This window comes from Eucalyptus grandis, chromosome 1 (genome assembly GCF_016545825.1).
Source record: "Eucalyptus grandis isolate ANBG69807.140 chromosome 1, ASM1654582v1, whole genome shotgun sequence".
In the NCBI taxonomy this organism is placed as follows: domain Eukaryota; kingdom Viridiplantae; phylum Streptophyta; class Magnoliopsida; order Myrtales; family Myrtaceae; genus Eucalyptus; species Eucalyptus grandis.
The window spans coordinates 51,030,900-51,102,988 of record NC_052612.1 but is presented as its reverse complement, the minus strand read 5'-3'; the positions used below and the strand labels follow the sequence as shown (position 1 = coordinate 51,102,988).

General features: G+C 39.1%; 5 protein-coding genes and 2 non-coding genes across 8 annotated transcripts; 1 reads left to right on the top strand and 6 right to left on the bottom strand.

The window, feature by feature from the left end:
* Nucleotides 1-24,090: 24,090 nt before the first annotated feature.
* LOC104430207 (BRASSINOSTEROID INSENSITIVE 1-associated receptor kinase 1) lies at nt 24,091-25,268 on the bottom strand. Its single transcript, XM_039300405.1, has 2 exons — nt 25,064-25,268; nt 24,091-24,974 (listed from the first exon to the last, which is right to left on the bottom strand). The coding sequence occupies exons 1-2, from the start codon at nt 25,266-25,268 to the stop codon at nt 24,091-24,093; spliced, it is 1,089 nt and encodes a 362-aa protein (XP_039156339.1).
* Nucleotides 25,269-32,883: 7,615 nt separating this feature from the next.
* LOC104425354 (BRASSINOSTEROID INSENSITIVE 1-associated receptor kinase 1) lies at nt 32,884-33,696 on the bottom strand. Its single transcript, XM_018864865.2, has one exon. The coding sequence runs from the start codon at nt 33,694-33,696 to the stop codon at nt 32,884-32,886; it is 813 nt and encodes a 270-aa protein (XP_018720410.2).
* A 33-nt stretch (nt 33,697-33,729) lies between these two features.
* Nucleotides 33,730-34,287, bottom strand: LOC104430205 (BRASSINOSTEROID INSENSITIVE 1-associated receptor kinase 1). Its single transcript, XM_018867012.2, has one exon. It carries the CDS (start codon nt 34,285-34,287, stop codon nt 33,730-33,732), a length of 558 nt encoding a protein of 185 aa, XP_018722557.2.
* Nucleotides 34,288-35,520: 1,233 nt separating this feature from the next.
* Nucleotides 35,521-39,464, top strand: LOC104430204 (nuclear intron maturase 3, mitochondrial). Of its 2 annotated transcripts, none has more exons than XM_039301315.1 (3): nt 35,521-38,003; nt 38,887-39,193; nt 39,307-39,464. In XM_039301315.1, exon 1 carries the CDS (start codon nt 35,592-35,594, stop codon nt 37,920-37,922), a length of 2,331 nt encoding a protein of 776 aa, XP_039157249.1. In that variant the 5' UTR covers nt 35,521-35,591; the 3' UTR covers nt 37,923-38,003; nt 38,887-39,193; nt 39,307-39,464. The 2 variants fall into 2 exon arrangements, with proteins under 2 accessions (XP_039157249.1, XP_039157253.1); XM_039301319.1 differs by having other exon boundaries at nt 35,521-38,810.
* A 3,225-nt stretch (nt 39,465-42,689) lies between these two features.
* Nucleotides 42,690-43,318, bottom strand: LOC120287552 (LRR receptor kinase SERK2-like). Its single transcript, XM_039300394.1, has 3 exons — nt 43,248-43,318; nt 43,029-43,111; nt 42,690-42,964 (listed from the first exon to the last, which is right to left on the bottom strand). The coding sequence occupies exons 1-3, from the start codon at nt 43,316-43,318 to the stop codon at nt 42,690-42,692; spliced, it is 429 nt and encodes a 142-aa protein (XP_039156328.1).
* Nucleotides 43,319-45,060: 1,742 nt separating this feature from the next.
* On the bottom strand, nt 45,061-45,278 carry LOC120289072. The gene has a single exon (XR_005547021.1). It is a non-coding gene; the product is annotated as a small nucleolar RNA U3 (small nucleolar RNA).
* Nucleotides 45,279-51,333: 6,055 nt separating this feature from the next.
* On the bottom strand, nt 51,334-51,548 carry LOC120289071. The gene has a single exon (XR_005547019.1). It is a non-coding gene; the product is annotated as a small nucleolar RNA U3 (small nucleolar RNA).
* Between the last annotated feature and the right edge of the window lie 20,541 nt (nt 51,549-72,089).

Below are 72,089 nucleotides of genomic sequence, written 5' to 3'. Positions count from 1 at the left end.
AAATACTTAGTTCTGGATAAGCCTTCTTCAACGGTCTAGAAACTGTCAATGAGGATATACTTTGAGTCTTGAGTCTAGCAGTCTAGTGGTCTTCAGACTTTGATGGAAGAGTCTGCAAGTCTTTAGACTAGACTAATGGAAACGTTTTGTCAACTTCAAAACACTCAAGGAAGTTTTCTCCAATAGAGACTTTAACGGCCATCGAAGATCTGGAGTCTTTCTTCACACCAACAATATCTCTAAATCTTTAGAGCGAAAATTATTGCTACAAGTTCTAAGTCATGCGTCGGGTAATTCAGTTCATGAGGTTCCAACTTGACAGGATGCGTATGCAACAACTTTATCGTATTGCATTAGCACGCAACCCAGTCTTCTAAACGACGAATCACTATAGATCTCGTACCCTCCAGGACCAAACAGAATGGTCAGCACAGGTGCAGTAGTCAACCTTTTCTTAAGCTCTCGAAAACTACGCTCGTACTTGTCTATCCACACGAACTTCTTTTCTTTCTTTAGTAGTCGAGTCAACGGTGAAGTTAAGACTAAAAACTCTTCCACAAACCTTCTGTAATACTCTGTTAAACCTGGAAAACTTTTGATCTCTTTCACCGTAGTCAATCTCGGCCAATTGATCACTTCTTCAATCTTGAATGGGGTCTACGGAGATTCCTTCTCCTAAAATCACATGACCTAAGAAACGCAACACAAGTCATCCAAAACTCGCACTCGATAAACTTAGCGCACAATTGATGAATCCTCAGGACTTGAAGTACTCTTCTCAAATGTCTCTCATGCTCCTCAACACTCTTCGAACATACCAGGATAACGTCAATAAACACGATCACAAACTTATCCAAGTATCCTTAAACATTCTATTCATCAGATCCATACAAACAGCTGGAATGTTCGTCAAACCTAACAATAATACAGTGAACTCACAATTGCCGTATCAAAGTACGAAATGCTAACTTCGGTATGTCTTCCTTTCAAATCCTCAATTGATGGTACCCTGTCCTCAAGTCGATATTGGAGAATATCGATGTACAAACACAACAAGCCATCTTTCTTCTTTACGAACAGAACGGTGCTCTCCAAGGTGATGTACTAGGACATAAGAATCCCTCATCCAACACTTCCTGCATCTGCACCTTCAATTCTTTTAACTCAGGTAACACGATCTGGTAAGGAGCCTTAGGGACTAGCTCTGTTTCGGGTGCTAATTCCATCATAAACTCTATTTCTCTTTCTGACAGCAAATCTGGCAATTCTTCAGAAAATACCTTAGAAAACTTCTGTACCATGATTATGTTCTCCATACTCGGTTCCTCAACTGTCACATCCACTATAGTTGTCATGTAGATTCGGTAGCCAACAACCAGAACTAGGTCATCCTCAATGATGAATAACAAGGATTGAAGTTCCTCTTCGACTTTCAGTGATTCAAATTTCGCACGCTAACTGAACAAATTGAATTATATCACTACCACGATTCAAAACAACATAAGGCTTCTTGAGCTAAACCCTTTTATAAATGACTTCCAAGTCATACTTAAGCAAACCCTTCAAGTACAACTATAATAGAGATTCATCTTTCTATTACTTTATTACCACAACGAAAATCCTACAACCTTCACTAAAATTCTGCTGCACTACTCTAATAAAAAAACATCTCAAAAACATTCTTCCCTTGATCGATGCATGGTCAATCCCTTCATGCTCATCTAGCCATCCTAGTGGCGTCCTATCTACAGTAACGGTGCTTACGCTCTCCTGAACTTACACGGACAGTTCCTAACCTGATGGCCATGCTGGCCACATTCAAAGCATGCTCCCTTTTTACTCTGACACTAGGCTGACTCATGCCTACTTTCCACAAACTCAGCACACAATCGATGAGTCCTCTGTGTCACGCCCCGATCCTCGGGCACGCACACATCCTTCTACCTTGGTCGATTTTTAATATGCGATATCCCAGGACAATGTATCGCCGACCCTTTCAATTTTTAAGCACATGCGGAAGCAGTTAAAATCCCCAGACAATAAAACGATGGGATAGAAAAGCAGGGCCATATTTTTCATATTGAAATTTATAACCAAACTTTTATACAAACCATAAATCACTTCATAACTATTCACATCAAAAAGGAGATTTCAAAAGAAGACAGAAACTTAGACGAACTAGGCCGTACTCAAGGCCCCTCTCAGGATTGCCTTCTTCTTCCAAAAATCTTTCTCCTTAAGTCTCACCTCCGAGTTCTCCTTCTCAGACTCCTCCTCATCAGCTCCTCATCGGGGTCCTGAAATGGTTTTCCCCAAACTGGGATGAGACTACGTCTCAGCGAGTTCTACCCCACTAAGCCCGATTAGATAAACTATTATACTACCGGCTGCCTAAACACGCACAGGGCGAGGGACTTACCTTGGCCTCTCGATCCCACCCGTAAGTCAAGTACAATTCATAACAGGCACCCAAGCAATCATATCACCGATCGAAGCATCGATCAAATTGACCTAGTCGATTATATGCTAACAAGACCACTCACGGTCATTTCCATTCAGTCAATCAATTCACAACATCAAATCAAAGCAAGGATCAATCGACTTAGTCGATTACATGCCAGACGGACCATTCTAGGTCATTGATTCCACACCATATATTCTTTCATCGAGTACTCGGTCACAAAGCCACATCAATGCTCTCGGCCAACTCGCCAAGGTGACGTATCCACTAGACAACTGTGTGCGTTCTTTAAGGCGCCGTTTTCGCCAGTGATATCCCAAATCACCGAACCACACATGCCTACAATGATTTTATCAATAGACAATTGCGTGCGTTCTTTAAGGCGCCGTTTTCGCCAAAGATGTCCTTATCACCGAACCACGCATGCCTATAACCATGTACTCACTAGACAATTGTGTGCATTCTTTAAGGCGCCGTTTTCGCCAAAGGAGTTCCATAATCACCGAACCACACATGCCTATAACAATGTATTTAATAGACAAGTGTATGCGTTCTTTAAGGCGCCGTTTTCGCCAGTGACACCCTTAGTCACCGAACCATACATGCCTATAACAATGTGAGTACTAGACCAATACGTGCGTTCTTTAAGGCGCCGTTTTCGCCAGTGATGTCCCAATCACCGAACCACGTAGGTCCATACACCGTGTCTGATTGGTTCAATCACAGAGTACTTCTGATTCACTCTCGCCATTCCACTCACTTTACAACTCAACAAAGCACTGTAAATGCTTAATAACATACTTGGCCATTCACCAATCAACAATTCAATCTCAATCAATTCCAATCAATTTAGGGTAAATCCCTAAAATATCACAATTTATTCAATTCCATACAACGTAGAGCTCAAATAAATAAACGGACTGCGCCACGACGATCAGCACGAGATTTCGGTCGTCGGCCATCAAAATCTTAATTTCCGAAAAATAATTAATTTATTTATTAATTTCGAAAATTAAATAATTATTATTAAAAATTCAATTTGGCTCAAAATAAAGCCCGATTACATAAACGGACTTCACCACGGTCATCAGCATAATTTTCCGGTTCCAGACCATCTCAGTTGAATTTTTAGAAAATAAATAATTATTTAATTTAATTTCAAATATTAAATAATTAATATTAAAAATCCCATTTAGCTCAAATTAAAGCCCGATTAAATAAACGGACTTCACCACAGTCATCAGCACAATATTCCGGTTCCGAACCATCTCCCTTGAATTTTCGGAAAATAAATAATTATTTAATTTAATTTCGAAAATTAATATTTAAATACTAAAAATATCCACTTAGGCCCGAAAAGCCTAATTGGAGCCCACTAAGGGTCGGGAAAAATCCCGAGGCACTTTCAATAATTAGTAGACCACGTCTACTTGCTAATTGCGCAATCAATTTATCTAAATCGCATCACAATTCACTAATAATTGCTAATTTATTCTAATCTAACAACCTAAACATAATTAATTAAATCTAAACCAACCTTAAGCATAATTAGCCAACTAATCCAAGATTAGTGAGATTACTCACCAAATCGCCCGCAAATCGGATCAATCCGACGGCGGCGACGCGAGGAACGATTGTTCCCAAAGCACGGCTCGGGTTCGGGGCCGGGAAACGCCCAAAAGCGAGCCCGAAGATGCTGAAACCCACTCCGTGGGTCTGCTGGACGGAGCCGATCTGGGCTGCTCCGCGGCTAGGGCGGCGAGGGGAAGCCGGCGGAGGGCGAGGGGTCGCGGGGAGGTCCGGCGGGGCTTGGCGGTGGCCGGAGGTGGCCGGACGGTGGCTGGTCGGTGCGGAACAGGGCGAACAGCAGCTGGTTCGCGCGGCCTGGGCGTGCGCGGACGGCGGAACGGCAGCGAGCGCGCGGGGCGGCGCGGGCGGCGGTGCGGCGGCGGGACGAGCGGCTGCTGTCTTCGTCTGGCGATGATGCTCGCTGCTTCTGTTCTTCTTCAGCTTCTGGTTCGCACACGAAGAAAGAAGAAGAAGAAGCTGGTTCACGAGGGAGTTGGGGAAAAAGAGGAAAGAGAGAGATATGGGAGGGGGTTTGACCGGTCAAAAGGATAAGAAGGAGGAGAAGAAGCCAATTTAAAATTGGCAAGGGGAGTGTTCGGTGGGTGGGGAGGCTACGCACGAAGGAGAGAGGGGAGAGGAGAGAGAAGAGAGAGAAAAAGAGAGAAAAGGAGAAAAGAAAAAGGGAAAGAAAATAATACTTTAATAAGAAAACCCAATTTTCTTATTTCTATTATTTTCCTTTTCTCATTCCCTTTTTATTTTCTTCCGGTCTTCGATTTTTCCTCCGATAATTTCTTTCTTGAAATTTCGGACTCAGCAATTAATTGATAGACGATGAGACGGTCCTAAAAATGAATTGTGACACGTCCGAATATTCGATTCCCAAAATCGAATTAAATTTCATGATTAAAATCGACCGGACGCGATTTTAGTCCAATCCAACCAATTAGGTAGCTTTTAGGGATTTTACCGCGGATATATCCCTTAACGGCTTCACCCAATAGGTTAGCTAACTCGTGAGTGATCAGCTCAGAGAAAAAGGACCATAGGCACGTCGACGAAATGCACATTTCATTTTATCGAAATAGGGTCGAATTTCAGGATGTCACAACTCTTCTCCTCTTATAAAAATTTCGTCCTCGAAATTTAAACCCTTACACACTTTGCTCAAAAAGGCGGGGGTATAATTGTCTCGTCGACTCTTCAGTCTCCCAAGTCGCTCCTTCAGCACCGTGGTGTTGCCAGACCACTTTGACCAACGGAATGGTCTTTGTACGCAAAACTTGCTCTTTGCGATCGACAATCTGGACCAGGCTTTCAACGTATGACACACGGTCATCCACGTCTAATTCCTCGAAATTGAGCACGTGGGTCGAGTCAGGCTCGTACTTCCTTAACATCGACACGTGAAAGACGTCGTGCACTTGCACTAATCTTGGCGGCAACGTAAGACGATACACTAGGTTCCCGATTTTTTCAAGAATCTCAAATGGACCTACGTACCTCGGACTCAGTTTGTCTTTCTTACCAAAGCGCGAAGTTCCCCTCATTGGTGACACTTTTAGAAAAACGTGATCACCAACTTGGAATTTCAAAGACCTTCGACGCTTATCTGCATAACTTTTCTGCCTGCTCTGCTCTGTCTTTAATCTGTCTCTGATCACTGCCACGGCATCTACCGATTGCTGAACCAACTCTGGGCCTGTTATCTTCCTTTCTCCGACTTCATCCCAACACACTGGAGTTCTGCATGCTCTGTCATACAACGCTTCAAATGGAGCCATCTTGATACTCTGCTGATAACTGTTGTTGTAGGCGAATTCCACCAGATGAAGCTGATCTTCCCAACTTCCTTTGAAGTCTATTACACACGCTCTCAGCATATCTTCAAGAGTCTAAATTGTCCTTTCAAACTGGCCATCCGTATGAGGATGATATGCCATACTGTACTGAAGCTTTGTACCTAAAGCACTCTGCAAGCTCTTCCAAAAAGTAGCAGTAAAACTTGGGTCTCTATTAGATGTTATCGTAACCGACACTCCATGCATACGAACCACCTGACGCAGATACAGGTCTGCGTGTCTATCCGCATGTCCTTTCGAACCGCAATGAAGTGAGCCGACTTTGTCGCCTTGTCGACTACTACCCAAATCGAATCATTCCCCTTCTGACTCCTTGGTAGTCCAGTCACGAAGTCCATCGTGATATGTTCCCATTTCCACTCTGGGATCGCGAGAGGTTGCAGAAGTCCTCCCGGCTTGCAATGCTGGGCTTTTACTTGCTGACAAGTCAAACACTTGGCCACATGCTTGGCGATGTCCGCCTTCATACCTGACCACCAGTAGTGTTGACGCAAATTCTGATACATCTTAGTACTTCCAGGATGAACGCTATAATTGCTACGATGTGCTTCAGATAAAATTTCTTCTCTAAGCTCTACATCGTCAGATACAACCAAACGTCCACGAAGCCTCAGTACCCCATCATCAAAAACTTGAAAATCAGCTTTTCTTTTATCAGTATCCTCTTGAAGAATTTTCTATACATCCGGATCTCGTCGCCTGAAGTTGCTTGATTCTAACCTGGATATCCGGCTCAATTCTGAGGGTGGCCATAAAACTTGAAAGGTGGCCTACCTCGAATTTGAATTCCGAATCCCGAGCTCTCTCGATCAAGTTCCACTCTTTAACCAAGATTTGCGCTATTGAAGACTTCCTACTCAATGCATCGACCTTATTCGCCTTTCCCGGTGATATAGAATATCTCGCCGTAGTCTTTCAACAATTCCATCAATCGGCACTGTCTCATGACTCCTTTTGAGAGAACAAATACTTGAGACTCTGATGGTCTGAGAAGATCTTAAACTTTTCTCCGCACAAGTAGTGCCTCTTAATCTTCAACGCAAATATGATGGCTACGAGTTCTAAGTCATACATCGGTTAATTTAATTCATGAGATTTCAATCGCCGAGAAGCGTATGCAACATTTACTGCCACGTTGCATCAGCACGCAACCCAATTCCTTGAATAACGCATCACTATAGATCTCGAATCCTCTAAAACCAGATAGAATCGTCAACACAGGTGCGGTAGTCAGCTTTTCCTTCAACTCTTGGAAACTACGCTCGCACTTGTCTGACCATACATATTTCTCTTCTTTCTTCAGGAGCTTTGTCAGAGGCGACGCTATCGATGAGAACCCTTCCACAAACCGTCTGTAATAACCTGCTAACCCCAGAAAACTTCTGATTTCTATCACTGATGACGGTCTCGGCCACTTGATCACGGTTTCTATCTTGCTCAGGTCGACGGAGATTCCTTCTCCGGAAATCACATGACCTAAGAACACAACACGAGCAAATCAAAACTCGCATTTGCTAAACTTAGCATACAGCTGATGAGCTCTTAAGATCCGAAGCACTAATCTCAGATGATTCTCATGCTCTTTATCACTTCTCGAATAGGCTAAGATGTCATCAATGAACACGATCACAAATTGGTCCAGATATTCCTTGAACGTTCTATTTGTCAAATCCATGACAGGAACTGGAGTGTTCATCAAGCCAAACGATCTTACAATACTCTTGTAAAGACCATATCAAGTACGAACAGTTGTCTTTTGTACAACCTCATTCCTGGTTCATAACTGACGACTTCATAATCTCAAGTCGACCTTTAAAACATCGATACTCATTATAACTAGTCACACCATTCATTGATCTTTGGCAAAGAACACTTGTCCTTGATCTTCACCTAATTGAGTGGACTATGGTCGATGCACACTCGCAACAACCATCTTTCTTCTTCTCACAAACAAAACTGATGTTTCCCAAAAGTGATGCACCGATATACACGAATTCCTCATTCATCAATCTTCACATCTGCATCTTCAATTCTACCACTTCAAACAACAACAGCTGGTAAGAAGCCTTTGAGAGTGGCTCTATCCTGGTGCTATCTCAATTGCAATTTCAATCTCTTTCTGGCGGTAACCCAAGCAATTCCTTTGGAACCATCTTAGAAATTTTTTGTATCACGGCCACCTTCTTCTCATTCTATTTCTCAACTGACACATCCACTACAGTTGTCAAATCAATCTTGGCAACCTCCGTCTAACAAACGGATTGTCTTTAGCCAGCAAGATTAATGAAATCGAAGATTCTTTTCGACTCCCAATAACCTCGACACTTTCACATGCTAATGGACTAAACTGGCTTACTCCAAGATCGTGATTCATTATCACTAGATGCTCTATGAACTCACTATTCATGTGGCGTCAAACTCACACCTCAGCAACTAATCAAGCACAATTGTTGCTAATGATTTCCCCTTTCTCACTTTTACTTCAACAATTTAAGTTCTACCAACTCAGCACAAAACTTTGCTACGCTGCTCTGATAAAATCACTTCCAACACATTCTTTCTCCAATCGGTGCAAGATCAATTCTACTCTCATTCCTTTCGCCATCCTAGTAGCGTTCTGGCCGTAGTAGCGATGTCTATGCTACCTTAGACTTCCATTGACAATCCTTCACCCGATGGCCATGCTGGTCATCATCACAACAGGTTCTCATCATACTCGAACACTGGATTTACCCATACTTCCTTGTGAGAGGAATAGGATGCTTTTCTCTCAACCTCGGTCTTTTCCCTGACCTATTTCCATTTCTGCCTGAACTGGATCTATACCTCGGCTCGAATGCAATGACTCGCTCCCGAATCACATCTCCACTCTGGATCTCAGTAGGCAAAGCGACAACAACGGTTGCAACACTGACGGCGGCTCGATCCTGAGCTTGCTGGCTCATCCAGTTCCCAAGGAACACTAGCATCAGAACGATCCTATCGAACTTAGGATCATTCGACGCTGCTACACTAGTACCAACTTGCGGTGGTACTCTTACACTTGAACCGGCGAGTCAACACTGCCACAACCACCTCGGGTGCACCGACCTTTGTCGGTGCATCATCCCGAGTTACAAAGGACATTGTCCTCTCACTAGGAGTTCTCGCCTCTCGCTCGCTCATGGTTCAGCCTTACACCGCAACCTCGTCTTCCAAATCCACACCGGATTAGAAGATGAGCGATCCGCACACAACAAACAATTCTAGCACTCAGCTAACACGTACATGCATCGGCATGAATTTAAAGGCCTTTCCTACTAACTATCCCATGGTCAACGCTCCTTATCACTCCAATCTTGTACCTCGCTCTGATACCACTTTAACTGGATGTCACGCCCCGATCCTCGGGCACGCACACATCCTTCTACCTTGGTCGATTTTTAATATGCGATATCCCAGACAATGTATCGCCGACCCTTTCAATTTTTAAGCACATGCGGAAGCGCTTAAAATCCCGACAATAAAACGATGGGATAGAAAAGCAGGGCCATATTTTTCATATTGAAATTTATAACCAAACTTTTATACAAACCATAAATCACTTCATAACTATTCACATCAAAAAGGAGATTTCAAAAGAAGACAGAAACTTAGACGAACTAGGCCGTACTCAAGGCCCCTCTCAGATTGCCTTCTTCTTCCAAAATCTTTCTCCTTAAGTCTCACCTCCGAGTTCTCCTTCTTCGAGACTCCTCCTCATCAGCTCCTCATCGGGGTCCTGAAATGGTTTTCCCCAAACTGGGATGAGACTACGTCTCAGCGAGTTCTACCCCACTAAGCCCGATTAGATAAACTATTATACTACACTCAAAGCATCTGCTACGACATTAGCCTTACCCGGATGGTAATTAATGGACAAGTCATAATCCTTCAAAAGTTCTAGCCATCTTCTTTGCCTCATGTTCAGTTCTTTTTTAGTAAAGGTATACTTTAGATTCTTGTGATTGGTAAAGACTTCACATTTTTCACCATACAAATAGTGCCGCCATATCTTCAAGGCAAATACAACTGCCGCTAACTCCAAATCATGAGTGGGGTAGTTCTTCTCATATAATTTCAATTGCTTAGAAGCGTAGGCAACAACTTTGCCATCTTGCATAAGAACACAACTAAACCTTCTTTGGATGCGTCGCAGTAGATTACGAAGCCGCTACTTATTGAAGGTAGAGTTAGAATAGGAGCTGACACCAGCTGTCTCTTCAACTCTTGAAAACTGCGCTCACATTGGTCTGACCATTCAAATTTAACTCTCTTTCGAGTTAGACGAGTAAGTGGACCAGCAATCCTTGAGAATCCCTCTACAAATCGCCTATAGTAGCCGGCTAGCCTAAGGAAATTTCTCACTTCTGTAACATTAGTTGGGCGATTCCACTTAACAACTGGTTCAACCTTCTTTAGATCCACTAATATGCCATCCTTCGAGATCACATGACCCAAGAATTCTATATGATCAAGCTAGAAATCACACTTACTAAATTTGGCATACAACTTCTTTTCATGCAAAGTCTGTAAGACAAGTCTCAAATGTTGTTCGTGTTCCTCTAACTCTTCGAATACACTCGGATGTCATCAATGAATACCACAACAAATTTGTCTAGATATTCCCTGAACACCCTATTCATCAAGTCCATGAAGGCAGCAGGCGCATTTGTTAATCCAAAAGGCATGACAAGAAATTCATAATGGCCATACCTTGTTCTGAAAGCAGTTTTAGGCACATAATCTACTTTTATCTTCAACTGATGATATCCAGAACGAAGGTCAATCTTGGAGAATACCTAAGCTCCCTGAAGTTGATTAAATAAATCATCAATCTAGGGCAAAGGACATCTGTTTTTTACCGTTACCTTATTAAGCTCTCGGTAATCTATGCAAAGCCGCATACTACCATCTTTCTTTTTCACAAATAGAATAAGAGCTCCCTAAGGCGAAACACTGGATCTGATGAAACCCTTATCCAAAAGATCTTGTAGCTGCATTTTCAATTCTTTCAATTCGGCGGGTGCCATCCGATATGGTGCCTTAGAGATTGGTGTTGAACCGGGCATTAATTCAATACAAAACTCCATTTCTCTATTAGGAGGCAAACCTGGTAAATCTTCGCTTGTAAAGCTGAGATCAACATTGGAAAAGTGTCTTGACAACCTCCTGAAAAAGAGAATTCGGGTTGATTTGGAAGTCTAAAGATCACTTTCTTTGAAAAATAGTCAACAGTAGCACGATATGTAGATAACCAATCCATCCCTATAATAACATTGAAATCTCGAATATTTAACACCACTAGATCCACAGGCATTTCAACATTATTAATCCAAAGCATATATCTTTTGAACACATGATGAGCAACTAAGAAATCACCAGTAGGAGTATCAACATGCAATTCACACTCAAGAGGTTCAGGTAACACGTCAAGCTTCTTTGCAAATTCAGTTGAAATGAATGAATGCGTAGCACCGGAATCAAATAACGCATAAGCACGTTGTGAGGTAATAGAAATATAACTTGCAACAACTGCGTTAGACGCCTCCGCATCCTCCTTTGTCATCACAAAAACTTTCCCACTTGCATTCTGTTTTTGTGGGTTCCCTTGGGACCTACCAATGGAAGGAGCATTCCTCCACATAGAACAATTGCGTGCGATGTGTCCTGATTGTCCACACATATAACATATCCTACCATCCGTAGGAATATTCCTCTTCGTGGGGCAATCACGTGCCATGTGTTCCATTTTTCTGCAAACAAAACATGCTCCTAATTTACGATAACAATGACTGCCATGAAGTTTTCCACAAGTAGCACAAGGGCTTTGACCACTTTCATTTCAAGACCTACCTAGCTGATTGAAATCTCTTTGCTTCCCGCTATCACTAGTACGATTGTCCTGGTAATTGGTGGGCTTAAATCTCTTGTGTTGAAGTGCTCCTTGTGTGCCACACTCCAAAATGTCTTGCTCGACCCTAATTGCTCAATTCAAAACATCTTTGTATGTTGTTAGTTCAAATGGTATGAGTATAGTACGAATATCCGGTCGGAGCTCACGCTGAAAGTGGTCACCCCTACGCCTTTCATTAGCCGCAAAACCATCCTCAAATTAACTTAACCGATTAAAGCGGGTCGCATACTCCATAACTGTTAAGCTACCTTGAGATATATTGACAAAGTCGCTTCTCATCTTCGCTTGAAAAGATTCTGGAAAGAATTGGGCGTTAAAAGCCTTAGTGAAGTCCTTCCATGAAATGATTGCATCATTATCTCCAAGAGCCGATCTAGTTCCTTCCCACCAGCCAATAGCTTCGCCTTCTAAGCATCGAGTGGCAAAGTTGATTTTTTGGTCATCACGAACATTCTCGGCTCTAAAAACCTCCTCCATGTTTCTAATCCAATCATCAGTCTTGAGAGGATCTAACTTCCCATCAAACTTAGGTGGATCCGCCTTTTGGAATTGGGCAAAGGTGCATGAGCCAGCTACTCCACCTTCACTTAATTCTTTCGCTTGACGATACCAGTGGATCATCGCCTGCATGAACTTAGTCAGAGGAATCAGCTCTTGGGGCTCTTCCCTAGTTTCATCCAAATCAGGACTCCCATCAAATCGGTCCTCTAGTCTCCTCCTTAAAGTTGCCCCTTAAAAAGCTTGAGGCTTATCTCTAGTATTAAGAGTAGCGACTCGCTTGCCTTTGTTGTTTTTACGAAGCGAGGCAAATGTCTCTGAATCGATACGCATGATCACCTAGACTCAAGAATAAGATCACACCTTAGTATCAAAAAGGTCAGCACATTAAAACCTATCATGACATCTCTCAACACCCCATATCTCTACTTAGAAAGATAAAAACTTTGGCTCTGATACCAAAAGATGTCACACCCCAAAACTACAAGGAATGAAGATGACATGGGCAACCTTCCATGAATTATATATATCTCAAGCTATATATATACATAACAGATAACTAACAAATTTGTTGCAACATTAGAGTTTCTATAATCCACCAAAAAGAAATGTACATTTAGAACTCAACCAGTCCAACCACTAGCGAAGATTATGTACACTATTTTCTTAAACCATACCCAAAATAGAATTCCCAAAAGTTTTCCAAAAGCGCTCTCGTCCTACTAGTTGCTAACCCTGGGACCTGAAAACATGGAAGATGAATGGAATGAGCAACCATAGCTTAGTGAGTAGTACATACCATAAAAGCATATCAAACTTTCACATTACACATTTAAAACTCAAGACATGACTCATTATTGCCAAACAAAATATGATAACTTGCATGAACAAAATGTGTTAAATGTTACCTCAACCTAGCTATATCAAATAGCCAAATTTTCCATTCATCTATAATAACAAAACTAGCATGGACTCATCCTATCTCATATCAATGGTTCATTCCACGCTTAATATCCAAACTCAAGGCCCTAGAGGTGACTCCCACGAAATTGCGTTATCGTGTAGCACTTAGCCCTTGACCATATATAGCAATAGTACAAGGCCCTAGAGGTGTTTCCCACAAAATTACGTTATCGTGTAGCACTTAGTCATTTACTATGCATGTCAATAATACAAGGCCCTAACTCCAAAACTACTCCGATTGGAAGGATGAAAGGTGTGATAACTTACCGGACTTTGTAAATAAGCTTGGTGAGCTACCTACGACGTGAACATACAAAGTCCTCTCTCTTCTTTCTTCTTCTTCTTCTTCTTCTTCTTTATTTCTTCTTCTTTCCTCTTTTCTTTTGCTGCCCGAATGTGGTCTTTCTTTTCCTTTTTATCTCTTCTCCTTTTTTTTTTTTATTTAAAGTGGGTCCGACCACCTTTTCTTTGACTTTTTCAAAAATCTCTAATATTACAAAGACAAACCGAGAAACATGAACAGGAACATCGCTGGCTAGTTGGTTGGTTGAACGAGGGCACGTCGCCGGCGAAGGTGGCGGTGAGTCGTGGTGTTGTGTGGCCAAGGGACTGAACGAAAAGGGCGGGATGTGAACGTGTCTGGGTGTTGCCGAAGGATGAATGAAGAAACATAGGCTGGTTGGATTTAAATTTTTGGTTCTTCTCTCTGCTCACCATCTTTGCATGGTCATGGTCAACATTTTCATCTCATGGCTACCCCATGGAGAAGACGATAGAGGGTAACATGGCTTGGCTGGGCAAATTTTCATTTGCCTCTTTCACTGTTTCATGGGCGTGGTTAACATTTGATTGCCACATTACTCCTACTCGTGGCAGCCCAAGGAGAAGCCAGCTAGGTGAGGTTACATGGGTTTGGGGCTGAAGACTCAGCAAAAATTTTGGTGCCTCTCTTGCCATAGAAGGCAACCAATTGAAGCGCCAATTGGAGAAGACTCGGGTAGGCCGAGCGGTGCGGCAACATGGTGGTGCAGCGGTGACACGATGATGAGGTGGCGTGGTGATGATGGGGACGAGCTGAGGTGGCAAGTCCTTGCAGTGGTGTGGTCTGATGACGAGCTCGTTGACATGACGTGAACCGCTAAGCATTCAAGACTCGTTATCCCGTCGAGCGAAAATCCGGATGTTGCAACTTATATCTCCGACGGCTACACGGGAAGACCCCGTGCATCTTAACTATAGTTTCGTAGTGACAACCTTGCTCGAATGTGTAGGATAGGTGGGAAGGTGACGTGAACCATTAAGCATTCGAGACTCGTTATCCTGTCGAGCAAATCCGGATGTTACAACTTATATCTCCAATGGCTAGGAGGGAAGACCCCATGCATCTTAACTATAGTTTCATAGTGACAACCTTGCTCAAATGTGTAGGATAGGTGGGAGGTGGTGATGCATAACGATCAATCATGAAATATCACTCTTTCATCTAAGGATACCTAATCATCAATTCGAGGATTCGAGGATTATTTGCTTGTGTTATTTTTTTTGGAATCCACGTGCGATTTGTGACACATGGCTTTTGTTTGTATTTTTAGCTAGGAAGAAATTATAGCATGTGCTTTACTTTCATTGAAATGAATCATGATCTTTTAAAATCTAAATTGATGACAGTGATGACGACAGCCATCGACCAAATTCCAGAGAAAAGGGAAGCGCGTGTTTCTCGACTAGTGCATGACAGTTGTGCTTGCTTCTAGGACAAAGGCATCATCTCAGTCCTGATAGCTCCTCTAGATCAAGATAAGATGCAGTGTCGGAGAGAGTGTTGCCAGATTTATCTCGCATATAAGCAAGTATGTTGTTTTTGAAAGAGCAGAGAATGAGTTGATAGCAAAAGCTGTGTATATTATTCAGAAATTGAAAAATGCTTAAATACATACTAAAACTTAACCATAAACCCATGTTGCCCACTAACAGCTTGCTTGGTCCACAAAACCAGCAACAAACTAATAGAATAGCTAAAAAGCATGCATCTAATTGCTCTTATAAGGTAAGATTGACCAAGTAAAACAACAATTAACTAACTCCCAGATAACAAGACATCAATAAACGACTAAACAAAACAAAGAAAAAAACGGATGGTGCAGTCTTGATACATCAACACTCTCCTCTGGATCAAGTACCGCACACTCATAGCTTTGCCCCGAGATGTTCAAATCGACCAACATGAAATGACTTCGTGAATATATCTGCAATCTGGTTTTCTAAACTGTAGTACATCAATTTCACCCCTCCAGCCTTCTGCACTTCTCTCAAGAAGTAATACTTGACCTTAAAATGCTTTGTTCTTCCATGAAATGTTGGATTCTATGAAATGGCTAGAGTAGCTTGATTATCCACAAATACTTATATGTCTTCTTCTTGCTGCATATGCAAATCATCCATCAGCTTCTTCAACCATAATGCTTGATTCATAGCTGCAGTAGCTACAATGAACTCAGCTTCTGCAGTTGATTGAGCCACTATTTCCTGCTTCTTTAACACCAAGAAAAACATGCAAACCCAAATGTAAAGCAATAACCTGAAGTGCTCCTCATATCATCCACCGATCCTACCTAGTCACTGTCAGAAAACCCCTGCAACTTAAACTCCCGAACTCTGTAAAACTTAATCCCATATGAAAGAGTATCTTTTGAAAGTGCTAGTATGAACACCTAGAGGGGAGTGAATAGGTGTGAAGAAAATTTTTCGTGAAACGTAGTAAAATATTTTGCTTTTGAATATGAGTCTGAAGAACAACAAATTTTTGAAACTAAGTCACGTGACACCCCTCGACGGCCCCAGAACCGTTAGAGTCACCTTGTTCGATTACCATTCTCTTGCTTGACCCGAAGGTCTATCAATCCTAGGGGTTTACATCTTTTAGATCGGTCCCTGCGCAATTTATATGGTGGAAGCACATCCATCAACTCATTTCCCTATATTCAGAAAATAATGCGCACCAACTAAACATTTATAGGTAAAAGCCGAACACTTTTATTTACCTAAACCAGATGGACATCATTCATCGGTACATTAAAATGCCGTAGTCTTCTATACTCAGTTATACTTCAAAAGATGACCGAAAACTTTTTCAACAGTCGTATACTTAAAGTCCATCGTTCAGTGTCGGCGTCCAAAATTTCCTTCCTTTGCTATCCTCCTCCTCGCGGTCATATCCAACCACTCAATCCATCCACCGATAGCAGTGGCAACAGATGTATCTTGTCTAGTCTGAAATGTTAGTCCCCAAACGGGGTGAGTACAGCCATTCAGCAGTAAAGATCCATCAAACTACACAATGCAACAAGCAAGACGACCACAATTTCATGTGAAATGTACATATCATCCATGCAATCATGCTTATATCTCCATGAGATGCATTCATTAAGGCAATTCATGTTCCATGCCATATGCACATACATGCGCATGATCCATATCACCCATACAATCATATATATATTTTCATGAGATACATTCAATGCCTTCATGATCGCATTCTCAATATCATATAGTATCAACTCAATTTCATAGGCAATTATATCCCATGCTATATGCACACACACATGTGCATGATTCAATTCCCATTTTGATATTCAAAAGGATCTCATCTTTCTCCTAGGGACTAGTGTTTGCATCCCTCATATATCGCTCGCACCCAACCTAGCATCGCAAGGAACCTCCGGCACACACCTTTGGGCATTCGGCACACACCTCCGGGCATCTCGCATCCCATCTGGCATCGTGAGGAATCGTCGGGGCTCGCCATGAAAATGGTTACCCTTGCCTTCCGGAATTACGTACTGACATACTACCAAGCATCCCCTGGAATTACGTACTGATATACCACCGGGCATCTCGAAACTCCCGAGGACATCCGGCACACACCTCCGAGTATCCGTCACACACACTCCAGGCATCCCGACACTCCTGGGGCATCGTCGGCTCACACCTCTGACGGTATCATTAACATCACAATGTATATTCACATATATGTCTTACTTTCAACATAGCATTTGATGCAATAATGTCAAAGGTCTAAACCAGCTTTTTAATGTTACATGACATGCTAAATGTTACCACATATGCAGTACACATAACCACCCAAGATATCACGTCTCCTAGAGCAATTCATTTGTTCTTGAAATAAAACAATTTTCAGACAAAATAGAATGCACTCCTTTAATTAAAATTCTGGAAAAATTAGTAAACGATCTCAATAAATTCTGAAAATTTAACATGTTATAAACAAGATCTAGATAAAAAGGTTTCATGAAGAACACCATGTCAAAAGAGCTTCGTACGAGCCGCTACAGTCCATGCATTACAGCCTTAAAATCTCAAACATCACCATTGCACAGTTCTGGAAATAACTTTGATTAAGTCATTAAATGAACTCCTAAAATTCTGAGATTTTAATATGTTATAGTTGAGACCTAGAGGTAAAAGTCCCATTAATAAATAGAAGTCTAATTAATTCTGGATTAAAAGATATGATTATTACAACTCACCCTGACCCTCGGCTCAATCTCTAGATTTAATCCCTTTCAAAGAAAAATCATTTCTCGAATCAATAATGGTCCGTTTATTCTCAAATTTCAGTATGTTGTTCCTCAAGATGTTATCTACAACTATTATCAAGGATACGAGATCAAATTCGGACGGGATAATTTCACAAAATTCACAGAATCGCAAGGGATCGACATAACAGTTTTCCAGATTCTAGTATTTTTGAAAAAAAAAGGTTTCACCAACAAATACTTGTCCGTTTCCCCTCAAATTTTGATATGTTAATATTCACGAAGTCCTATACAACTTTTATCAAGAACACAAAGTGAGGTTCCGGCTAGAAAATTGCCTTACAGCTCACGAAATCACCAAAGGTCAATATAACAATTTCCAGATCTAGTTTCTTCAAAGAAAAATCATTTCACCGACCAATACTTATATTTTTCATCCCAAATTTTAGTATGTTACTCCTTAAGATGTCATCTAAAACTTTCATCAAGAAGTCAAAGTGAGATTCCAACTATAAAATTGCATGCAGCTCACGAAATCACCAAAGGTCGGACTGTTTTTCCAGAAAACAGATTACTAGACTAAGGCACTACTCCTATAACTTCGAAAATTCTCACCTCTACCACCTCCGAAATTCACCATACAACACATACAATCACAGCAAGCAAAGTGTAAATCAAAGGACTCTACTTGCCTTAGATCCGACGAAATCAAGCAAGCAACGGCAACTCGGGGACTTCGAGCACAACACGGTCGACAGCGAAGCTAGGCACATGCACGGCGGGGCGGTCCTCTTCTCCCTTCGCCGAAGCACCCACACAAACAACCCTCTCTCCCTCGGCTTTTCTCTCTTCCTCTCTTTCTCTATTTCTCTCCTTCTCTCTCGAATTCTCCCTCTCTCGCACGAACACTCCCCTTGTGCAATCCACCCCTTCTCTCTCCCTTTTTCTTCCTTTCACCCTCATGATTACTAGTAATCATGAGGTTTGCATGGCAATGGACACTTGGTAAGTTCCTCTTGCCACTCGTTTCATCTCCCTCGTCACTTGTTATTTTTTTCTCATGCAAATTGATGGGCTTTATTCGGGCCGGGCTTGGGCCATCCTTTTGGCCGACCAAATGGGGAGAAATGGTGGGGGAATCGGTGGGGCTGTGGGCTGATTTTTGGCTGGTTCAGCCTTAAGAAAATCAACCCACTCCTTCTCCAATTTTTCATATTTAATCCCCACTTATATAAATAACTAATTACAAAATTATATGGCCATAAAAACTTTGTGACATAATTCAATAAAAATTCAACTTATAAAGCGCATGGCCAAGAATAAAAATTTTCCTATTAATTTGTCCCTTAGTACAATCTTTGATCACTCATGGACATAGGATATATTTCCAACCAAGTAATTGTTCATTAAATGCTCGACCTTAATCCATTGTAATTCATTGATCTAATGGCTATAATATAATCTAATGGCGCTTCCATCACCTATTCATGGTTCATGGTATATTCAGGGGTTGTTATGAAATTTTTAGGATGCCACAAAGTCTGAAGAACAACAGACTTTAAGCGAGTTCAGACTTTAGCAGTTAAATAGAATTATGAACAAAATAAAGAAATTTAGGGAAGAGAATAAGAACACAGAATTTATAGTAGTTCGGCTTAGATCAAGCATACGTCCACTCTCCCACGCTAACACCTACTAGCTGAATTCCACTATGTGATTAACAAGATATTACAACTTTGAGTACAAACACTTAGAGGTAGATCACACTATCTCACTAAGTCACTCTTTTGGTATTTCTCTCAAGATCACAAATGTTTAAGCTCACGAAAGACAAGTGTATGAACAAAGGTCGCTTAGATTTTTGAATTATAAATTCTACGCTCAATCTCTTACTTGCTCATCGGTCATTGGTCTCCTTAAATACTCCTCCACTTCCAATCTACCCATTGGACAGATTTGTATCTAAAAGATTTGTTAGCCGTTGAGTAATAGAATTAGAATCCCAAATTGATTTTGATCACTCATACAAACAGAATCTTGGTTTCCATAAGTAGAGCTTCTTCGTATAGAAAGTTCTTGTCTTCAATATCCAATTGTCAATCAATTAGATTGAGTCAATCAAATCTATCTTGATGTAGAATCCAAACCAAATTCCTAGCCGTTATATGTTTGGAGCTTGTGTTACATTCGTCTCGTTACGGATGTAAATCTGAGAACAATAGACTTTACAATCTGAGTTTGAGTGCAATAGACTTTATAGTCTCGATGTAAGTTTGAACATATTTAGCTTCAACATAAAGTCTGTCTGCTGGTTCTTCCAATTATAGACTTTGACAATATCCTTTATATATTCTATCATTCACATAGTTTGTTACTTAACAATTAAACACGTTGGTAGCCTTTGATTTATTTTGTCATCTTCAAAACATCATAAGGAATTTCCTTAACACCTTTCAAGTACCTCAACACCCTCTTTGTAGCTACCATATGCAACTCACTTGCACAATTGAGAAATCTAGACAAGACACTTACAGGAAACATGATGTCTGGCCTAGTTGTAGTGAGATACATAAGACAGTCAATCAAACTTCTATATACACTTTCATCTGCAGGTTCTGATCCATCCTTCTTTTGAAGTTTTTCCTTATGACCCATTGGAGTACTCACACTCTTGTACTCCTCCATGTTGAATCTCCTTAGGATCTCCTTCAAGTACTTCTTCTGATAGATTAAAAGTTCATTTTGATTCTACCTAACCTCCATTCCTAGAAAATACGACATCTCACCAAGATCAGTCTTTTCGAACATCTTCATCATCTCTTGCTTAAATGCAGTAATCTGAGTACTTTTACACACTGTCACCAGCATATCATCCACATAAAGAGACACCACCACTAAGTCAGATACTAACTTCTTGACATATATAGTGGATTCACTGAAACTTTTCTTGAAACCTAGTTCTAGCAAGTGCTCATCCATCTTACTGTACCATGTTCGTGAGCTTGCCTCAAGCCATAGAGAATCTTTCTCAGTAAATAAACTTTCTCCTCCTAGCCTGGTGTGACAAAGCCTTCTGGTTGCTCAACATAAATCTCCTCCCGCAACACTCCATTCAAAAATGCAAATTTCACATCTAACTAATATACCTTCCATCCTTGTTGAGTTGCCAAAGTAAGAATCATTCTAACTGTATCTACTCTTGCCACAAAAGCAAAGGTTTCTAAGAAATCAACTCCCCAAATCTGTGCATATCCCTTCACCACCAACCTGGCTTTATGCTTATTCACTAAGCCATCAAGATTAAATTTGGTCCTGAAAACCCATTTTACTCCAATCACCTTCCTATCTTCAGGCCTCTCCACTAGCTCCCATGTCTGGTTCTTTTCTATCATAGCCAACTCTTCCTTCATTGCATTCATCCACCTCTGATCACTTTTAGCTTCCTCATAACCTGCAGGTTCCAAAACAGCCACACTGCACCTCTGATATATATATATATATATATATATATATATATATATATATATATATATATATATATATATCGCCGAGATCTGGTACCTCTAACTAGAACATCATCCACTAGCTCGTCAAGTTCCAGTGAGACCTCTTTGTGCTTGCCTTGTGGCTCATTTGTCCAGTCCCATTTCTCATCTTCCAAGAATTGAACATCCCTACTAGTGATCACCTTTCCTATCTTTGGTTGATAGATCCTGTAAGCTGTTGACACTAAACTGTAGCCAACAAAGATCCCAGGTTCAACTTTCTCTCCTAGCTTGTCTCTCTTAACCTGTGGAATATGAGAAAAACATAAATAGCCAAACACCTTCAAATTTCTTAGAATTGGCTTGACATCAAACCAAGCTTCAAAGGGTGTCTTCTTCTCCAATACCCTTGTAGGTAGTCTATTCAGCAAAAAAACTACTGTGTTTGTTGCTTCTACCCAAAACTCTTTCGGTAGATTCTTCTCATACAGCAGGCAACTTGTCATCTCCATAATGGTTCTATTCTTCCTCTCACTAACTCCATTTTGCTATGAAGAGTAATGAGCAGTAAGCTGATACTCAATTCCAGCCTCTTTACAGAAAGAGTTAAACATATGTGAAGTGTATTCTGTTCCATTATCAGATTTGATGACCTAAATCTTGCAACCACTTTGATTCTCAACCCATCTCTTAAACTTCAGAAATACCTCAGCAACTTCTGACTTTTGCTTCATAAAGTAAATCTAGCACATTCTAGTGTAATCATCAATGAAAATAATGAAATACCTGCTGCCATTAAGTGAATGAGTCACTTATGGACCACATAGATCTGTATGAATCAGCTACAGCTTCTCTGTAGCTCTCCAAGTGGATTCCTTGAAGGGAAGTCTTGTCTGCTTGTCTAGCAAACAAGCTTTGCACCTTGTGATATGCTCCTCCAGGCTAGGTAACCCAGTTGCCATTTCATTCCTCTGCATGAACAGCACACCTTTGTGATGAAAGTGCCCTAATCTCTTGTGCCATATTTCTAAATCATTGGCCTGACACTTGAATGTCATATGCTCCTTCTCAAGATGATTCAAAGAAAAAATCTTCTGTGAGTCAAAGATCAAACACTTCTCCTCTTCAAATATCACCTTAAATCCTTTTTTCTACCAACTGCCCCACACTCAGCAAATTCTTATCAATCTCAAGCACATACATCACATCAAAAACTAGCTTAGTTCCAGCACGACTCTCCATTGCTTCAGTCTCTTTACCATTCACTTCTAAGTACTCCCCATTCTCAATCCTCACTCTTGACTTCAATGACTTGTCAAGGTCTATAAATAGCTTTTCATCACTTGTCATGTGGTTTGTGCAACCACTATCAACAAGCCAACTGTCACTTGGAGTACTAGAGGAGAAACAAGAGGCAACAAACAGTTGATCTACCTCTTGTTGGACTGCAACATGTACCTCACCTTGCTGCTGATCTCTCTTCTCTTTGCAGAACTTCTCAATGTGTCCAAGCTTATGACATTTTCTACACCTTACATTTGGCCTCTTCCAACATTAAAGTGTGGATGATTCTTTTTTCCACAATGCTAACACAAGGAATATCTTCCCCAATTGTTCTTGGAGTTGCCCACATTGTTCTCTCCTACAACAGCTTATGAACCACTACTGCCATTTCCTTTCTTCCCTTTCCACTTTTTTACTTTTCCTCATACATTCTGTTGTTCTTTGGCTAGCAGAATTCTTTTCGTACTTCCTTCCAACCTCATTAACCTCATTCGCTCTTGTGCTTGTAGAGCACTTAACAATTCTGTTAACTTGATCTAAGACAAATCCTTGGTATTCTCCAAAGAGGCAATGGTTACCTCAAATCTTTCAAGCACGAAGACAAGAATCTTCTGCACTAGCCTATTATCAGAGAGGTCAGTGCCTAGAAATCTTGCCTGATTTGCAATGCTTATCAACTTATTAGAATACTCCTTAATTGTCTCAGACTCCTTCATCTACAGTCTCTCGAATTTTGTGATCAGAATTAGCCCATTCATTCTTTAGATCCTCTCATCTTCTTGATACTTAGCTTTGAGGAAGTCCCAGATAGCTTTGGCTGATTCACAAGCCATAATTCTACTGAAAATGACAGGTGAGACAGCAGCATATAAACAAAACTTTGCCTTTGCTTTCCTTGTTGTCCTCTCCTTGTGAAACTTGATCTGATTGATGGTTGGATTGTCAGGAATGGGAGCAACTTCATAATCTTGTTCTACAGCTTCCCAAAAATCACAATCCTCTAGATAGGCTCGCATTCTCACTGCCCAAGCTTGATAATTTTCTCCATCAAATGCTAGTGGAGCCATTGCTAAGAAACCACTCGATCCTGCATCCATCTTGCTTTTAGCTTGTATGGATGCAGACACACCTCTCAATCAATCTCACAAGTCACTCACAGCCCCTTAGATCAAGAAAGCTCTTATACTAGTATTGTTTTCGAAAGAACGGAGAAGGAGTTGACAGCAAAAGCTATGTATATTATTCAAAAAACTAAAAAAATGCTTAAATACATACTAAAACTTAACCATAAACCCACGTTGCCCACTAACAGCTTGCTTGGTCCACAAAACCAGCAACAAACTAAAACGCCAGCTAACTACTCCTACAAGATAAGATTGACCAAATAAAACAACAATTAACTAACTCCTAGAATACTAGACATCAACAAACTGACTAAACAAAACTAAGAAAAAACAGATGGTGCCGTCTTGATACATCAACAAAGTACCATCTCCTCTTTTTCACTCTCGCATCTGTCATTTAAGCTGCTTCCTTTGAGAACTTGGACTGCCTCCAACATTGTGGGTCGTTTTGTTGGTGACTCTTGGACGCACAAGAGAGCCAGTTTGACTAATTTCTCGGCCTCTTTCTCATCGTAGTCTCCCCTCATGTTCGGATCGATCAGACATCCCAACTCGTTATGTTCCACAATAACTTTTACCGACTTAAAATCGTTGATTCCTTTTCTGGCTCCATGCTGCCGAAAACCAGGAACACTCGGACCAGAGATGAGCTCGAGGAGCACCACCCCAAATGCGAAGACATCATTCTTTACCGAGAACATCCCATGTAATGCGTACTCCGGAGGTATAAATCCATGTGTACCACATATTCGATGGGTTCTGTACAACTCTGTTGATCTTTCCAGAGCAGCCATCTGGTGTGGTGCCCTGGCGCTTTCCAACTTCTGGATCTGCTGGTTCCAATCTTCATGATTCATCAATTTTGCCAAGCCGAAGTCCGCAATGAGAGATTCGAAGTTCTCATCCAACAAAATGTTCGAAGGCTTTATGTCGTGGTGAATTATCTGAAGACTGCAATCCTCGTGAAGATACGAGAGCCCTCTCGCCACTCCTAAGGCAATGTGCATCCGGGTAGGCCAATCGAGAGGGGGTTGCAATGCAGAACACTCCCTCAAATGGGAATCCACAGTTCCTTTGACCGCCAATGGATATACCAACAGGTGCTCCACCGGTTCTGTGCTTGCCTTTCCTTTCTTGACAGGTTTTTGTGGTTCCGTTGAATCGCAAAAGCCGAGTAGTTGGATCAGATTCCGGTGCCTGGCCATACTCCCAACCTCCACTTCAGCACGAGTCTCCACTTCAGCATGGCCGTATAGTTGGGTACATTTTTTATTGCCACGACAGATCCATCAAGCAAAATTCCTCTGTAGACCTTACCAAACCCACCTTCTCCGACAACGTTCTCTTCGCTGAAATTGCCAGACGCGACTTTCAGCTCCCGGTACGTAAAATTGCGAAGCTGTACCTGAGGCCGAAGTAATTGGAGATTCGAGTGGTCGGATGATGTCTTCGGCCTCCAGCAAGAAAACTTGACGGCAGGGGCAGTGAACCCGCGCGAAACGCCTTCAGCGGCTCTGCCCACGACTGCCATGGCTCGGGTTAAGCTGTTGCCAAGTGGAAGGCAAACTTTGGACGACGGAGGAGGACTAGGTGGCGAAAACAGAGTGGAAACATCGACATCCTGGGCGAGATCGATTGTGTGAAATTTGAAAACCATCTTTCTGATGCAATCAGTATTGCAGGTATGTGCCTGTATGGTTCACGCTCTGAAAGGGTGAAGATTTGATTTAAATGGAGCCTATGCCCCTGGTTTCGCGTCGACTGGGTTGTTTCTGGGTAACGTATTGGAAGGTGCCTGCTGCTGAACTTATTAGCCCCGGAAGCATCCCTGAAATTTAATTTTCTCCGCATTGTAACCTATGAAGCACGGACACGTCGTCCATGCTTCCGTGTCATGTCACGTGTCGGAGCGTGTCGGACACGTCAACATGCTCGGACACGTGGTCAACTTTTCTCGACATGTGTCGACAAACGTGTCCGGAAGACAATGGAGGATGGAGGCGAGGACGAGGGAGCAGAGACGAGGCTGCGAGCAATGGCAAGCCTGCAACGGCAACGGCTTGCCTGCGACAGCGAGAGGGCCTGCTGCGATGGAGGGCTGGCGAGTGGCAACGAGACTGAGGCTGCAGCTACGAAGGAGGAAGGGCTGGAGGAGAGGCGGTGAGGCGATTGAAAGAGAGATCATGTGAAAAGGACGAGGAGGTCGTGGTTAGCAGCTGATGGGGGAGGGAGGGGGAAGAAAGGTATAGAACCGGAGGCGGACACGAAGGAGGGAGAGAAATAACAGGTGAGGTAAGTGATGAGTGGGGTGACTGTGAGAGGGGGGCCGGGGGCAGAGAAACAACACAGGTGAGGTGACTGGTGAGATGACTGATGAGTGGGGGGTGGGGGGCAATGGGGGTGACGTGAGGGCTGAGGGAAAGGGGGAAGAGAGATGAGGACAGGGGGAGGGGGTGGAGATCCCATCGGCAATGCTACGCGCATTCATCTAAAAAATAGGCATACCCACTCAAGATCGATTACTACCGTTGATAATCATGAAAAAATCAGTGATAATTATTTTATGTGTGGACGGATTTTGGATTAGAATGAGTGATTTCTTTTTAGATGAAAAAAAGTTCATGACAAAGTTGAGATTGGACTTAAGGTTTAAGATTTTTTTTTTAAGGAAATTAAATCGTGGGGCTATCTACGTCTTTAAAAAAAAAAAATTTGATCACATTAACTTGTATACATTTTTCTGAAGGATTCACAACAACCAAATAAGAACTACAAGCTCCATCATGCCAATACTTTTTCTCTATAGAATAAAACTTGAAAAATCACAAATTCTTGATCAATAAACATCATTTTTTTTTTTTACAAAATTAGGTCATTCTCTTTTGAATAAAAAATTGACGGCCCAATGGAGTTTGGTTTTAAATAAGCATTAAGTATTTCAAAAAAATTCACTTCAGTTATAAGATATTTTGAATTTTCAAAAAAATAAAAACACAATAGATCTCATGACTTTCATATCACTCTCACACAATTTTTTTCAACCATTTAAATGTCATAACTTATAAAAAAAAAAAAAAAAGTATTCACTTAAATATCATAACTCAATCGATCACTTAAATGCAAAATTTCTTTTAAAACGTTTACCCAAGTGTTAATTTATTTTTGTGTCAAATATCCAAGTGTTAATTTACTCGTAACTTCCGAAGCAACTCTCGCTCCTGCAACTGCAACTCTCCGACCATCTCCTGGAAGCGAGAGGTTTTCTTCCGTCTCCTTCCTCCATCGCGCATTTCGCAATTCTAATGCATTCGAGCTTCCGAAGGATCGCCTGCTCCGACGTCCGCCTCTCCCTGACCCGCCGCCGCCGCCGCGCCACCCGCAGGCCCATCTCCACTTCATCGCCGCCCCCGGACCCGGCGGAGCCCTTAACGCGGCCGCAGCTCAAAACCCTCCGTCCTCCTCGCCGCCCCAAGCCCTCCCGATGCGGCTCCCCTGCCTCCGCCTCCTTCTTCTTTACTCAAGTCGGTGTCGAGGCGCTTCTCGCTCTCCGAAATGGGCCGCGAGATCGCTGAGGACCGGTTCGACGTCGCGGCGTGCTGCGTCGCGATGGTGCCCTCGAGCAAGAAAGGTGGGCCCCTGGTCCTGCCCGGCTTGAAACTGAAGGTCTTCATCGAGGCCCTCCGGATGGTTCTGGAGGTCGTATATGACGAGAGGTTCGCGACTTTCGCTTACGGCGGGCAGGTCGGCATGGGGCGCCACACGGCTGTGCGATACTAGAAAACCTCGGTACAGAATTCCAGCTGGTGGTTCACTGTGAAATTCGACAGACAGAAGTTTGATTGTGCACATGTGAGCAAACTGTGTAAGGTCATTGAAGAGAAAATCGACGATTCTCTTTCCATTGATTTGATAAGGAGGCTGTTTGAGTGCCAAGCCGTGAGCATTGAATTGGGCGGCTGTTATTTGGGGAGAGGGTTTCCTCGAGAGCGGCTTGTATGCAATTTTGATTAACATATACTTCAATGGACTCGACAAGGAAATTCAGGATTCGCCAAGCCCGAATGCGCATGTCCAGACAAGCGTCTTCGTTATAATAGTTTGCAAAAACCTTAGGAACACATTAATTATCTTTACCAATTAATCGAGCAGTCTGTTATCAGTAACAAGCATCAAAGACCACAAATCTTCACGAAAGATGTGAAATATGCATACATCAAAATATGCAGAGACAATGACGGTGACTTTAATTGGGTCCCTCTACACTGAAGTTATAAGCGTTCCCTTCAACCATCCTGACCACTCGCGACATTATCGTGGCGTCTCCATGGCGACCTCTCTGTTCACGCTATAGCTTAAATTTAATCAACGTCAGCACCTCTTCTTCCGCGTACTTCCCTTGCAAAGAGCGCTCAATTAAACACATCAACAGTCCAAAATCTGAGAGCCACTCGGTACTTCTCATCCAACAGAACATTCGAAGCTTTAATATCTCAAGATGATCTTGGGATGCAGTCTTCATGCAACCCTCATCCTTACTGACCATTCTAGGGAGATCCTTAGGTCTCACGGAGGTCCGAGTCTATATAACAGAACATATTCTAGAAAGGTTGTGGCCTCCCCCTATCACTGCCCTCCTTAGATACCGATTATTCTTCAAGCGTCTCTCGATGTGGGACTTTAGGAGGTCGCGCGCATTAAGTGCACTCAACCCACAACCTCCCTCCCCTGGTTTCTTCTCCTCTTTTTCCATCTGTTTATCTGTTTGTCGTCTCGCAGCTTAGCTTGGGGCGCTTGTTAGTGTTTTCGTTTGCAGGTTCTTTGCGTTTAACAGAGAATGCAACTTCTCCTGAATGTAAAAGTGAACGATGCTTTGCTGTTGCAGACCCATAGTCTTTGTCTTTTTTGAGTAGAGGAGAGATGCATTAAATGGCTGATTGTCAATGGCTGCCGATTGGGCTCGGTATAACCCAACACCGTTTTCAAGCCCACTTGAGAGGGAGGGGGAGGGAGGGAGGATACATATTATTATTTTTATGAGACTCTCCACTTTTATCTTCTCATTTTCAAATCAACCTTTCTACTAGGTGTCAGAACGAGGATTGTAGGAGGAGACATGCCACTTCCTCCCTCCTTCCTCCTCCTTTTTTTCCTTTTTTTTTTTTTTTTTTTGCTATTCCATATCTATTTTAACTTTACTTTTCAAAGTATCAATAAAGGCAGAAATTTTGAGCCAAATATAAAGTTATTTATAGGTATTCTAGTGATCAAAAGTTCGTATTTGCAAGTGTTTGTATTCATTCAGAACAAGTACCATTGAACAAAGATATTGACCAATTGAATGGGTTAAATCAAATTAGTATTTGTCCATATTAAATTAAAAGTTGAACAGTTTTATAATTCCTTATTTTGTCAGACAGACCTCAAAATTTTAAATTGAAAAATATTATTAATATATCTTTATATGAAATCCTCAACTCCAACAAATGTTGGGTTGATAATATTGCTTAGGTTACCAAACATCTTGCTGACAATAGTTTCCACCAATCCATGGCTCACTTTACTTTTGGAGCTTTATGCTATCTTATTTGGAAGGAACGGAATGAGATTATCTTTTGCAACCGCTCCCTTTTCCTTCCGGCGTTGAAGATATTTCTTTATAAGGCAATTAAGCATAAAGCCTTGTCCTTCAATCACATCCCAAACACTCCACGGAATAGAAGACTGCAACAAAGTTGGGAATTGCCATCATCAATTTTTGATTGATTGTGTTCTTCCCCTTCTTGTTGTTATTTTCGCCTCCTAGTAGCTATTTGCCTCTTTTGTTTTATTGTGGTACCAAAGCACCCCTACACTCTCTTGACTCCTTGTCTTTTGAGTGTTTGTTTTGTTAGTACCAAGCTTCCTCTCTTTGTATATTCATTTGGTAAAATCTATATTATACTTACCTTTATCAAATAAATTAAAAAAAAAATCCTCAACTCCAAGCCTTACATAAGTCAGCTTTGGCAAAAACAATGGAGGCTGGACTTCTCTTTGTGGGTGAGAAATGAAAGAAGAAGAGCTGAAGAAAGAAAGATGGTTGTCCCAAGTATGTCTTAGCTTGGGTTTTACAGTTCCTTGTTTTTCCATATATAATCATTTGCTTGTGCTACTTTATCAAGCAAAAGAGTTGCAAAAGATAAACAATGTGATTTGTGGTGTACTATATAATATACTTATGTGATGCTCCTAGTACATCATGGCTAATGCATTTATTAAAGTCTTTTCGTTTTTTAAGCATGCAGAAGCGTGTACAATTAAATAATATTGAGGACATATAAAAATTCGAAGGAACACACATGGATATGCAAACCTGACAGTCTCGTTTTATTTTTTATTTATATATGTTTTAGGTAATGGAGTCGGGGTACATTTGGGATGAGCTAAAGATACAACTGCTCCGTACCACACCCAAAAGTTCTAGCAGCCGTACCATCCCGACTTGGATACTATGTATGTACTATGTCATCTGTCTCCCACCTAAGTACGTCCAAAATCTTAGCTTGGTCTTCCCAAAATGCTACTAATTTGAGAAATAAGCAAACTACTAACTAGTCTATACCACATAAGTCAGTAACAGCACATGCGAGGAAGTTTAAATATACAAGACAAGAGATCATTACGATATCAACTTACCTAAGAACCTTTCTCAAAATCATAATAGCAAATATAAAACATTTCCTCTGAAAACAATAATCCAATAAAACTTGAATGAAATATGAAAATGCCAATGATCATATTTACTATGAATTAGCTACCACCATCTTTCGGAGAACCTCATTATCGCCCGAGCATCTCGCACCCATCTAGCATCGCGAGGACATTTGGGGGAACCATGTTACACCCTCAAGCATCCAGAGGAACCCAATTACCCTTCGGGCATTCCTACTATAACTCAGGGCAGCATAGTCATTGGGACTGATGGTATTCTCAAATCACACACTCATCCCATTGTGCAATAATTCAATCATTCAATTTAACATGCCATCCACCATGCTAATGCACAAGAATCAAATCAGTTTCAAAATCTTAGTCCAATGTAAATAAGAGAAATGGTACAAAATAGTTGTTTAGAGTGCCGGTTGAATAAGATAAGTTATAAAAGGAGTTTATTCAAAATTCCAAAATTGATAGTAAAAGGGGCAAGTCACCATAAATCGCCAAGTAAATCAGTTTCAAAAATTACAAAATTTAACACAATGTGGATGAGACTCCGAGGAACGTTTTTAATGTATAACTCAAAACCCGGTTCAGCTTGTACGGGGTCCCAATAATTTTTTATATTTTAGGTCAAGACAGGGTAGATTTCCATGATAAAATATTTGAAATTGCGCATTTCGAAAGCTTAAATGAGTTCTAAAAATCATGGGAAAATTACATGTTATAATTTAAGATGTGGTCTAAAAATTTCATGATAACATTGTCCAAATATTTTGTTCAAAACTCTGTGGAAATTAAAAATCGAGTAAAGGTCAATAAAAATCCGAGAAAATAGTTTCAAACCCGCTTCAATTTTTCAAACATATTTTGAATATATGAAGTCTGAAAAATCCGAAATTAAAGCATGTTATAAAACAAAGTAAACATTTTGTGAATAAAGCCTCACAAGATTCATACAACAAGAACCAATATAAAATTGGCAAAAGTACGATCTACTAAACCAAAAATAGCTGTATCCTCGGATTCGCTCACGACTTATGCTATTTTAGCCCAAACCAGCACAAATCCCAACATCCAATATTTCAACAACACATCAGTGAACTCAATAAACCATAATTTCAACAATGCTCGTAATGTACGTTTTCCGAAATCGTTGACTATCATGACTATGTATGAAATCAACCGAGACGATTAAAATCTAATGAAATTGACCTTGACGTGCGGCAATCAACTTACATAACATAAAAGGGAGGCAATTTACTTGCCTCAAGTCCGTAGAAATCTCTTGCGTTAGTTAGGAAGGATGCGAGAACCTGAGTTACGATTGGTCCTCCGGCGGTTTGAGACGAACCGAGAAACACGAACAGGAACAGCGCTGGTTGGCTGGTCTGGTTGAACGAGGGCGCATCGCCAGCGAAGGTGGCGGCGAGTTGTGGTGTCGCGCGGCCAAGGGACTGAACGAAAAGGGCGGGATGTGAGCGTGTCTGGGCGATGCTAAAGGATAAATGAAGAAACATGAGCTGGCTGGATTTAAATTTTTGGTTCTTCTCTCTTTCAACCGTCTTTGCATGGTCTTGGTCAACATTTTCAACTGGTGGCAGCCCCAAGGAGATGACAGCTAGAGGGGAACGTGGCTTGGCCGGGTGAATTTTCATTTACCTCTTTCACTGCTTCATGGGCGTGGTCAACATTTGATTGCCACGTTACTCCCACTCGTGGCAGCCCAAGGAGAAGCCGCCTGGGTGAGGTTACGTGGGTTTGGGGCTTAAGACTCGGCGGAAATTTTGGTGCCTCGTCTTGCCATAGTTGGCGGCCAATTGAAGCGCCAATTGGAGAAGACTCGGCCAGGCCGAGCGGTGCGGCAACGTGGTGGTGGTGCGGTGACATGACGATAAGGTGGCGTGGTGATGACGGGGACAAGCTGAGGTGGCAAGCCCTTGTAGTGGTGCGGTCTGATGATGAGCTTGATTATATGACGTGAACCATTAAGCATTTGAGGCTCACTATCCCATCGAGCGAAAATCCAAATGTCACAACTTATATTTCCAATGACTAGGCTGGGAAGACCCTGTGCACCTTAATTATAGTTTCGTAGTGACAACCTTACTCAAATGTGTAGAATTGGGGGTGATGCATAACCATCAATCCCGAAAGATCACTATTTCATCTAAGGATGCTTAATCACCGCTCCGAGAATTCGGGGATTATTCGTTCGTGTTATTTTTCTGGAATTCATGTGCAATTGGTGACACATGACTTTTGTTTGTATTTTTGGCTAGGAAGAAATTATAGCATGCGGTTCACTTTCATTGAAATGAATGATGATCTTTTAAAATCTAAATTGATGACGGTGATGACAACAGCTATTGACCAAACTCTGGAGAAAAGGGAAGCGCGTGTTTCTCGACTAGTGCATGACAGCTGTGCTCGCTTCCAGGACAAAGGCGTCATCTCGGTCCTGATAGCACCTCTGGATCAAGATGAGATGCAGAGTCGGCGAGGGTGCGTCCTGATAGCTCCTCTGAATCAAGAAGAGATTCTCCTAGCGGAAAAGTAAGTAACATCTCCGCTTTTTCACTCTCCCATCTGTCATTTAAGCTGCTTCCTTTGAGAATTTGGACTGCCTCCGACATTGTGGGTCGTTTTGTTGGTGACTCTTGGACGCACAAGAGAGCCAGTTTGACTAATTTCTCAGCCTCTTTCTCATCGTAGTCTCCCCTCAAGTTCGGATCGATCAGACATCCCAACTTGTTATGTTCCCCAATGTCTTTCACCCCCGTAAAATCACGGAATCTTTTTCTGTCTAGAGGCTGCCCAAAATCAATCCTTGAACCAGAGATGAGCTCGAGGAGTACCACCCCAAATGCGAAGACATCATTCTTTGCTGAGAAATAACCGTGCATCAAGTACTCTGGAGGGAGATATGCAAATGTACCACCTATTACATTGGTACTGTATAACTTTTCCGATCTATCCAGAGCAGCCATCTGGTGCGGTGCCCTGGCGCTTTTCGACTCCTGGATCTGCTGCTTCCAATCTTCATGGTTCACCAATTTTGCCATGCCGAAGTCCCCAATGAGAGGTTCGAAGTTCTCATCCAACAAAATGTTCGAAGGCTTTATGTCTCGGTGAATTATCTGAAGACTGCAATCCTCGTGAAGATACGAGATCCCTCTCGCCACTCCTAAGGCAATGTGCATCCGGGTAGGCCAATCGAGAGGGGGTTGCAAAGCAGAGCACTCCCTCAAGTGGGAATCCATATTTCCGTTGACCGCCAATGGATATACCAACAGTTACTCTACCGGTTGTGACCTTGCCTTTCTTTTCTTGACAGGTTTTTGCGGTTCCATTGAATCGCAAAAGCCGAGCAGTTGGATCAGATTCCGGTGCCTGGCCATACTCCCAACCTGCACTTCAGCACAAGCTTGCACTTCAGCATGGCCAGATGCTCGGGAATATATTTTTATTGCCACCGCAGATCCATCAAGCAAAATTCCTCTGTAGACCGTACCAAACCCACCTTCTCCCAAAACATTCTCTTTGCTGAAATTGCCAGTCGCGACTTTCAGCTCCTGGTATGTAAATTTTCGAAGCTGTACCTGGGGATGAAGTAATTGGAGATTCGAGTCGTCGGATGATGTCTTTGGCCTCCAGCAAGAAACCTCGACGGCAGGGGCAGTGAACCCGCAAGAAACGCCTTCAGCGGCTCTGCCTGCGACAGCCATGGTTCGGGTGAAGCTCTTGCCAAGTGGAAGGCAAATGGTGGACGACGGAGGAGGAGTAGGCGGAGCAAACAGAGTGGAAACATCGACATCCTCGGTGAAGTCGATGGTGTAAAATTTGAAAACCATCTTTCCGATGCAATCAGTATTGCTGGTATGTGTCTGTATGGTTCACGTCTGAAATGGTGGAAGATTTGATTTAAATGGAGCCTATGGCCCCGGTTTCACGTCAACTGGGTTGTTTCTAGGTAACATCCTGGGGGTACCTGCTGCTGAACTTATTAGCCCCGGAAGCATCCCTGAAATTTTCCTTTTCTCCGCGTTGTAACAAAGTCAAAACCAAATCCTGTCGCGACTTAACGTGCAACGCGGTGAGGGGTGCGAGACGACGCTTACGCTTTGTCTGGTCCTACTAAGGAGACCCGGCGTGGGGTCAAAATCATTTCCTAAATCGACTCATCTGAAAAATACGCATACCGACTCACGATTGATTATTAATGTTGATAATCGTGAAAAAATCAACAGTAATTTTTCGATGGGTGGATGGATTTGGGATTAGAGTGAGTGATTTCTTTTTAGATGAAAAAAGTTCACAATAAAATTAAGGTTAGATTAAAAGTTTGAAATTTTTTAGGAAATTAGATAATGGGCTATATACATCTTTTAAAAAAAATGATCATGTTAACTTGTATGCATTTTTTGAAGGATTCCATTCACAGCAATCAAAACAAGAAGAACTGCAAACCCCATCGTGCCAATACTTATTTCCATGACATATAGAATAAAACTTGAAAAATCCCAAATTCTTGATCAATAAACATTAAATTTTTTGACAAAATTAGATCATTCTTTTTATGATTGAAAAATTGACGGCCCAATGGGGTCTAGTTTTGAATAAGCATTAAGTATTTCAAAAAAAAAAATCACTTTAGTTATAAAATATGTTGAATGATTCATATGACCCTCATTTGAATGTTACATTTTTTTCAACTACTTAATTGTCATAACTTTTAAAAAATATTTACTTGAGTGTTATAACTTTCGATTGATCACTTAAATGTGAAATTTTTAAAAAAAAGTTTACTCAAGTATTAGAAATTCAAAATAGTATAACATTTATGGAGAATGTTTTTAAAAAGTTATACGATACTTAAATGATTAGAAAAAAAAGTCATGGCCTGTAGTTACAAAAAACATTATGACAAGCAATCAATGGCGGGTATAATACTTGTGATCAATGTGATGTCATTTTCCAATATTTTCAATCAACAAAAAAGAAGAGTTAATTTTTTTTTTTTTTTTTAAAAAGAAGAGTTAATTGACTCGTGACTTCCGAAGCAACTCTCGCCCCTGCAACTGAAACTCTCCCACCATCTCCTGGAAGTGAGAGGTTTTCTTCCGTCTCTTCCTCTATCGCGCATTTCGCAATTCTAATGCATTCGAGCTTTCGAAGGATCGCCTCCTCCGACGTCCGCCTCTCCCTGACCCCCCGCCGCCGCGCCACCCGCAGGCCCATCTCCACCTCATCGCCGCCCCCGGACCCCGTGGAGCCCTTAACGCGGCCGCAGCTCAAACCCCTCGTCCTCGGCCGCTACGCCAAGAATGGCAAGTTCTCCGGCCTCGCCCGCCACGTCCTGTCTTCCCCCTCCGTCCTCCTCGCCGCCTGCCGGAACCTCGCCGCCCCAAGCCCTCCCGACGCGGCTCCTCCGCCTCCGCCTCCGCCTTCCTCTGCTCTGCTCGAGTCCGTGTCGAGGCGCTTCTCGCTCTCCGAAATGGGCCGCGAGATCGCCGAGGGCCGGTTCGACGTCGCGGCGTGCTGCGTCGCGATGGCGCCCTCGAGAAAGAAAGGTGAGCCCCTGCTCCTGCCCGGCTTGAAACTGAAGGTCTTGATCGAGGCCCTCAGGATGGTTCTGGAGGTCGTATATGACGAGAGGTTCGCGACTTTCGCTTACGGCGGGCGTGTCGGCGTGGGGCGCCACACGGCTGTGCGATACTTGAAAGCCTCTGTGCAGAATCCCAGCTGGTGGTTCACTGTGACATTCGACAGGCAGAAGTTTGACTGTGCACGTGTGAGCAAACTGTGTAAGGTCATTGAAGAGAAAATCGACGATTCTCTTTTCGTTGATTTGATAAGGAGGCTGTTTGAGTGCCAAGTCGTGAGCATTGAATTGGGCGGGTGCTATTTGGGGAGAGGGTTTCCTCAAGAGAGTGGCCTGTGTGCAATTTTGATTAACATATACTTCAATGGACTCGACAAGGAAATTCAGGATTTAAGGCTTCAAATGAATAAAGAGAATCTTAAGTTTGAGTCTAATGAAAATGTTTCGGATTCAACATCGAATGTGTTTTACAAGCCCGTGAAGGTGTACGCAGTTAGGTACCTGGATGAGATGCTCTTTATAACCTCAGGGTCAAAAATTTTGACTCTGGATTTGAAGAACAACATTGTGAAATATATAGAAGAGAAGCTGGAATTGAAGGTAGATAGAGTGAGAACTGCAATTCACAGCCCTACGATGGAAAAGATTGAGTTCTTAGGGATGGAACTTCAGGCAGTCCTGCCTTCTGTTTTGCATCCCCCAATGTCAGAAAAAGCCATGAGGGCTAGGAAGAAGTACCTAAGGCAGAAGGAAGTGAAAGCTTTAGAAATGAGAAATGCTAGGGAAAGGAATAGGAAGAAACTGGGATTGAAGATTTTGAGTCATGTTTTCAAGAAGTTGAAGTGCACAAATGGGTTCAAATTTGACATTCAAATTGAGAATGAGGTCAACGAGATTTTCAGAACATGGGCAGATGAAGTGGTGCAGGACTTCTTAGGATCTCTGGAGGAGCGGTATAATTGGCATCGGGTGCTCTCAGCTGGAAATTTCCTTTCTTTACAACGCATAAGAGACCAATTGCCACAGGAACTTGTCTTTGCTTATGACAAGTTCCAAAAGGAAGTAGATAAGCACTTGTCTCCGGTCAAAGCTATGAAGGCATTAAAGGAAGAAGAAAGGAGAGAAGAAGAAGAAAAGGAACAGAAGTATGCAGAGATGACAGTTCATGATTTGACGAGATTGTGTATTAGAGTTGATGCACCCATTGGACTTGTTCGGAAGGCAGTTAAAATGGCTGGATTTACAAACAACATGGGTCGTCCTAGACCAATAAAGCTACTCATTGCTCTAGACGATGCTGATATCATCAAATGGTATGCAGGTGTAGGGAAAAGATGGCTTGACTATTTCTGTTGCTGCCACAACTTCAAGATGGTAAAAACAGTTGTAACTTATCACCTGAGGTTCTCTTGCATTTTAACTTTAGCAGAGAAGCATGAATCGACCAAACTTGAAGCAATTAGGCATTACTCCAAGGATTTAAAAGTCTTGGATGCATGTGAAAATGAAATGTTCTACTTTCCCACAGAAAAAGAGGTTAAGATGATGGGAGATAGAAACCTTTCAGATCCAAAGCCTGTTGATGGGGTTCTAACTTTGGCGCTGATTAGATTGGCTTTCGATTGTAAGCCACTTCATTCCTGTATTGCACATTTCTGTGACCGAACCGATGTAGTTTTTTATCGGATACGATTACTCCAAAACAGATTAAATGTAAACCCACTGAACGAGGAGAAGTGGATCTCAGGGTTGGGTGTTATCCATGAGAGTTTGAATCGCAAGTGCCTTCCTGTCTGTCCTGTCCATATAGATGACTTGTACATGGGAAAAATCACACTTCAAAACATTGATGTTGGTTCATTTGTGGATGTGGATGATCTATGATTCTTTTGGTTGGATTCCCAGTTCCTGAGTGGTAACATGGTGGATTGAGACCTTCTGAATTGGGGCAAACACTGTGCACAGGTAAGTGCCCCACTTAAGCATCAGCTCTCACTTGGGTTTGCTTAGATGTCTATTTTTTCTCTAACTAATCTGCTTATTCTTTCCAAATGGGGTTGCCTGAATTGTGCTCAATATGCATCAACCACAGTATAGTCTAGATGTTATGTTCCAGCCGCCACATCATGTGCTTGTTTTATAGCTGGATCCTTACTTTTTGTTGGCCATTGACTTGGTTGTTGTTCCCATATAAACGTGCCAGATTGAATAGAACACCAAAAGCAGTGTTTACTTTTAATTCTATGCTTATGTTGATTATTCTACTCAATGCGGGCCCAGTTTCCTAGCTGTTGGAAAATCTGAACTAAAACTACACATAACATGTTTAATCCGATGGAGATGAGTGATTGGGTGGACTGATAGTCCAGCCATAGAACTCAGTTTTGACCTCAAGCATCTTACCCTTAAGGGTGATTATTTTGCTGCCTTCAATAACACTGTACTGAGTAGAATTTCTGAGGTGCACAGCATCTGGCTAACTCTTTGTTTTCCTAAACAAGTTTATTGGTTTTAGCTGTATTGTCTGCAAGCACTACAACATTTACAAATGATTTGTGTGCCTTCTTGCCTTTCTGTGAAAGTTTTTTTGTGTGCTCATGCGCACATACCTGCCAGCCTAGATGTAAATCCCTATCCCTACTCCCTACTCCCTAGTCTCACCCCATCCAATGCCAGTAGGCCAAATGCTGAGGATATCTTGCTTCTCTAATTGCAATACAAAGATGCCTTTTCCTAATGATGGGATTTGCACCTCTTACCTTAGAATGTCAGGTGACCAACTGGATATGCCTTTGGTCTTGAATTTAGACCGAGTCTTATGTATTAACTTCGTCATTTCTTGCTGCAGATTTCTTATGACAAGTTGAAAATAAGCAGTAGGATTTGTCCTACCTCAAACTGACCTGACATCTTAGATATACTGAACTAGAGGAGAACCTTAATCATCAACCCAACTGAGTGAGTGGTACACTCACATGGGGATGATTATGGGCACAGGGAAAGAATTCATCATAATTCATGCTCAAATAGTGTCGATATTCATGAAACTTGACATTAAAGATCATCATTGCCACACTGCAAAGAAGAGGGAAGCATTAGCTAGACTGCAACCAGAAATGGGTGAGGGGTGTTGCTTAGAACATCATCAAAACTGAGTATGTGCACTCTGTCTCCTGGTTATTTTCTTTTTTCTTTTTTCTTTGTTTCTTTGCTGGTTGCCTTTGAAAATCTCTTGCTTACCACCTTTGATTTTTGTTTTGCAACCTAGATCCTGATGATTTGCTGTTCAAGGTGAAGCCTAACTGTTTCCTAAGGTGGTAATCTCTCCAAAGCTAATTCTGTTATTGAACATTGCCTGTGGCAGATGATACATTGCTTTGATTCTGCGGCTAGCAGGAACTTTGACTCTCTGATTTCTTGGTTGTATTTGCCAATGACAGAGCTTGTTTATAAGTCGCTCAACCCTGATGTCAGCCTTCTCTGTTTACTCTGCAAAGTGTAATGAACATAGAAAATGAAGAAAGCATTCTAAGAGGATCATCTCAGACCACAAAACACTTCTGGAGCAAGATGAGATGTCAAGTCAGAGACAATGCCATTAGAATTAGGGTGGGTTTCCAGTCTCAGAGCCACATCCTCTTTTGTTCCTCACCTATCCTTCATCCTTGCTGCTCCCTTCAAGAATTTGGACTACCTCTGACATGTTGGATCATTTCTTAGGAGGAAATTGGGTGCATATCAGAGCCAGTTTGATAAGCTTATGAGCCTCGTTTTCAATGGAATCACCCTGCATACTTGTGTCCATCAGCAGATCCAACTATATATCTTCCACAAGTTCTTCCACCCAGTCAAATGATGAAGCGATCTTTCTCATAATCAGAGAAAGATCATGACAAGTATAACCAGAGACAAACTATAAAACCACCCACCATAAGCAGAAGCATTAGTCTTCACAGAGCATCACCTTCAAAAATGTATTCTGGAGCCACGTAGCCCGTAGTACCATATACATAATAAGTAGAGTGAGAATCTTCAAAACAGTACAGAAGCAAACAGGTATTCTCTTGGTTATACTATGTTGTATTTTCAAGCTCACCATCAAGACATCAAACGGTATCTTCGCACTTGATGAATTTCGCCAGACCAAAGTGTGGAATGAGAGCCTCGAATTCCTTGTCCAACAAAATGTTTGAAGGCTTTATGTCACGATGAATTATCTGGATATCACAATTCTCATTGAAGACAGCAAAGCCCTCCTGCTACTCCTTGTTCGATGGGCATCTGTGTTGGCCAGTTGAGAGAGGGCAGCAATCCAACCTGTTGCCTGTGCTGCAGGTGCTTCCATAAACTATGAGCCATTGTTCCATAAGCCAATAAATGGATATACAAGGAAGACTTGCTATTTTGTGTTCATTTCTACAAGTTCCTGTGATTATGCTTCCTTTCAAAAGCCAATTATTTGGAGCAGATTCCGATGTATGGTTGCTCTCTGGTCCTGTAATTCTGCTCGAAACTGCGCATGACAAAGCAGGAGGCTTGCATGGTTCACATCTTCTAACTGCCACCAAAGATCCATCAGCTAACTGGCCTTTATAGACCTCAGCATATGCACCTCTGCCAATCAAGGGTTCTTTTAGCTCTGTAAGAGAAGTTTTAGGATTTAGTTCTTCAGCAAGGTTTGTGTGAAAACTGCAAGAGTTCCTTCTGATTCCATTAAGAAATCTCAACTGTGGAGGTGGCACCGTTGGCAAATCGTTCTGTGACTGCAAGAGCTCTAACGCAACCATTCCTGAATGCAAGGCAAATTGTGGATAGCAGAGAAGTAGGCTGAGAGAACAGTGTTGACACGGCAATGTTTTCTTTGAGATCGACAGTGGAGAACTTGAAAACCGTCTTTTTTACCACTCTCTATCAAAATGTGGAGTCGCCCTTTTTTAATGTCTGGGAATTGTAATTTTGCGAAGGCCCTTTTTTCCTATTTAAGATTACACCCTCGGGGAACTGATGTTCAGGAAGTATTCTAGAAAGTATTGGATTGACAATGATGAGTTCCGCGTCCATTGAAGTTCCAACTGAAGCAGTTGAGATTCGATGTGTAATGCAAGGAGACGTGAGTGTATTCATCCAAAAAATTATCACCTTCAATTGGAAGGCCAACACTGGATGGACCAAGTCATATTTTCGAGGAAAATTGGTCACAGAGGAGAGCAATACAGATGAGTTCTTCAGCATCGTGTAAGTCCTAATCACCATCCGATCCCACATCTCTTAAGACTTTCAACTTTTTATGTACCCGAAGGCTTCATCACCACTCTTGAGTCTTGATCTTAATGCAAGATCGTTAGCCTTCTGCTAATGCCAAATCGATCTTTGCTGGGGAGTTCAATGAGGGTGTGAATTGAATTTTGAGAAGATTCTTAGAAGCTCTTAACTGAGTCCATTTCCTCCCGGTGATGGAGCCACCAGTCAATCCATCGGTGAACGAAGTATTTTAGGGAACATCAGCATAAGAAAACTGTCACATACAAAGTTGTCATCTGTCATTGGAATTTCTTTTGTAGTTTAGGGTGGTCTTCCATGCTTAAAATGCCTTCGGATCAAATCAAAGCCTCTGAATCATGAGTAGATGCAAAGTTGTCATCTGTCGTACTATCAAAATGCCTTCGGAGTAGGAAAGTAGGAAAGTCCTAGTCTCTGAGTTAGACGTTTGGAGTTCTTGAATATGCTAACTGATCTGTCATGGTCAATCAGCATCAGAACAAAAACCGGAAACATGAACAAACAAGCGAGGATTCTTTGTATCTTGTATGATCGGTGGAGTCAACGTGCAAGATCACACTACCCAACTTTTGCGGGACTACATTCCTTTTATGTTGCTTTTTCTAAGCTAAATACAAGCTAAAAATGACCACGGCCATTCCTTTTACGTCCATTTAGGCGGAAATGTGATCACTATCTTTGAAACAACATGATAAATTATCTGTTGCATGGTAGAATCAGCAATTGCTAAGTCTTGTTCATTTATCACTGTCCACGATCAAAATAGTCAGAAAGTTTGATGCAACAAGCAAGAGACAAATGCTGTAAATGCCAAGCCCAAATGCGAATGTCCAGCCAAGCGTTTTGGTTATAATAGTCTGCAGAAACCCTATGAATACATTGGTTATCTTTACCAATTAATCGAGCACTCTGTTGTCAGTAACAAGACCACAAATCTTCCTGAAAATGTGAAATATGCTTACGCCAAAATATGTAAACACTGACAGCAACTTCAATCGGTTCATTCTACACTGAAGTTATAAGCGTTCCCTTCAACCATCTGACCACTAGCGACGTATCGGGGCGTCTCCATGGCAACCTCTTCGTACACGCTATAGCTAACTTAATCAACTTCAGCATCTCTTCTTCCAAATACTTCCCTTGCAAAGAGGAGTCAATTAGCACATCCAAATTCCTTTCATCAAAAGCACTTTTCACCCATTCGAACACATTAGTCATTGGCAAGTCGAGCCAGATCCGAAATGCTCCTTCCCGTTATCACTTCGAGAAGCATGACCCCATATGCATAAACATCAGTCTTTGTCTTCCCGTGATGAAGTACTCAGGATCCATATGCCCATGTGTTCCGGGCACATTAATTTCGATGCAAATTTATTCGTAGTCCATCAACACTGCCAGTCCAAAATCTGAGAGAGCCACTCGGTATTTCTCATCCAATAGAATATTCGAAGCTTCAATGTCTCGATGGATGATCTTGGGATCGCAGTCTTCATGCGAGTAAGCGAGCGCCTTGGCAACTCCGTTCGCAACCCTCATCCTTACTGACCGTTCCAGGGTGGTCCCTCGATCTAAAAGATTTGACCGAGATGATCCCAAGTGATTTGCTACGCTTCCACGAGGCGTAAACGCATAAACTAGAAATAGTTCTGTGGGTATGATGCAAAACACAAGCAGACCAAGCACTTTGCGGTGCTTGACTATGCTGCTCACTTTCAGATCCAGTCAGGAACCCTGCGAGGTTGCTTCCTCCCAATCTCTTGACGGCTGCTAGAGAACCGTCCACTAAGCTTCCCCTATAAACCGTGGAAAATCAGCCCTTACCCAGAACATGGGCAAAATTATTTGTCGTAAGTTGTACCTCACGCAGAGAAAACCTCTTGACTAGTCCTAGATGTCTCTCCAGATCCTCTTCAGAAGGCATACAATTACTTGAAGAATTCCCCAGTTGCTTCTTCAAGACTCGCCGTCACCACAGAAGCTGGCTTGGTAGGGCCGGGCATGAAGAAACAGAGGGACCTGCATCTCCTTTCACGATAGACCTTACAGAACTGCAACTTGCTTTGCCGGAGGACGGCGATGAAGGAGCACTCGCTGGCAGCGACGAACCAAGGCGGTATTGAACATGTCCTCTATGTAACTGGAGCTTACTTTGAACACCATTTGAAACCCAGATAGATAAGAGTCACTTTCGACTCCTCAGAGCTCTGATGTGAAAGGCGCTTGAACTTGGTGGGAAAAGATACGAGAATGAGAATGAGGTAGTTGTATCAAAGTCTTTGATCTATCATTCCAGGCTGAACTGAGGGAATTACAACTGGGCATGGCCATGGATCATTCGTGTAGCCACCACATTTCGGTTTGACTGTTTTTGCCCACTGATCCCACTGGCTTTGGCAAATTTTTCAAAGTAGAGACATCACAACACAACAGACACCATTTTTTATTGAGAAGGTTGAAAGACTTTGACCTGATAACATTGACCAGCCACTGCTTAATCAAAGGTTGTGGTTTGAACTTGGAAGAGGTTGAACTTTTATAATTCCCATTTATGCACTCGACTCAGATTCTGGAAATTACTCCACAATCAACTGAAATCTCAATAACCTCTGTGAAACAGCAGCCAAAGGGCAAAAAATGAAGGGAGTCTGTAGACAGACTTGTGACCACTCCAGCTGATGGGTCCAGTGACAGATCGCATTTAGGGAAACCCACCAGAGCCAATAATCACGCTCTGGTCATGCGGACATGATTTGTCCAAAAGATTGTCATGGTTTTTATTGGTACACTTATGTTATGAACTCATTATGATTGGCATTTGAAGGGCCCTTGCAAGTGAAGTTTCAATCCCAATTCTGATGCTGCTATTTCTTTTGAGTACTAGTGTTGCTTGGTTTTGGCCTGAAGGCTAGAGCCAGATGAAGAATTGGCTTGGCTGCAAATACAGTTCTGTTCATGCAATTGGCTGATTCTTAATCTAAACAAACTTAAAAAGACAGTTCTCTAACCGTAGCTAGGATTGGACACTTTTTTCTGTCTTAAGCGCATGATATATGCTGTGAAATTAATCAAGAAGTGGAAGACTGATTGGCACAGACTAGTGCTGATTAATTTTTGCATTTCTTGACACTGCTCCATTGTTTGCATGACAGAAACTGACACCGTTATGAGGTGGACGTCCAAATGGAGCTTGTGTTCTGTGAACCAGAAGGTCAGGTAAGAGAACACTTGAGTTTTGTTGTACTCAGGGCAGAAACATCTGAAGCAGAAGCGATTTTTCAGATTAACTTTGATAGACATTTCAGGGAAGCAAAAGAAGAATCGGACACCAATGAAGTCTTTAATGTTCTGGCATCTGAGAACATTAAAGACAACTTGGTCGGGAAACTGATTTAATTTGCCTTCGCCTTTCCCTACATTAGATAAAAAAATATGTAAACCAGATGAAAATGAAACGAAGTATTCGTAGCTGTCGAATTATAAAGTTCATTACATGAAGAAAGTGTTGCTCTGGTCAGGCGCTACAACACTTATGACAACGGCGGGGTTTCCTCTCTTACGTTAGAAAACCTAAAACTAGAAGAGGCCAAGAACTATGGAAATCGACCCCTACCTGGAATGGAACTTGGGAGAACAGCAGATGCTCTTCAGGAAGTTCTATCTTCTTGATCCATCCACCTAAGTGTCCTTCAGGAACCCAGTGATACACCTATAACTAAAAGATAAAAATTAAAAAGATTAGGGGAGTCTGTCAGACAGCCGTGCGACCATCCCAACCGGATCACTCCGGCTGAGAACGATCCTCTACAGCTCAAATGGATCCAGCAGGACCCAACAGAGCCGTTAATCACGCTCTGGATACACGGCCATGATTCATCCACCAGACTTTGGTTCCTGTCTCCTTAGGTCTCAAGGACACAGAGGTACGAGCCTATAGAACAGATCCTGTTCAAGTAAGGTCGTGGCCTATCCTTCTCAATGCCCTTTTTAAATACCGATTATTCCTCGAGTGCGCTCTCGATGTGGGACTTTAGGAGGTCGTGCGCGTTAAGCGCACTCATCCCACAACCTCCCTCCCCTGTTTCTTCTCTCTTTTTTTCCCCGTCTGCTTTTATGTTTGTTGTGTCGCAGCTTAGCTAGGGGCGATTTGCAGTGTTCTCATTTGCAGGTTATTTGCGTTCAACAGAGAACGTAACTTTTCCTGAGTGTAAAAGTGAACGATGCTTTGCTGCGACAGACCCGAAGAGTCGTTTGTCTTTTTCGAGTAGGGGAGAGATGCATTGTACGGCTGATAATCAATGGATGCCGATTGGGCTCGGTATAATCCAACACAGTTTTCAAGCCCACTTGAGAGAGAGAGATGAGGATACAGATTATTATTTTTATAAGACTCTTTACCTTTATCTTCTCATTTTCAAATGAACTCTTTACCTTTATCTTGGAGGATTGTAGGAGGAGACATGTCACTTCCTCCCTCCTTTCCTCCTCTTTTTCTTTCCCTATTTTTTTTACTATTTCATTTCAATTTTAACTTTACTTTTCAAAGTATCAATAAGAGACGAAAATTATGAGCCAATTATAAAATTATTTACAAATATTTCAGGATTCAATAGCTCGTATTTGCAAGCGTAATTGTCCAAACGAATTAGGTTATGTATTCATTTTGAATAATTAATTTTGAACAAAGATATTGGTCAATTAGATGAGCTGAATCAAATTAGTATTTAACAATATCATATTAAAATTAGATTAGTTTCATAATTTCCTTATCTTAGGCCATCCTTGACTATCATATACTTTTCATAATTTTCTTTTCCTTTCATGACTACAAAAATAAGCAATGTTGTTTTCCTTATATTTTATATTCTAATTTAAAAAATGGATATATACAAAAGAAATTGCTCATATGATCACCAAAGATCAAAGAAATAATTTATCATTTGAAATTTTACAAAAATAAAACAAATGAGAGAAATTATGGTTTATTTTGTATCTATAAAACCATAAATATTACAAATAATTTAAAGGAATTGATATTAAGAAAAATATCCAATCTTTCGAATGTTATGTGTGTATACATATATAAGTTTTGCATCTAAAAGAAATCAGCAAATCTCTATAAGTAATTTAGAATAATTAATTTCGAAGAAAGATTCCCATTTTTAAGTGTTATGAAGGTATATATTTCATGGTTCATTTTGTATTTATATGAAATCATAAGATCTCTACAAGTAACTAAAAAGAAGTAATTGCAAGGGAAAGATTCACGCTTCAAATTATCTTATTATGCATCCAAACATGGTAGTAATCACTTCATCTTAATTCTTTTAGAAAAAACATTTATATACACTTCACATCATCTTACTTAGACCACTAACAAAGTGAAGCATAAAAGTTGAGTACTATTAGAAGATAATATAAATATTTATGAAAAAAGTACTTTCATTATTGGTCAACCTTACAACATTAGCCAACAAAATTATATGCGAAGCACGGCTGACAAGACTAGTGAAATTAATGAAAATGAAGATAGTTGACGATGATGCAAATCATAAATTCACACAAGTGAACAGAATACAAAATCTTAATTACTTATACGATTATCCAGCTTGAGAGTAAGATAGTTTTAGTACTTTTTTTTGCTATGATTATTGGCTTTTAATCGAAAGGCCAAGCCTCCTCAAATATGGTGATTCGGTCCCGTCTAATCTAATATATTGTCTGTAGTCAAAGTCGAAGCTGAAAAAATAGCTGCTCTAATGCTCTACCACATGACACTTCATTTTGCTTCCGAAACTACCATGTAAAATTTATATATTCTATTTATATTGAGCTGAAATTTGAAAAAAAAAAAAAATGTGGATAGAGAAGATAAATTAAGATTCTGTCTCTTGCTAAGTTTAAACTTAAAAAAGTATAAACTAGAGAAAAGTATTTTAAATTAAACTCTCCATTGACATTTTTTTTTTCAATGTAATTTCTTAGACGTATTTGTAAACAGCAAAATTTAAGCCATAAAATGCTGCATATATATTTCAGTGCTTAATTTTGATTTGCAAGCATAACTCTCCAATCAAATCAGGACATGTATACAAGGTAGAACAATTAAACTTGAACGAGAATATCGATCGATTGGATAAGCTAAATCAAATTAGCATTATCCACATGATTTTAACAATTAATTCAATATTGGTTGAAAAAACTAAAATTTGGTCTAATCTTTCTGGAGCAATGGAAATTTCGAATAGTTGACCATGATCATTTTGCACTATTTGAATATAATCTTTCTAGGAAGAGTTTTTGCCTTGCTTGTATCGCAATGTACATGAATAGACAATCGATAATGGAATGATAATATACGAGATGGAGCTTGGATAGAGAAAGTGAACTCCACCATAGTCCAATGACCCAAAGGCCATACTCTAAACCCAAAAAAATGTTTAAATGTTTGAAATGGACTTTGTGATGCCCAAATGCAGGTCCTAGTGGAAGAGATCCTCTGATAATTGAGGGTGGTTTGAGTCTGACCCAAAAGAAAAAACAAAGAAACTTGAACTCATTCCAAGATTCATCCGTTGTCGTCTTGTACTATCTTGATGTTTGCATTGGGCTCTTCTTGACCTTCCACTGATAAATGTACTGTCTTGAAACATTGCGCAAGTCAGTTTTTAAGAAGAAAAACGTATGTTGTAACACGTTATTCTTGTGATGGCCACAAATGAATACGTGCTCTCCTGATGACCAAAAAAAAAAAAAATTGTACAATGGCCCAACACTCCAATGCACTTATATGCAGTGTCGGTGGAATATAGGTTGGTCTTAAAACTCATGGGCAATGAGTGGTCCAAAGACCATCCAATTGATTAGCTCATTTTGTAATTCCCGACAGGTACAAGGCATCGGCCCAGGAAGAGCAACGTCAACTCTTAATAGATTCACTGAACTTTAGGAGCCCATGATCATCCCCTCTGCATCTTCAAAACCCAGTAAACCAATAAGACAGCAAAAGAAAGTGCTAAAATTGGATGATGGATCCACTTAAATAGATAAAATTATCTCCAAAACAACATGGTAAAAAATCTGTCACGTGATTAAAATCAATGACCGCCATCTCCGAAACAAGCCAAAAATGACCACAACCACTCATTTATGTCCATTTACCCAGAAATGTTATCACTATCTCTGAAACAACACAATAAAAGATCTATCTCACAGTTGAAATTAGCAATCGCTAACTCTTGTTCATCCATTGTTGTCCACCATCAAAATAGGCAGAAAGTTTGATGCAACAAGCAAGACACACATGCTGTAAATGTCAAGCCTGAACTCGAATGTTCAGACCAGCGTTTTGGTTATGGTAGTTTGCAGAAACCTTATGAACATAAGTTTCCCTTGGTTGTCTTTACCAATTCATCGAGCAGTCTGTTGTCATTAACAAGGCATCGAAGACCACATATCTTCACTAAAGATGTGAAATATGCATACACCAAAATACGCACTGACACCGACACCTAGTTCAATTGGGTCATTCTACACTGAAGTTATAAGCATTCCCTTCAACCATCCTCTCCACTTGCGACATATCAGGATCCACATGCCCACCTGTTCCGGCCACGTCACTTTGGACGCAAGTCTCTTCGTAGTTCATCACCACTGCCAGTCCAAAATCTGAGAGTGCCACTTGGTATTTCTCATCCAACAGTTCATTCAAAGCTTTAATATCTCGATGGATGATCTCGGGATCGCAGTCTTCATGCAAGTAAGCTAGCGCCTTGGCAACTCTGGTCGCAACCCTCATCCTTACTGACCATTCCAGGGTGGTCCCCCGATCTAAAAGATTTGACCGAGATGATCTCAAGTGATGTGCTACGCTTCCCTGAGGCATAAACGGTGGGTATGATGCAAAACCCAAGCAGACCGAGCACATTGCGGTGCTTGACTATGCTGCTCACTTTCAGTTCTGTCAGGAACTCTGCGAGGTTGCTTCCTCAATCTCTTGACGGCTACTAAAGAACCGTCCACTAAGCTTCCCTTATAAACCGTAGAAAATCCACCCTACCCAGAACACGAGCAAAATTATTCGTCATAATTTGCACCTCACGTAGAGAAAACCTCTTGGCTAGTCTTAGATGACTCTGCAGATCCTCTTGACAAGGTATACAATACCCCGGTTGCTTCTTCAGGACTTGCCGCCACCAAGGAAGCTTGCTTGGTGGGGCCAGGCACGAAGAATCAGAGGGCGCTGCATCACCTTTCACAATAGCCCTCACAAACCTCAACTTGCTTTGCCAGAGGACAGCCACAGAGGAGGACTCGCTGGTGGCGACAAGCCTGGGCGGGTATCAAACCTGTCTTCTATGTAACTGGAGCCTCGTTTGAACACCATTTGAAACCCAGATAGGCAAGAGTCGCTTTGGACCTCTCAAAGTTCTGATGCAAGAATCGCTCAAACCTGATGGGAAAAGATTACGAGAATGAGAATGTATCAAAGTCTTTGATCCATCATTCCAGGCTGAACTGAGGGAATTATTAATGGCCATGGCCACGGATCATCTACGTAGCTGCCACATTTCAGTTCGACTGTTTTTGCCCACCAATCCCACTCGTTTTGGCAAATTTTTCAGAGTATAGACATCACATCACAAGAGACACCATTTTTCATTGAAATGGTTGAAAGACTTTGAGCCGATAACTTTAACCAGCCATTGATTAATCAAAGGTTGTGGTTTGAACTTGGAAGTGGTTGAACTTCTGTAATTCCCATTTATGCCTTCGACTCAGATTCTGGAAATTACTCCACAATCAACCGTAATCTCAATAACCTCTGTGAAACAGCGGCCAAAGGATTAAATATGAAGTCAGTCTGTCGGACAGACGTGTGACCACTCCAGCCAGACTCCAGCGGATATTAATCCTCCTATGGCTCTGATGGATCCAGTGCTAGATGGCATTTAGGGAAATACACCGGAGCCAATAACCATGCTCCGATTGTGATGGTTTTAATTGATATACTTATGTTATGAACTCGTTATGATTGGCTTTTAAAGGGCCCTTGCAAGTGAAGGTTTAGTCCCAATTCTGACGCTGCTGTTTCTTTTGAATACTAGAGTTGCTTGGTTTTGGCCTGAAGGCTAGATCCAGATAAGAAGAATTGGATCCTCGCTAATACAGACATGCTCATACAATTGGCAAATGCTTAATCTAAACAATCTCAAAAAGACAATAATCAAACAGTTGATAGGATCAGACACTTTCTGCTGTCTTAAGCACATGATATGCGAAATTAATCAAGAAGTGGAAAGATTGGCACAGACGAGTGCTGATTAATTTTTGCATTTCTTGACACTGCTTCATTGTTTGGTTGACTGTCAATGACACCATTATGAATGGAGCTTGGAGCTTGTGTTCTGTGAACCTGAAGGTCAGGTAAGAGAATATTTGAGTTTTGTTGTACTCATGCCAGAAACATCTGGAGCAGAAGCCTTTTTTCAGATTAAGTTTAATAGGCATTTCAAGGAAGCAAAAGAAGAATCAGACATCATGAAGTCCTTAGTGTTCACTGTTCTGGCATCCGAGAACATTAAAGACAACTTGGTCGGGACACCGATTTAATTTGCCTTTGCCTTTCCTTCATTAGATAAAATATATGTAGACCGATGAAAAATGAAACAAAGTTGTTCGTAGCTGCCGAATTATAAATTTTAATTACACAGAGAGTGTTGCACTTGTCCCGCACTACAACACATGACAACAGCAATTTTCCTCTCTTAAATTGGAAAACATAAAACTAGAAGGCGAAGAACTTTGGAAAAATCCACCCCTACCTGGAACGGAACTTGGGAGAACAGTCACGAGTTCCATCTCACGAAGAGAAAACCTTCTTTGACTAGTCTTGCATGATTTTGCAGATGCTCTTCAGGAAGTTCTAATCTTCTTGAGCCATCCACCAGTGTCCTTTATCAACTCAGTGATTCACCTGTAACCAAATAAATAAATAAATAAAAAGAAAAAAAGAGGGAGTCTGTCAGACAGCCGTGTGACCATCCCAGCCCCAGTGGGCTGAGAACGATCCTCTACAGCTCAAATGGGTCCAAGCAGGACCCAGAAGAGCCGTTAATCACGCTCTGGTCACACAGCCATGGTTCATCCACCAGACTTTGGTTCCTGTCTCCTTAGGTCTCAAGGACACAGAGGTACGAGCCTATAGAACAGATCCTGTTCAAGTAAGGTCGTGACCTACTCCCCTTGCTCCCCTGCTTAAATACCAATTGTTCTTCGAGAGCACTCTCGATGTGGGACTTTAGGAGGTCACGCGCATAAAGCGCACTCAACCCACAACCTCCCCCCACCAGTTTCTTCTCTCTTTTTTTCCCCTGTTATTCTCTTTGATGTCTCGCAGCTTAGCTTGGGGCGATTTGTCGTGTTTTCATCTGCAGGTTCTTTGCGTTCAAGAGAGAATGCAACCTTTCCTGAATGTAAAAACGAACGATCCCCAAAGAGTCTTGCCTTTCTTTTAGCAGAGGAGATGTATTTAATGGCTGATAATCAGTGGCTGCCGATTGGGCTCGGTGAAACCCAACACAGTTTTCAAAGCCCACTTGAGAGAGAGAGAGAGAGAGAGTAGTAGGAGGATACAAATTATTATTTTTTATGAGACTCTCTACGTTTATCTTCTCTCCTTCTCAGGTATAACTTTTACAAAGTGTCGAAGGAGGATTGTAGGTAGACACGTGTCACTTCCTCCCTCCTCTCCTCTTTCTATCCCTATCTTTTTTACTATTCAATTTCTATTTTAACTTTACTTTTCAAAGCATCGATAACAGAAGAAAATTATTAGCCAAATATAAAATGTACACATTTCAGTGATCAACGGTTCGTATTTGTAAGAATAATTGTCTTATCAAATTAGGTTATGCATTCATTGAGAACGATTAATTTTGAATAGAGATATTGCTCAATTGAATGGGTTAAGTTAAATTAGTATCTATTTATATAAAATTAAAAGTAGAACGGTTTCATAATTCCTTATTTTAGGCCATCTCCGTCTATCATATACTTTTCATGATTTTCTTTTCTTGCATGATTACCAAAATAAGCATTATTTTTTTTTCATATTTCGTATATTCTTTAAAAATATGGATTTATACAAAATAAGTTGTTCATATGATGACTGAAGATCAAAGAAATAATTTCTCATTTAAAATTTTACAAACATAAAACAAATGAGAGAAATGATGGTTCATTTTGTATCTAAAAAAATTATAAATATTTACAAATAATTTAAAGAAATTTTTTTGGGGGGGTAAATGGAGCAAAATATCCGAATTTGTGTGTGTAGCAACATGTATAAATTTTGTATCTTAAGGAAAATCATCAAATTTCTACAACTAATTTAGAAGAACTAATTTCAAGGGAAAGATTCTCATTTTTTAAATGCTATAAAAGTGTAAGAGTGTGTGTGTTAAATCACGGTTCATTTTCTATTTAAAGGAAATGATAAAATCTCTACAAGTAATTTAAAAGAATTAAACTCAATGGAAAGATTCACACTTCACATCATCTTATTATGCATCCAAGCATGGTAGTAACGATATCACTTCATCTTAATTCTTTTAGGAAAAAAAAAAAAAAGTATAATTACACTTTACATCAGCTTACTTAGACCACTAACAAAGTGAGGCATAAAAGTTGAGTACTACTAGGAGATAATAGAAATATGTACGAAAATAATTATTTTATTATTGGTTAACCGTACAACATTAATCTATAATAGCCAACAAAATCATGCGTCAAGCATGGCCAATAAGACTAGTGAAATTAATGATAATGAAGATAATCGACAGATGATGCAAATTAAATATTCATGCCAGTAAACAGCATAGCAAGTCTTAATTACTTGGACAATTATCTAGCTTAAGAATGAGATGGTTTTAGTATTTCTTTTGGCTATGATTATTGGCTTTTAATCGAAAGGCCAAGCCTCCTCAAATATGGTGATTCACTTCCATCTAATCTAATCTAGGTAGTCAGAGTCAAAGCTGAGAGAACGGTTAGCACAGTGCTTTACCACGTGGCCCTTCATTTTACTTTTGTAATTGCCATGTAACATTTATATATTCTATTTATATTGAGCTTAAATTTTAGAAAATGGATAGAGAAAGTATATTAAGATTCCATCTCTTACTAAGTTCAATCCTAAAAAGATAAACTAGAGAGAGTATTATAAATTATGCTCTCCTTTAACATATTTTTTTCAATGTAATTTATTAGACATATTTGTGAACAGAGAAAATCTAAGCCAAATATAAAATGCTGCATATGTATTTTATTGCTCAGTTTTGATTTGCAAGCATAATTCTCCAATCAAATTGGAACATGTATACAAGGTAGAACAATTAAACTTGAACGAAAATATCGGCTGATGTGAATAAATATCAAATAAAATTAATTCGACATTTGTTCAAAACACTAAATTTGGTCTAATCTTTCTGAAGCAATGGAAAATTCCAAACCATTAACCATGACCATTTCGCATTATTTCAAACCAAATGTCTAGGAGGAGTTATCACCGTGCGTGTATCGAGAAGTATATACGTAGACGATTGATAACCAAATAATGAAAAACGAGATGGAGTTTAGATGGATAAAATGGACTCCACAATAGTACAAATGACCCAAAGGCCAGACTCAAAACCCAAAAGGTTTAAATGTTACAAATGGACTATGTGATGCCCAAATGCAAGTCCAAGTCGAGGAGGTCCTCTAATAGTGAATTGTGTTCTGAGTCTGACCAGAAAGAAAAACAAAAAACTTGAACTTGTTCCAAGATTCATTCGTTGTCGTCATGCACTATCTTGATGTTTGCAAAGGGCTCTTCTGGAGCTTCCATTGATAAATTGACTGTCTGGAAACATTGCGCAAGCCAGTTGTTAAGAGCAAAACGCATATTGTAACACGTTCTTCTTGTGATGGCCACAAAAGAAAACACGTTCTCCTGGTGACAAAAAAGTTGTATAATGGCCCAACATTTTAATGCACTTAAATGCGGTGTCGGTGGAATGTAGGTTGGTTTTAAAAGGTCATGGGCAATGAGTTATCCAAAGACCATCCAATTCGTTAACTCTTGTTATCATTCCCGACATGTACAAGGCATCGGACCAAGAAGAGCACCATCAACTCCTAATAGATTCAATGAACTTTTGGAGCCCATGATCATCTCCTCTGCATCTTCAAAACCCAGTAAGCCAAGGAGACAACAAAAGATAGCGATAAATTTGGATGGTAGATAGACGGTTAAAGTTGGTGTCAAATATTGTGCTATGAGAATTTGGAGAAAATTATCTAAAAAGTCCTAGACATATTATACAACAGCAATCAATCTTAAATATTTCAATTATGCCGTCTAAACCTCCTCGAAAATTTGTTAATTTGATTTTAAACTTTTTAATTATATCAATTTAATTATAAACATTTTATTATGAGTGAGCAAAATGGACTAACTAGACTAAAAGCTATCCAAATCGAACCGAACCAAACCGAACCAAAGGGATGAGAGGGATTTAAGGGCTAGCAAAGCCATTGCCACCTAGCCAAAGGCCGGTGACCTTAACCTGTTGACAAAACCCGCTAGCCCCTAAGCGAGGGTTGCCAAGCACTCATTAACTGTCGACAAGGGTCACTAGCCCTTTGAACCAAAAAAAAAAAGTAAAAAAAATTGAAATTCAATCAAGTTTTCATAAAAAAATTAAAAAAAATATTTACGTTAGTACTGATCATACAATATAGAAATGTTAATACTTACTGGATCACCATATCAGCGATTTTCAATTAAAATTAATTAAAAAGATATATTGATAATTTGTCAAAAGGTCTAGGATTATTTTGATAAATTTTTAAAAATATTTAGGAAAAATTGGCATTATTCAAAAATATATTGAATTAAATTAACTGTTGTATGATAGGTTTATGATTTTTTCAATAATTTTTTCTGGAATTTGCTCATTCACATAGGCAATGCAGACAATCAAATATAAATGATCAAATCCATAAAATTAGTGAAATCTTTTATTTTGAGAAATTTGAGGCTTTTACATCAGTCGTTTCTTGTCACGAAAAAATAATTTCCCGCAGATCTTTAATCCCACAAGAACCCTAAAAGGCGAAAGGAAAAACCCAATCTCTTTATAATGTGATGTGAAGTTGTCGGACGATCTGAATAAACAAAATTTCCGAGCACCGCGAGCAGACAAGAATGAGAACCGTTGAATGTGTCAACAAGTCCAAGAAGAGTTGAAAGGGAAGCTGATTTGACAAGACAACCCCACTCTCTGTCGGCCTTGTTTGCTAATTATTTTCTTTTTCCGCCCTTAAAGTTTTGTCCCGCCATTATTATATTAAAGCTTTCTTTTGCTAAACTGCCCCCACAATGATCGATTTTGCAGGTGGGGGCCTCTGTCTCTGGTGATGGATTGTGGACCTTGTGGTTGACCCTTCGTTTGCCCCCGTTTCGTCTTCCTTTCCTTTCCTTTCCTTTCCATCCCTTTCTCCTAGCTTTGCGGTTGTTGTCTCTTACATGATGAGCTCTCCCCTTGTATTTGTTTTTTCATTTTTGTTCCTGTTTGGCCAAAAGTCTAATATACAGGAGCTGGTTTCTATCTTATTTTAAATGCATATAATTCGCCATTATTTCAAAAGTCTTTATCATGTGAATTGTTATCAATGAAACGTGCCTTAGTTATCCACACGCATAATTTGATGAAGTTCTTCAGGACAGACTGAGCAAGTAATGTGCTTAAGAGACTTGGGATGGGAAGCATGCACATATATGTCTTGTTTTCTGCACTTGAATGTGGAAAGATTCACTCTGGGGTAAACAGTCATTTCGTCAATTTTATCATTTTCCCCCTTCACATTGGGCATAGATATTTCTATCTAATGATAGAAAGCAATGAACTCACAAAAGATTATATCTCCAGTTTGAGCCTAATTCATGAAGACTCAACCATAGCACTATGAAATGGCTTGAAAGATTATAATGAGATTCAATAGTCAAGAGGATTTGAGAAAATTCTTTGTCAGATTAGATTGAACTTTCATGAGAATCGGCAAAATGGAGATTGTCTAGAAGTTAATTCAAACAACTCTCCTCCCGAGTATAGGTCATATCGATTATATCACATGATAGTTCACTTTGTTCATAACAATTGGAATTAAAGTGACGTTTGAAACTCAAGTGAGATTAATAGCGATAAAGTAAGTATTTTCATGTATCCAAGTTACGGCACTGCATGACTTAACTATATAACTATGCTAAATAGACTTGAAGTGTTGCTACTTGTTTGCTGTAATACATCTGAAGTTGAGTGAGCCGGCTGTTGTAAGTTACTATAGTAATAGCGAAGCGTCTGCCAAATATTATAAAAAGCTGCGGCATCTCGTCTTTTGAAACTGAAACTGTTACAAAAGTAATACCAAATAGTCTCTTTGCAGCACAACTGCAACTTTACAATTCCAACACAACTGCAACGTTACTATTCGACTATAATTATATCAAACGGTCTCTTACTTAGGCCCAAATTCTCCCTCGTGTTAATCCGATTACACACCGTCCAGCTTTTCACCTTTACTGTTCAGGGGGACATCTTTTAAAGTCTCTTTTGGGGGCATGATTCAAAAAAAATTTGCCAAGCGAAGCTTGTCCGATGGGGCCCAAGAATCCTGCCCAGTACATGAGAAAATCCGGTCACTGCTGGGATCTCATGCGCCTGCACCAGCATGCATGTGACTGTGGCTGCCCCCAGAAATCAATTTTTAAATTCGCGAGACCGAAACGGTTCGTCCCAATTGCTTTTAAGCAATCCGAGGGGAATCGTTTCCGACTTTAATTTGCTCCACGCAGCAGCATCTCCCCAATGGGTTTTTGGTCTTTGCCGAGCAGGCCAGAAAGTGATGATTTCGACGTCATGGCATTGGGTGGGAGCAAGAATACAAAACCCCATTTTGTTCTTATCTTTTGCTACCTCTGTTTCGACAACAGTGACAGTTCACCGAGGTAAAACTGCAGTTAAGCAAGAAAGACCCCAAGGACAGAGAGAGAGAGATTGATTGATTGATTGATGGATCGATGGAACGATCGATCAATGACAAGCAGATGAGAGAGGACAAAAGGAATGAGAGAGACGTGATAGAAGAGACCTCAGATCCTTGCAGTCGTTAACTGTTGGTCTAACGAAGTTAATCTTTTGCTTAAAACGGAAAATTTACTTAAAAAATCCCATTTACTTTTGACGCCGTACACATTTTTGCCTTCGGCTTTTGAAAATTACGCGTTAATCCTCTAAAGTTACATTTTGTTACATCTATGGATCATCTGCTATAGTTTATTATGCGCAGCACGTCTGAATTTAATGAGTAAAATAGACTTTCGCTGCTTTTTTGAAAAACTCACTTTTCATTCTCAATTATGGTTTTAAAAAAAACATGCATAAAAAGAGAGAACTAAATTAACTAAAACCAACATGTTGGTGTAGATGGTAATGGAGTTTTCTCCTCTCCATGTGCTTGTGAGATCAAGTTTTATATGGAAGCACTTTTGAAATAAAAATCTTGAATGCACCATCCTTAGAGATCCCTTAAGGAGGTAGACAAATCTAGGCCACCTACCCACTAAAAAAAAAAAAAAAACCACAATACTATTAATTGATAAGAAAATAAATATCGTAAAAAAAATTAAATAAGAAATAATTTGAATGGAACTAATGTAACCACTTTCTTAAAATTAAATTAGACATTTTAAGAAAAAGAAAGAAAGATTACAAAGGGATAGATCTTAATAACAAAAGGTCAAATGAACAAATATTTATTACACATTGTATTTGTTTAAATTATTAGGATTAATACTTTGAAAAACTCCAAATTATTACACATGTGACAAATTTACTTTAAATTAATTTTTTTGATTAGGAAAAATTCAAAACTAATATACGTGTGACAAATTTATCCTAAATTAAATTTTTTGACTATAAAAACCTAAATTAAATTTTATCCAAATGACTATAAAAAAACCTTAAACCTATACACTTGTCATAAATTTATCTCAAACTAGTTTGTTTGACCACCGAAAAACTCAAACTAGTACATTTATAACAAATATACCATTTGTTAAATTAGATTAATACCACAAAAAATCACAAAAATTATACAATCGTAATAAATGAAAAGTAAAATCCCAAACTGGTACGCCAGTCAACTACTTCATGTCATCTAAATTAGTAATTTGATAGTAAAATTTAACGAAAACTAACAAATGGTAAATTTATCATAAGTGTACCAATTTGGGATTCTTTTTATTATCAAAAAATTAATTTTTGATAAATTTATCACATGTGTATAATTTGAAGTTTTTTAGGGTACTAACCCAAATTATTAATTGATGTTAAAGGATTATTAATAACTAAGAATATTAAGGAAACAATATATACTAAGGTTAATTTATATTGGAAAAAATTAAATAATAAATGTGAAATTTCAATTACCTTTCTTCATTTTCTATTTTTTTAAAAATTACTATTATTAGTTACATATTTTTTTACATTAATTAAAAAATTTAAAAATATATAAGCAGTATTCAATTTTTGTCATTTGAACATTTTGTTGTTGGCATATCTTCCATCTTTACATCATTTTCTTTAGCTGTGAGGAGTATCTCTTTAGTTGTATTAAAGTAGCTATATTTAGCAAAGCGTAGAAAAATTGTAAGCATTTAATCTTGTTGATAATATATGAGGAATATCCAAAAAGTATACTTCTGAACCAATTTATCGATCAAAAAAAAAAAAAAGAAGAACCAATTTAGTAGAATGGCCGTTTTTATGATTCCTTAATTAAAGAGATTTTTTATTTTTTATTTATTTTTTCAAAAGAAAGCAATACATTTTTTTCCAAAGATGAATCAACTGTATTTTTAACAGTTTCTTACAAATATTATAAGACCTTACTTAATCCTTGGAAAAGAAGATCACATTAATTAGTTACGTATATCATAACACAAATTGTTATGGTGGAAATACAAAAATTATTATTTAAACGATTGCTTAAAAAGTTCTCTTGAAACAATCACCCAGCAACAAAATCTTTGCAAACCTACCATGATGAGCGTCGCTTGACCTCCTTACCACAAAAACTATTATTTAAGCGATTGCTTGAAAAGTTCTCTTGAAACAATCACCCAGGGAAAAATCTTTGCAAACTTACCATGACGAGTGTCACTCAACCTCCTTAAGCCTCCCTCCCTCCCTCCCCCTCCCCCTTCTCTCTCTCTCTCCTCCTCTTTTGCCTAAGGGTAGGCAAGCATCGTGACGGTTGTGACCTTCACGACCATAGGGTTATAATCGTCACAAGCTCTCTTTGGCATTGTTATAGAGGAAACGGAAATATTAGGTTTAAGCTGATATTTCCTACAGAACAAGATTTGAGAAAGGGTAAAAGACATGTTAAAGTTGGTTCGTTTGTATTCTTTAGAAAACAAAATGTTTTGTCTCCTCGTCAGAATCCAAAATACCATTTGAATCTTACAAACATCATGCCAAAAGATATAAATAAATATATATGACAATATATATACACTCTAACAGTTTAGAATATTTCGAGTTAAGAAAAACAATAGCCCATGATGCATTATAAGATTTTAATTAAGTTAAAAAGGAAAAAAAATTAACCAAAGAACATGTCCCCCAATCATTTTATACACAAAGATGGCAATCTCTATTATTCCACGTTTGGATCTCCTCTCTGTCGTTGTTAGCCCCCTCCTCCTTTCGCAATGAATGTCATAGGTCGAGAATGACAGAGATTGAATCTATGGAAAAGATTTCTCACAAAACGAGACAGAGGAGAGGGGCAGCCGGGGCGTGGGAATCAGTGCCCAACCCATGCACGTGACGGTGACCGATGCGATGGGGAGCTCGCTCTTAGGCACGGCCGCTACACGTGTCGAGCCACGGGAGGGCGGGGGACAGGTTCAGACATCGGCTGGTTATTTCGTACCGTCTTATGGTGTTTTTTTTTTTTTTTTGTCCTTCTTTCTTGGCAGTTCGGGCGAAGAGAGGGGTCGGGTCTCGGTAGGGGTCGCGTCTTAAAAGAGGCACGTACCGTTGCACGATCCTCGCTGTTGCTTCTTGTCTCGTCAAATCATATGTTTAATTTGGACTTGCGGGACAGCAGCTCCTATATGCGAAACGAAAAGGAATAAGGATGAACATCGTTTCAGACTAAAATTTGAAATCGCATAACTAGGAGTGCATGATAAAATTTCTTGTTTACAAATCAATTTTTCGTAAAAAATTGATTTTTCAATTTTATTTCATGAACGAATTTTTGACTAAAGAAATATTTTTTATGATGATTTAAATTCTTTATTTATTGAATAAAAATTCATTTGACAATAAAATAAAATATTTATTTTTAGGGAGGAGGCAGCCAGTATCCGTCAACAAGCGACCGGTGTTTGGAAATTGGTGGCGGGCGGCAAGCATTTGGTGGTGAGCATTCGGTGTCTCACGAGCAACAGGTGAATGGCTGGCAGTAATAAGAGTGAACGATGAGAAGTTTCATTTATCACTTTTGTTCCAAAAATAAAAGTTAGAAATTTTAGATTCTGATTTTTGCTTTAAATCTATTTCAAGAATAGAAATATGTTCCACAAATAAAAAAAGTGAAATTGTGTTACCAAACAAATTTCCGTTCCAAACTTTTTTTGAGGAATAGAAAAACAAAGAAATAAAGAAACATAAATTTTTCCATACACACCCTAAATTGACAAATTTGAGATTTCAAGATATGCAGGTTAAGTTTTGGGTTTTAAAAATTAGAGAACCTATTTCGATGGGTAAGTTCTAGATTTTAAGGGTGCGCATGACAAAATTTCTGTTTCGTAAATTGATTTCGCCGAAATTGATTTCTCAATTTCTATTCCCCTGACAAGTTTTTGAGTAAAAAACCCGTTTGATAATGACTCAAAATTTCCATTTCTCAAACAAAAATCCGTTTGATAACAGAATAAAATTTCAATTTCTAGGAATAGAAATTGATTAGATGATAACATAGGAAATCCTCAAATACAAAATAATAGTCGAAATAATACTAATACATTACAAAAGTTGAAAATACAATTTCATGGAATTTCCTATTACATGTGTTTACGTTTCGTATAACGTAATATTTTCTTTCGAAAAATAAACAACGTGGCAAAAAAAAAAATCAATTGAAATTCAATTGTAGTGAATATGTCGTTATGTTTTTGCCGAAATTGATTTCACATTAATCAAATAAGTCTAATGATAGCCATGATTATAATAGTCTAATCTCCTAAAAAGTCCTAACTTCAAGTCTAATTCCAATTTCTTTCCAAATTTTGTTAAAAAAATCCTCACCATGTTAAAAATCGTCACCAATTTTTTTCAAAATTATCAACACTAGGATTATTTAAAAATTTATTATCAAAATCTGTATTTTCATCAACACTCTTACAAGAACAACAGATTCCTTATTAGATCTCTTTTCCTTATAAAAGAAAAATCGGATGAAACCCTAATGATTTGACCCATTTTTACCGTCTCAATATGAAGTTTATGATTAAAAAAATAGTTAGCTAGATAGAGCCGTTGTCCTGGCATACTACGGAAGAGTAGGTGAAGAAAGACTCGTTAGATATGAATGTGGTAAGTTGACTATTACCATTCGTGAAATCTCTTGCGTGCAACAAATGAAGCCTTGTTCATTTAATTCCCACCATTTGGCCCAATGGTTAAGATTTTCAATCAATATTGATTGAAATGATTATATTAAAAAATTATTAAAATATTTTGGACTAAATTAACTATTTCTATTTCTATTTCAATATTAGTGATCTAAAATATTTTGGACTAAATTGAAAAGTTGAGAAAAAAAAAAATCTATTTATGTTTTAAACGAGAAGCTAAAAATTTCAGCTTCGATTTCTTCGATTTCTCTATTTCTCGAAATAGAAATCTGTTTCGAAATAGAGAAATCAGATTGCGTTACTAAACGGATTGCTCCAAACCTGTTCCTAGGAGAACGAGAAACAGAAAATCGAGAAACAGAAATTTTATTATGCGCACCCTAAATATGTTGAATCTGCAACCTATTTTTGTGCTTTTTTTATTTTTTATTTTTTATCTATGCCTTCGTGATTCTATAGTATTTCTTGGCATTCAATGATGAGTATATAATTTGGAACAAGTAGTCTAAACTTTCATTTTATGACTAAAACTTTTGCTTTATTAATATTTCATATTTTTCGTTTGTCTACATATAAGTTGAGGTCAATGGATTGTAGTAGTAAGTCTTATTCGTTAAAAGTAATGATCTATTGCAATAGTTCAATTAATAATACAGGGAACTTGGTAGAATCTAAAACTGAATTTGGAACCTGTGATAGGGTTGATTCTAGGTTCAAATAAATAAGGAACCTATCTTAACAGGTAAGTTCTAAGTGGAGCCTGTATGAAACCTAAACCAATCACCCCTAGAGAGGAATCCACAAAACTAAATGACTTAACAAACATTTTCTTAAAAATAATCATTTGCATAAGTAGAAATGATTAATTAATGAAAAGTGTATTTGTTATCGTAGCTATTTGTGACTAAATATTTTTTTTTTTATGAAAGGTGAAAATATTATAAGAAAATAATTTTCAAATCATTAATTTCCACGATATAAACGCATCCTACAACTTGTTTTATTTCTTAAATTATCCATATGATCTAATTGAATCATTAAAACATCTCCGCGTGATTACCTAGCGCCTCCAATTGCAAATATTGAAAAGGGATAAACACATTGGAGGCTCGATACTATTACAAATTATTTAATTTATTCTTTTCAGTACTTTTGCATCATCGAACCCTTAGAATATATGAAATTTTATCTGGGTTGGTCCCTTCTGTCAAAATTAGGGATGGAATTGCTGATGCGGCTGTGGAGATAATGTTAAATGCCGAAGTCGAATCCCACCTGACTTCCAAAAAAAAAAAAAAATAGAAATAGATAATAACGAATATTGAAAATCAATATAACTGTATTCCAAATGAAATGAGGATAAGTGTGTTTTTACAAGGTAAGACCTTTTATCAATTTTTTTGGGTAAAGAAACGTTTTACCTTTTGTAAAATTATGAAAAAAAAAGTTAAGATTGATTAAGATGTTATTAAGTAGTTTTGTTCGAAAGTTCAAGGATTCAACATAATGCAAAAGATCAAATTCAAATGTTAAAAGTGAAAAACTAAAAGCCCAAAACCCAAAAGCAAGAACAATAAAAAGCATTATCCATTTGTGTTTAATGGTGAGTTTGTTTTGCGGAAAACGAATAATTTGAAAAATATTATCTTAAAAACGATCACTTGTATTTATTATGAAAATAAAAAATATAAACATCTTCATAGTCAACAAAAAAATATCTAGATGTAAACAGTTGTCGATAATGATTTTTTTTTTTATGGACTAGCTATTTCAAGTGTAATAAGTGATTACTGTAAGTAAAAATATATTTCAAATAATTTATTTTCCGCAAATAAATGCACCATAAGTATTAGTATTGAAAATAAAAGAAAGTTTGAGGATAAAATTGAAAATATTAATGCAACAATTTATATGTCTTTCTTCTATTGGGAACGAATTAAATAATATTTATTGCATACAGTTATGTGCAAATGCTCTTTATATCTCAAAACCGTTGCATGATTATTTCCCCTGTTCACGGATTGTGTAGTAGGATTATTATTATTATTATTATTATTATTATTATTATTATTATTATTATTATTATTATTATTATTATTATTATTATTATTATTATTATTATTATGGGTCGTAAATAGCAGGGATAGTTAAGAGTATAAAAATGGAGTAAGTTTGATTTTTTTTCTCTCCCATGTATCCTCGTAATATTGTCTTACTGGAAAAAATATTTGCGCTATGCTGCGCCAGAAAAAATAAATCAAAACGATAAGATAGATAAATGACATTTCATCCTTTCTCGTCTTTTAATATTTAATTGTTTTGACATTTTTTATAGCAAGCAACATTGGCTAGATTATCATTTCTTTCGGCTAATAAATAAGAAAATAAATCTTTTTTTTATGTCATTATCAGTTCTCATTAAATTATGATTAATGATTTACTAAAAAAAAAAAATGCAGTATAACATCTGCTGATAACATCGAAGTGGTAACATTTTTTTTTCTAAGGTACAACAATATAATTATTCTTATAAGTAAATTGTTAAGGATTGACTTTAAAATAAAATTAAAGCGAGAAAGAAAATTTAAACCTTATAAAGGTTGCAAATGGATTGATAAGGAAAAACAAAATAACATCTAGTAATAATGTCAAAACAATACTGTTTATCTTAGACACGAGGAACATTCACAATTTGATTATACTTGAATTTATCAAAAGAGGATTAATCGAGTCAAATTTAAGGTGAAAAAGAAATTTTAAGTTAATAAGTGGACACAGAGGGATTGCAAAAGAAAAATAACCTAGATAGCTTTTTTACAATAAAAAGATAGCTTAAAAATTAAAATAAAGAAAAGTGTATCTATTTTTCTTTAAAATAAATAAGAATTTAAAGTTAGTAGAAAATGAACGAATAAAAGAATTAAGAACTTTTTTTTTTTGTCGAAAGAAAATTGTTTTCATTACTCAAAAGGATCCAAAATTACTCAGTTTTCATGATAAAGTAAATCAAAAGGGAGCATAAATATTAAAAAGAAAAATCAAATCCAGAGAATAAGAAAGATCAACAAAGTACCAGTAACGTTAAGTATAAATTCGTTCCACAAGAATGGATCTGTCAAATAAAATAGATAGTTGATCACTGGATTTCATGTTAAAAGAGTAAAGATCAAAAGGGAGAGAAATTGAAAAAAATGAATTGTGAAAACAAAAACGGGTGGAGCCCCTAGAAATGGAATTTCTAACCGCCGGCAAAATGATGCTTTACCATGGGGCCCGGATCGCTTTATAATTTTTACAAGTTTATATATACATATACATACATACAGAGTAACCAATCATTGACTAACAGACAGTGAATCTAATAGCTGTGTTTTCTCTCTGGATACCGCACTTTAATATATTAAAAGATGTATCTTTTGAATTTTTTTTTCCCTTTCAAGAACTTCAAATTTTATTTTTTTAAGTGAATGACATCAATCAAATTGCATAAAATGGGTTGAATTTAACACGTGGTCATTGAACTTTATTCTTATTTGTAATCTAACCGCTGAACTTCAATTTCAATTACTCATTGAATTTAACTTTTTTCTTTTACAATTGATGCACTCTGATCTCTTGTCGAACACACATCATGCGCCGTTTGATCGGTATTAATTATCCCACATGGTATAACCAGACGAGCACAACTAATATGGATGATTTTTGTAATTTATTTTTGAATTTCAGCTTTCCTTTCTTTCATTTCTTTTAATCCTTTATCTTCCAAAATTTTTGGCTGGTGGAGGTCACCTCGTCATGACAATGGCTGGCCACCCTCATCTAACCTGCCCTCACTTGACCCATATCTAGCGAAGGCCACACCCTTGTTAGATCTAGTTGAGCAGATAGTGTCGACCCTCACCAGCCACACATAAGCGAAGCAGTGATGGCAGCAACAATAGGAAAGCAAAGTAGCAGCATTAACAACAATGGTAACTTGTTGAAGCAGAGGGTCTTCACATGGGGAAGAGAAGCGTTGATGTAGAGACTGAGTGATGAGAGGTTGAGGATGAAGCTCCGCAAGGTCGCTGGCCTTTTCGGAAAATGGACAATGAGAGAGAGGAAATGGAACAATCTAGAAGAAAAGAAAAGAAAAATATAAAAAAATCATCAAAATTAACAATAATGACGTCATTTCATATATTGATGGTCTATGTAAGCAATTTCTGGTGTAAATTGCTTGGATGGATTATATTGAAATTTCACATAAAGATTTATGAATGAATTAGAAAATTTACAATTTGCTGTTGTACCATATTTTTAGGACCTTTTTTTAACAATTTTTCTTTTTCATGTTTGATAGTGTTACCAACATTTATGTCGTGTTTCATACAGAGAACCGAGTCTAGGGAGAGTTTAGTCATTTGGGTATTTCATGCTGAGGACGCTTTCCACGATTTTCCCACGAAATAAAGAAAATGGGTGAAGATACTTCCTTAGTCATTTCACTTTAGTGTCAGTTAATTTAGTTTGGATTTTGCAAGTTTATAAAAATCTGAATTTAGGCGTCCAGACTCGCTTTGCGACGGAAAGATAACCTTTACAGAAAAAAAACAAAAAGAGCAAATAGTAAATTAAAAAGCATTTGTTTGCGATCCACTTGGGTGCATGATCCACTTATTTATTGGATCGACGAATTGCATTCTCTATCTGTGCTTAGGTTACAATTCACTTTGCCCATTTAATTCTTATATCATCTCGCATTTATTCCTATTTTTAAATAACCCTAATAGTTTAAGTGTATATAGACCTAATTTTCTCTCCAAGATTCGAGAGGGACCTCGCTTTTACACATTCCGGGAAAATCTTCACGAGCACGAGAGTCCTCAGTTCATTATTCTCTTCTTTGATTTTCTGTGATTCTCTTTCTCCCCATTGATTGTGGACTCACCACCGCGGCCCTCGCCCCCCGGTCACATATCCAAAATCAGACCATAGTCATCATCCCTTGCACCTTCAATTTAAAGGTCCCCAACCATCTCGGGAAAGTAAGACCATACTTGCCGCCGCACTTTATCGCGTTTTTTGTGGCCGAAACAGACCGATCTACAGCTAGTTGAAAGCCGGCGGGTCGCCGAGCGTCATGTCCGCCGCCCTCGTGGCCAAGAGCTTTGACTTTCACCGTCAGAGTCGACTCAATTGGGCCCCTGGCAGCACCACCACCACCAGCCATCCTGTCCCTCCTTTCAACTCGGATTCAAACCCTAGGTATTGTTAGCAACATTATGATATTACTCTGCAAGGTTCTCAGATAATGCATATGTTTTCTTTAATTTAACGTTGATTGATTATATTTGATGTTATGTTGCCTTAGATAACCATTTTATATAGACTATAAAGAGGCTAATGTAATCTTCGTTATAATATGTAGAAGTACAGAAAAACTTCATATTCCTATCTTCCGCATATTAATTTATTTATTCAACTTGATATCGGAGCCTCATTTTCTGAGCCAAATTAGTGACACATCCCATAAATTTCCCCAATCTTTCCGCTTTATCATTCTCAGCTTTGCACCCAATGTACTTCTAGTAAACTAAATCCATTCCCGCCATTGACAGTGTTCACCCAAATGCCTCATTTGCATCTAACCAAGTGTCATCATGGTGGTATTACGACGTCGGTGAAGTCAAGTTTTTCTTTTCCATGGAGGTATTTTTCAATGTTGGGAAGACGCGTCTTTGCATAGTAACATTTGCTTAGCCTGGCTCATTGCTTGCTATAGCAACACAAGCCGTACTAGTCGTGTTTATTAAGTTACTGTCCCGATAGCAAAGTTGACCACAAATGATAGATGCTATTTGACTTCAATGCCTTTGGTTCTCGACATTTCACTTCTTGTTCCGAGAAATCGGCACCATCACCAAACTCACAGTAGTCAAACGGGCAACATATTAAAATCTTTTTGTCAACAGAGGCTTAGACTCAAGTTAATTTACACCAACTCATCTTGCGTTCGAGAGGATGTTAGCAATATTAGGATATCTATTAGATTCTGCATATCTCTCATAATTATGTATCTATCTTATTTGATATAGTATATCTTGATTGATTATATTTGATATTGTGTTTATCTTGTTACCTTAGATAACCATCTCATATATCCTATAAATAGGCTAATGTAATCTTCATTATAATGTATCGAAGTATAGAGAAATTCCATATTCTTATCTTTCGCATATTATTTTATATATTTAACTGTGATAATTATTGTCCAGCTTTTGGTAGACATTAAGACTAGCATAAATTATGATTATATTCATTTGGGGTCAGAAATAAGAAAAATCCTAACATGTTAAGTGCTCGATTTTGCCTAACTGCGTCTATGATTTGACATACATGCCGGAACTTTTCAAGAAATGTTATTGTATGCCTACGGATATGTTTATTTCATCGAAAACTTCATGATAAAAGAAGATAGTTTTCATGGAAATCTGAAAATGATTAACTTTCATACGTTTGATTGTTTAGGAAAAGTAGTTTCTTTCTAAAAGGGGAAGTGGTTTTCCCCAACCTAAACTTGTAACGTTTTCCATGCTATCCAAAATTTCCCTAAAGCTATTTTCTTTCAAAGAAACAATCCCTAATTGTTGATTTAAATGCTCAATTTTGTATCCTAATTGAACCTTAGCAAATATGAGCTTTAATCATTGATTGCACCTCAAATTGATCGCTACAAAGAGACAATGATGAATACTTAGGCTAATTTCCCAGCATTATTAGTAATTTGGCCATATACTTAGTATCACTTTTAATTGCCACAAAATTCATCCATGGCATGTTATGCTATAAATATTGGTTGTATTATAGATTTGCACATCAGGATTATGTTAATAAAGTCATATGTTTAGATCATTTAGTTGATTTTCACTCGAAATTTTATCTCGAGTATTTGCATATATACAAAAGTTCATATTTGCATATCTAATTGGGTTAACAATTTCATAGTTGGACACATCTAAGACATCACTTATCTTTCATACTAAGATAGGATTTTGCATTAGCAAATAATGATCATAGCATTTTTAGTAATAATAGAATTGTCCATGAATAAGTGTTTTAGTGCACAATTAATCCATGAAGATTGCATTATTACTTAATTTCCATATTTTCATGTTTATTTTTAAAAATTGTAGGGAGAATTTCAAAGAAGGGTCAAAAGATTAGTAGTTTTCTTAAAAGAATGTCCAAGGTGAAACTTGTCTCAAATAAAGTCATGAAGTTACCAATTTAGTCTCAAATGAGATCTCGAACTCATTGGCCAACCATATCTTTATGCTCAGGCATCTCATGTGCATATCATGTGCATCTTTTATGCATCTCGCTCGTCCTAGTAAAGATTTTGCCAGCCAGTGAGCTTGAGACCTTCTTTGAAATTAAGTGGGTCACCTCAAGATCTTATAAGAAACAATATCTACTCTATACCTTCTTTTAAGCAAAAAGGTCCCTCTTCATATTCTAATTTGAAATTTCCACCTCAAGAAAGATGAGCATTTCTTCTGTAAATTTTTAAATGGATCAAAAAGGGGAGAGAAGAAGAAGATGCGTTTACCTTCCAATAGCCACAAGGGCCATTATGACATTGATGACGTGCACGCCATCATACCCTTTCTCCATGATCAATTTGGATCCATACCACCCAGCAAGTCCGTAACTGCAGGAGATTTATACGCAACTTCCAGCTTGCTGTCATATTTTTCTATTGCCCTCTTTTCACTCATGAAGGATGCAACCTTGCGAAGAAAAAGAAAGAAAAATAGAGCTGGGACGAAAAACATATCCTAGCAATGCGTAATCACGTACAAGTTTTTCAGGTTCATAATTCTCCATTGCTTACCGTTTTAAGGCCCTTGCTGTCTGTTCCACAACAATTCCATCAGCTTCATAGGCAATTGGTCCTTGACTCGACATTTTAGACATGATCAACAAGAGGAATGCTATAGAGAAGAACCATTCATCTTAATGCATCTACCACTTCTTTGGTGGAGGTGGCTGCGCCCTTGGCGGGGTGGCTTGCGACCCATGCCTTCCCGAGAAAGAAATGGATATAGCTCATCAACTACCTAGCCATCTTCATGTCGGCCTCGTTCGTGATCCCTCCCTAATCGGTGCACTACACGACGCTCTTCGCGGCAGCGGCCGTGTACCACCTAGTGTCCCGTCGGACTACAAAGGGGTGATGGGCCCGGCACGTGTATGGCTTGTCAAATAGGTTGGACCTTGGGTATGCCTCGTTGGGGTGCTCCTCCCTATAAGTTTTGGGTTTCCTAAGTGTCTCACGTGCATCTCACAAAAAATGTCATGCAAGTGAGATGTATGGGCTTGTTGGTTGCAAAGATATGGTCAATTGATAAGCTTGGGACCTTATTTAAGACTAAATTGGCAACTTCAAAATATTTATCTAGGACAAATTCTACTTTGGACCTTCTTGAATACTCTTTTGCGAAAACGGCCCCACTTCAAACCCTTGTTTGAAATTTCCCCTAAATCGCATGTTATAGGAATAAGATTGATAAATAATACTATTCGCCTTAGGTTGGATTAATATAAAAAAATCATAAAAAATATTTGTAGTGGTGCATTTAAAAAAAAAGAGAGAGTTAGATTCACATGCATATTTAGATCATATAGATAGATTTATTCTTTTCTTTATTTAGCATAAGTTAGGAAAGATTATAGATAGATTTATTCTATTCTCTATTTAGCATATACTAGGAAAGATTTAGTAAGAATCGTAAAAACGCCATTTTTGCATATTAGACTTAGGATTGGATTTCATTTAAGTTTGCATTATGTTAAAATCTATTCTCATGTTTAGTAGCTCATTATAGGCGAGTAATTTGTTTAAGAATACTTTGGCTTGACATATGATAAACAATGGACTCAACTTTGGGTGTAAATTTTCCCAAGTACTAATAGACTCCACTTTCGGTTTAAATTTCCCAAGTATAAATAGAATCAACTTTTGGTCTAAGACTTATTAATGAAAAATTATAATTTTCCCAGAAGTTTCTAAAACAGGATGCGAAATCATGCCCTAATATGCAAAAATATGCAATATATTTCGAAACATGCAACTAGGAACACACCTACATATGGAAATATGAATTTTGTTAGATAGGCAACTACTCAAGTGAAATTTTCTAAGTGCAGAGTGACTAAGTAATCCAAACATGCGTATTAATTAAACATCCTGCAATATGCAAATCTAGAATTTAATGAATGTCTATAACATAACCATGTAATGAATGACTTTCATGAAAATTAAATGCGATGCAAAGTCTTTGACCTAATTAATATTGTCCTGAAATTAGCCTAAAATAACATGCAAATAATAAATTTTCATCATACACTAATATCTAATGTCGCTTAGTTACTAACAACTCGAGGTGCAATCAACGATCCCAAAGAACATCCCAAATAAAATAAAATTAAAAAAAAAAATCCAGCACTTGCACACAACCACCCAAATGTTGATATTGATGGGTAATCGCAATGAGTCAAATTCCAGCACTTAGCACGTTCGGATGATTTGCTTGTAAATCGAGTATTGAACTGAAGATCGCAGTTTCACATCGATCAATATAACTAGCAAACTTTAACACGACAAAAATCGGAATTTTCCTGTGTGTGCACATATAACATTTGCCACACATCTCGAGTCAAAAGCTAATCAAGTACCTCAAGACCCAAATGGGCATATACGGCACGCAATGGTGGCACAGTACATATGGCAAAAGTCGCTCTCCTTCGCTAATGCTCGTGTCGCCTTTTGAGTCCATCGCATCACCAAAGTCAAAATGCTCGTGGCCGACCTTCTAGTCCTCAAGGCATTGCAACCCGAGAGCCTTCCTTTGTGGGAAATACATGTCCAAAATTTTTTTTTGGTGTGATTCCAGCCACGACATCACCAACTACACACCACCATCTCCATCGAAGCGACTAAAGGAGGAAAAGAATTTGAGTGATTTCGTGTT

Bases quoted from the DNA above. Each gene is read 5' to 3' on its own strand.
- LOC104430207 (XM_039300405.1), bottom strand. From the start codon at position 25,268: ATGGCAGTCGTGGGCAGAGCCGCTGAAGGCGTTTCGCGCGGGTTCACT. The intron at 24,975-25,063 runs GTGGGTTTGGTA...GCCATGCTGAAG, and splicing joins AGAGAACGTTGTCGGAGAAG to TGGAGACTCGTGCTGAAGTG.
- LOC104425354 (XM_018864865.2), bottom strand. From the start codon at position 33,696: ATGGATTCCCACTTGAGGGAGTGCTCTGCTTTGCAACCCCCTCTCGAT.
- LOC104430205 (XM_018867012.2), bottom strand. From the start codon at position 34,287: ATGGTTTTCAAATTTTACACCATCGACTTCACCGAGGATGTCGATGTT.
- LOC104430204 (XM_039301315.1), top strand. From the start codon at position 35,592: ATGCATTCGAGCTTTCGAAGGATCGCCTCCTCCGACGTCCGCCTCTCC.
- LOC120287552 (XM_039300394.1), bottom strand. From the start codon at position 43,318: ATGCCCGGCCCTACCAAGCCAGCTTCTGTGGTGACGGCGAGTCTTGAA. The intron at 43,112-43,247 runs GTAATTGTATGC...CACGGTTTATAG, and splicing joins GCAACTGGGGAATTCTTCAA to GGGAAGCTTAGTGGACGGTT. The intron at 42,965-43,028 runs GTGAGCAGCATA...TCATACCCACAG, and splicing joins GTTCCTGACTGGATCTGAAA to AACTATTTCTAGTTTATGCG.